At 39.0% G+C, this 60,948-nt stretch overlaps 3 protein-coding genes across 6 annotated transcripts; all 3 read right to left on the bottom strand.

Annotated features, from left to right (window-relative positions):
- Positions 1-26,552: 26,552 nt before the first annotated feature.
- LOC104114782 (ribonuclease 3-like protein 3) lies at positions 26,553-31,831 on the bottom strand. 4 transcript variants are annotated; one of them, XM_009625305.4, is made up of 6 exons: positions 31,589-31,828; positions 31,239-31,339; positions 30,518-30,647; positions 29,354-29,726; positions 27,969-28,115; positions 26,553-26,966 (listed from the first exon to the last, which is right to left on the bottom strand). In XM_009625305.4, the coding sequence occupies exons 3-6, from the start codon at positions 30,538-30,540 to the stop codon at positions 26,685-26,687; spliced, it is 825 nt and encodes a 274-aa protein (XP_009623600.1). In that variant the 5' UTR covers positions 30,541-30,647; positions 31,239-31,339; positions 31,589-31,828; the 3' UTR covers positions 26,553-26,684. The 4 variants fall into 4 exon arrangements, with proteins under 4 accessions (XP_009623600.1, XP_009623599.1, XP_009623598.1 ...); XM_009625304.4 differs by lacking the exon at positions 31,239-31,339; XM_009625303.4 differs by lacking the exons at positions 30,518-30,647; positions 31,239-31,339 and having other exon boundaries at positions 29,354-29,742; positions 31,589-31,827.
- Positions 31,832-32,533: 702 nt separating this feature from the next.
- LOC104114783 (lysM domain receptor-like kinase 3) lies at positions 32,534-54,665 on the bottom strand. Its single transcript, XM_070181323.1, has 11 exons — positions 53,833-54,665; positions 47,045-47,078; positions 46,924-46,928; positions 46,518-46,798; positions 46,028-46,117; positions 34,097-34,190; positions 33,839-33,990; positions 33,669-33,760; positions 33,301-33,439; positions 33,032-33,130; positions 32,534-32,944 (listed from the first exon to the last, which is right to left on the bottom strand). The coding sequence occupies exons 1-11, from the start codon at positions 54,434-54,436 to the stop codon at positions 32,780-32,782; spliced, it is 1,755 nt and encodes a 584-aa protein (XP_070037424.1). The 5' UTR covers positions 54,437-54,665; the 3' UTR covers positions 32,534-32,779.
- A 3,272-nt stretch (positions 54,666-57,937) lies between these two features.
- Positions 57,938-59,225, bottom strand: LOC138895253 (uncharacterized). Its single transcript, XM_070179924.1, has 3 exons — positions 59,085-59,225; positions 58,763-58,819; positions 57,938-58,201 (listed from the first exon to the last, which is right to left on the bottom strand). The coding sequence occupies exons 1-3, from the start codon at positions 59,223-59,225 to the stop codon at positions 57,938-57,940; spliced, it is 462 nt and encodes a 153-aa protein (XP_070036025.1).
- Between the last annotated feature and the right edge of the window lie 1,723 nt (positions 59,226-60,948).

Here is a 60,948-nt window from a genome sequence, read left to right on the forward strand (position 1 = left end):
ATCGGTATAGCAGTTGAATTTAGAAATCATATAGTACGTAGTATCTTTAGCTACGTGATTTGCGCGTGAACCCTAATTTAATGAATATATAACTTTTAAATTTTTTTTTTTAAAAAGGCAGTCTGATATATAAAGCATCTTGCATTCATGCAAGATCCGAGAAAGGACATAACTTTTAAAATTATTTAACTATAATATTAAATATTGTGCATGTTAGCAGAGATGAGGATGTTGAGATGGATGTGCAGGCACACCAGGTTAGATAGGATTAGAAATGAGGTTATTCGCGACAAGGTGGGTGTGGCCTCTATTGAGGACAAGATACGGGAAATGCGGCTTAGGTGGTTTGTTCATGTGAGGAGGAGGAGCACAGATACTCCGGTGAGGTGTGAGAGATTGACATTGGAGGGCCTACGAAGAGGTAGAGGTAGGCCAAAGAAGAGGTGGGGAGAGGTGATTAGGAAAGACATAGCGCAGCTTCAGCTGACCGAATACATGACCCTTGATAGGAAGGTATGGAGATCGAGGATTAGGGTAGTAGAGTAGGTAGTCTAGAGTGTTCATAACAGTAGTATTGGCACGTAGTCTCACTTTCTGTAGGTAGTAGGTTTTAATGACTAACTGTTCTTTTCTTTCATTGTTGATCACCTTACTATCTTGTTGTTTTTATTCTGCTTTTATATGGCTTTTTGGTGTTGACCCTTCTTGTCTGTATTTTCATTAATGTGATGCTTATGCTTTCCTCAACCGAGGGTCTATTGAAAACATCTCCTCTATCCTCACAAGGTAGGGGTAAGGTCTGCGTACACACTTGTGATGACTCAAAGTGTCATCTTAAGATTTAATAAGTAATTATATGTTCTAAGACCTCGAAAAAAGCTATTTATCATTCCTCAACTTGCGTGAGCAGTCCGTAAAATTTTTCGGAAAGTTTTTATGTGAAAAATTGATTAAAATGTGGAATAGAGCCTTAAAACTCAATTAAGTTGACTTTGGTCAATATTTTGAGCAAACGGACCCAGATCAGTATTTTGACAGCTCCGATAGGTCCGTATCGTGATTTGGAACTTGGGCTTATGCCCGAAATTTAATTTGGAGGTCCCTAGCTCAAGTTATGACCATTTAACGGAACTAGTAATTTAAAGGCTAAAGATTTTCAAGTTTGACCACGGGATTGACTTTTGATATCAGAGCCGGAATCTGATTCTGGAAATTGGAATAGCTCTGTTATGTCATTTAGGACTTGTGTGCCAAATTTAAAATCATTCCGGATTCATTTAATATGTTTTGGCACGAGATTTGCAAATTGAAAAGTTTAATAACTCAAAAGTTCGAATTGAGGTGTGAATTGTAATTTCGATGCTATTTGATGTGATTTGAGACCCCGAGTAAGTCTGTATTATATTTTAGAACTTGTTGGTATATTTGGTTGAGGTCCCGGGGGGCCCGGGTGAGTTTCGGAGGGTTAACGGATCAAATTTAGACTTAAGAAAAAATCTAAAATTTTGGCTTTCTGGTGTAATCGCACTTGCGGTCAATTTTCCGCAGATGCGGTCAAATTTCTGCAGAAGCGGAAATGCTGGACAGAACACATAAAATCGGGTTTTAGATATTTTTACTCATTTTTGAGTTTTGAGTCTCGGATTTTGGCGACTCCAAAGAGATTTTTCACAACTTTGAATTGGGTAAGTGTTCTATAACCAAAAGTGATTATATTTCATAAATCCATGTCAATATTCATCATTTATTTCGGATTTAGATGGAAGAAATTGAAACTTTTGTAAAACTTTTCAAAAATAAAAATTTAAGATTTGAAGGTCCATTTGACATCGGAATCGGATAATTTTTATATGGGTGAACTCGTAGCGGAACGTGTATTCGGATTTAGCAAGTTTTTTTGGGATTTGAGATGTGGGTCCCACTGTCGAATATTTAAATGAATTTCGGATTTTTATCAGAAAAATTAGTAAATCCATATGGAATTAATTCCTATGATTCGTATTGAATATATCAAATTGTTTGTGAATAGATTTGAAACTTTTGGAGAAGAATTCAAAAGAAAAAGTTGTGGCCGGGTAATTAATTGAAATTGCAAGCGAGGTAAGTGTCGTGGTTAACCTTGACTTGAGGGAATAGAACCCTTAAATTATTTGCTATGTGAAATGCATGTGAACGACATATAGGCGAGGTGACGAGTGTCTATACGTCGTCAAATTAATTATTTGTATAATTATTTGAAAATCTTAAATTTATTTTAATACACGAATTAATTGTTATAATAATTATTTTCCTCCTATTCTTTGTCAAATATTAATTCTTGAATTCTTGCAAGAATTGCTACATGCTTATTTGATTTATGTGCATTAATTGCTATTTGACATTTAGCATATTAAATATTAAAGTACCTATTTTCTCCCTGATTTGCATAATAAATTACTATTTATTATTGTTTGTTTCATAATTAAATCATAATTATTGTATGCTTGTTGTCTTATAATTTTATATTAATTATTGTATTTATTGGATAATTTCTTCTATATTAATTGGTAAATGAATATATTGGAGGAGCGGGTTGTACGCCGCAACAGAATTGATTGAAATGAATATATTGGAGGAGCGGGTTGCACATCACAACAAAATTGATTAAAATAAATATATTAGAGGAGCGGGTTACACGCCGCAAAAGAATTGATTGAAATGAATATATTGGAGGAGCAGGTTGCGCGCCGCAACAGAATTGATTGAAATGAATATATTGGGAGATCGGGTTACACGCCGCAACAGACTTATTAAAAGTCCATATTAGGGAATCGGGTTGCACGCCGCAACAGACTTATTTAAAAGTCTATATACTTGATTACAATAAATATATGAAAGGATTGAAAATGAATATGTTGTGGGAGCGGGTTGCACGCTGCAACGGAAATTGATTGAAATAATAATAATTGGTTATGACTGCTGAGTTGGCTTCAACTATAAGAAATGAGTTACCTGATTTAATTCTATTATTGTAGTTATTACTATTATTGCGTACAGGTTGATGTAAGTGACCTGCCTTAGCCTCGTCACTACTTCGTCGAGGTTAGGCTCGGCACTTACCAGTACATGGGGTCGGTTGTACTGATACTACACTCTGCACTTCTTGTGCAGATTTTGGAGTTGGTCCCAGCGGCGTACTGTAGATTTGCCCGGATGCAGTTACCAATGGAGACTTGAGGTATAACTGCACAGCATTCGCAGTTCTGAAGTCTCTTTCTATCTTGTCTCAGTTGTGTATTATATTTCAAATAGCTTGAATTTTATTCAGACCTTTATTTGTATTATTCTAGAAGCTCGTGCACTTGTGACTCCAGTTCTGAGATGGTATTTAGATATCGCGATTATTATGGATTATTCACTTTATTTCAGACTTTATTTTCGCATCTGTTTTCTTGTTATTAATTAATTTAAAATTTTGTTAAAATGGATAATTATATTCTAACGTTAGCTTGCCTAGCAAGTGAAATGTTAGGCGCCATTACGGTCCCAAAGGTGAGAATTTCGGGTCGTGACAGTTTATATCAGAGCACTAGGTTACATAGGTCTCACGAGTCACGAGCAAGCTTAGTAGAGTTTGAAGGATCGGTACGGAGATGTCTGTACTTATCTCTCAGAGGCTATGAAGTTTAGGAACAATACTACTTCTCTCATTCCTTATCGTGCGGCATTGATTTAGCTTGAAACACATATCTCGTATTCCTTTGTATCCACTCGTGTATGACATTGTGCACTCGGTATCAGTTGTGCATCGACGGTTCGTGATGCCGCGGATGGACTATGAGGGAGCCAGAGATGCTCAAACATTGCCTCAACATATGGTTCCGACTGAAGATGCGGACGTATTCAGAGATCATCCAATGAATCATGTGGGGGTACAATGGACCTTGGCATCTAGTTGACTTATACGAGCTATGAAGGATAATATTGTGGATCATCGGACGTGGTAAATTATGACTTCGCGTCGAGTGGGGGAGTCCACTATCAACGGATGGATTGCGAGGTCATGTGTTATATCAGTTTAGGCCTGAAATGTATATATGTAGTACTGAAAGGTTCTCCAAAATTTACACATGTTTAAGGCCTGAGATTTTGTAGAGGATAAGGTTGGAACTTGCGGTACGTCTGCCTACTTAATAATACTATACTTCAATACCAAAGGAATTAGAGAAATAACTTTAAATTTACAGAAGGTCTACTCAGCGTGGACGTCATGGTTACGGATTTGGGGGTGCTTCGGAGGAAGTACAGTGGTTGACGAGATTCTGGACTATGTGGTTCGTGCCAAGATTTGTCTGTAGGGGGCTCTACTTGTGTGATTGTTGTGTATAAATAGGGGTAAGGGTTACCTCTTAGAAGAATCGAAGAGTGTGTTAAGAAATGGGTCAGCTCAATAGTGTTGGGCCAGCATAACAAAAGAAGAAATTGGCCTTGGGAGAGATAATTCTCCACAGGTGTCCGTGGCAAGCCTATGAATGCAACACCACCCACTTGGCTCAGTTCTTAGAAAAGCATTTGAAAGAGTTTGTTCTCGGACTCTCCTTAATGCGTAGCACATAGGGTTTGAACGGTTGCGTCAAGTCACCATGACGGTGTCATAATATGCCATCAGGTTCAATAAGTTAGCCTGTCATATTCCTACTTTGCTTCCTACAACCAGAGAGCGAGTCTACAAACTAATTAAAGGACTCAATTATAATCGTAAAATTTTGTACGACTCGGGAGCTAAAGGCTGATACTTCATTTCCGCTAGTGGTAGAAATTGCAAAGATATTAGAACGTGTTCAGGGTGAGGAAAAAGGAAGCTAAGGAGACCAAAACGTCTCGAGGTTATGGGGGATTAAGTGGATTCTACTCTGCAAGTATAAATCATTATGGCGGGGGCTCGGGCAGTCGGCCAGCCCAGTTCACACATCGGATTACCCGGGGTGCTCCAGTAAGTTCTTTTAATGAACCACCGACATGAGTTCCTACAAATGGTTATTCCAGTTATCTGGCACAGACTCAATATGAGCAGCCAAACCCGTAAAGGGGTTGTTATGAATACGGTGATACCAGGCACATCATGAGAAAATTGTCCCAAACTTGGGAGAGATATATTTCATCAAAGCACTCAGGCTACGTGCCCCATTGTAGTTACTACACCACCTACATGATCAGTTATTGGTGGAGGACAGGTGGGCAGAAGGCTTCTTAGAGGAGGAGACTCAGCCGTTGTTATATTTGTTTTATGGTATGGCTGAGGTTGCTACATCAGATGGTTTACAGGCACGACTTCGATTTAAAATAAAGGAATAATTTCCTTAACTTGATTCGGTTCTGAGTATCGAAACGAGTCCTCTTATTGTGCTCCACTTATGAGTGAGCTTCGTGATTATATAATCTACTTCTGTGTTTACTCATATTGGGAGATTCTATGGAGATAACTACGCCTATTATTCCATGTCGGTCACTAATAAGAGCTGTGAGGCTAAAGGTGGCTTTCTGTTACCCATTTCGGTAAGTTTTGATGTAATTTCAGGATAATTAATTACAAATTGTGAATTATATGCCTTACCAGTGTGGGGTTCATTATGTGTTGTGATTTGGTGTAATCGAAATTATTTAAAAGAAGAAAATGGAAATTTTTTATTGGCACGATGTGCATATTATTTGTGATTCGGAACTAAGGACGAGATCCTCACACTTTAATATAAATTGATATGTTTAAGCCGGGCTACGAGCTGTCGTGGAAGTTATATAAGGATGAGATCCTTGTGAGGAAAATTCTTGTGTTTAAGTCCTCCCTTGTGAAATTAAAGTTGTACTATAGTAATAATAGGGAGTCATGCCTGTTAGGTCTAATTGAAAATTCTTGTATGAAATTCTCTGTGCATACTTGCCAAATTTGTGTTTAATTATTGAGTTTTAACCTACGAGATAAGTGTCTGCCTAGGTGGCGTTAAATATGACTCGTTAATTCGGGTAAATAATTATGAGGTCCGGTTACCATCAGTTGAAGATTAGGGCATCTGATGTCCCTAAGACAGCTTTTCGAACTCGGTATGGGCATTACGAATTCCTAGTGATGTCAGTTGGGTTGACAAATGCCCCAAAAGCATTTATGGATTTGATGAATCGGGCGTTCAAGCCTTATTTGGATTCTTTTGTGGTTGTATTCATTGATGATATCTTGATTACTCCAGCAGTCGAGAGGAGCATGAGCAGTATCTTCGGAGTGTGCTTCATACTTTGAAGAATAATCAGTTATATGCCAAATTTTTAAAATGTGAGTTTTGGTTAGACTCGGTTGCCTTTTTAGGACATATTGTATCGACATAAGGCATAAAGGTGGATCCTAAGAAGATAGAGGCTGTTCAGAATTAGCCTAGACCTACTTCAGCTACAGAGATCCAGAGTTTCCTGGGTTTAGCAGGTTATTATCGGCGGTTCGTGGAAGGGTTTTCATCTATAGCTAACCCACTGACCAGACTGACCCAGAAAGGTGTCCTATTCAGATGGTCAAACGAGAGTGAGTTGAGCTTTCAGAAGCTCAAGACCGCTTTGACTACGGCGCCAGTGTTGGTATTACCCACGAGTTCAGGATCGTATACAGTATATTATGATGCATCTCACACTGAACTTGGAGCAATATTAATGCAAGATGGCAGGGTGATTACATATGCGTCGTGACAGTTGAAAGTTCACGAGAAGAATTATCCTCTTCATGACCTAGAATTGGCAGCCATTGTTCATGCTCTGAAGATTTGGAGGTATTACCTCTACGGTGTCTCGTATGAGGTATTTACTCATCATTGTAGCCTTCAGTATATGTTCAAACAAAAAGATCTTAATTTGAGTCAGAGAAGATGGTAGGAATTGTTGAAAGACTATGATATCACCATTTTGTATCACCCCGAAAAGGCCAATGTGGTGGCTGATGCTTTGAGTAGAAAGGTTGTGAGTATGGGAAGTCTTGCGTATATTCCGGTTGGTGAGAGGCCGTTAGCTGCAGATGTTCAGACTTTGGCTAATCAGTTCGTGAGATTAGATGTTTCAGAGCCCAAACGGGTTTTAGCTTGCACAGTCACTCAGTCTTTTTCATATGAGCGCATCAGAGGGCTGCATCATGATGATCCTCATTTACTTGTCCTCAAGGACACGGTGATGCCAAAAAGGTTGTTGTGGGGGAAGATGGAGTTCTGCAAATGCAGGGTCATATTTGTGTGCCTAATGTGGATGGACTTCGTGAATTAATTCTTGAAAAGGCACACAGTTCCAGGTATTCTATTCATCCAGGCGCCGCCAAAATGTATCAAGATTTACGACAACATTACTGGTGGAGGAGAATGAAGAAGGATATAGTTGCATATGTAACTCGGTGTCTAAATTGTCAACAAGTCAAGTATGAGCAACAGAGACCTGGCGGTTTGCTTCAGAAATTAGAAATTCCTGAGTGGAAGTGGGAGCGTATCACTATGGATTTTTGTTGTTAGACTCCCACGAACTCAGAGAAAATTTGACGCAGTTTGAGTCATTGTGGACAGGTTGACCAAGTCAGCATATTTCATTCCAGTGGCAGTTACCTATTCTTCAGAGAGGTTAGTTGAAATTTACATTCGTGAGATTGTCCGCTTTCACGGTGTGCCCGTGTCTATTATTTCAGATCGAGGTACGCCGTTTACCTCACACTTCTGGAGGGCTGTACAACATGAGTTAGGCACGCGGGTTGAGTTGAGTACAATATTTCATCCACAGACAGACGGACAGTCAGAACGCACTATTCAGATATTGGAAGATATGCTTCACGCTTGTGTTATAGACTTTGGAGGTTCTTGGGATCAATTCCTGTCACTTGCGGAGTTTGCTTATAATAATAGCTACCAGTCGAGTATTCAGATGGCTCCATATGAGGCATTACGCGGAAGGCGATGCCGTTTGCTAGTTGGATGGTTTGAACCGGGAGAGGCTCATTTGTTGGGTACCGATTTGGTACAGGATGCCTTGGATAAGGTTAAAATTATTCAAGATCGACTTCGCACAGCTCGGTCTAGGAAAAAGAGTCATGCCGACTATAAAGTTCGTGATATTGCATTCATGGTTGGAGAAAAAATATTGCTTCGGGTTTCATCTAGGAAAGGTGTAATGAGGTTTGGAAGAAAGGGCAAGTTGAGCCCTAGGTATATTGGGTCCTAGGAAATTCTTGAAAGGGTGGGTGAAGTAGCCTACATGCTTGCACTACCACCTAGATTATCAGCAGTTCATCCGGTGTTCCACGTGTCTATACTCCGAAAATATCATGGTGATCCGTCTCATGTGTTAGATTTCAGCTCAGTCCAGTTGGATAAGGATTTGACTTATGAGGAGGAGCCGGTAGCTATTCTAGCCCGGCAGGTCCGACAGCTGAGGTTTAAGAATTATCCTTCAGTTCGGGTATAATGGAGAGGTCAACCGGTAGAGGCATCTACCTGGGAGTCCGAGTCAAACATGCGGAGTAAATATCCACACATTTTCTCCAGCTCACGTACTTTTTCTAACTTCGTTCGAGGACGAACATTTATTTTAGAGGTGGAGAATGTGATGACCCAAAGTGTCACCTTTAGATTTAATAAGTAATTATGAGTTCTAAGACCTCAAAAAGCACTATTTATCACTCATCGACTTGCGTGCGCAGTCCGTAAAATTTTTCGAAAAGTTTTTATGTGAAAAATGGATTAAAATGTGAAATAGAGCCTTAAAACTCAATTGAGTTGACTTTGGTCAACATTTTGAGCAAACGGAACTGGATAAGTGTTTTGACAGTTTCGGTAGGTCCGTATCGTGATTTGGGACTTGGAAATATACCCGGAATTTAATTTGTAGGTCCCTAGCTCAAGTTATGACCATTTAACAGAAATTAGTAATTTAAAGGCTAAAGATTTCCAAGTTTGACCACGGGATTGACTTTTTGATATCATAGCCGGAATTCGATTCTGAAAATTGAAATAGCTTCGTTATGTCATTTAGGATTTGTCTGCCAAATTGAAAAGTTTAATAACTCAAAAGTTTGAATCGAGGTGTGAATTATAATTTCGATATTATTTGATATGATTTGAGACCCCGAGTAAGTCCATGTTATGTTTTAGGACTTGTTGGTATATTTTATTGAGGTCCCGGGGGCCTCGGGTGAGTTTCGGAGAGTTAACGGATCAAATTTGGACTTAAGAAAAAATCTAAAATTTTGGCCTTCTAGTGTAATCGCACCTACGGTCAATTTTCCGCAAAAGCGAAAACCGCACCTGTGGTCAATTTTCTGCAGATAATGTCAAATTTCCGCAGAAGCGGAAATGCTGGAAAGAACACATAAAATCGGGTTTTAGCCATTTTTACTCATTTTTGAGTTTTGAGTCTCGGATTTTGGCGATTCCAAAGCGATTTTTCACGACTTTGAATTGGGTAAGTGTTCTATAATCAAAGGTGATTATATTTCATAAATCCATGTCTATATTCATCATTTATTTCGTATTTAGATGGAAGAAATTAGAATTTTTATAAAACTTTTCAAAAATAAAAAATTAAGATTTGAAGGTCCATTTGATATCGGAATTGGATAATTTTTATATGGGTGAACTCGTAGTGGAACGGGTGTTCGGATTTCGTAAATTTTTTCGGGATTTGAGATATGGGTCCCACTGTCGAATATTTAAATAAATTTTGGATTTTTATCCGAAAAATTAGCAAATTCATATGGAATTAATTTCTATGATTCGTATTGAATATATTAAATTATTTGTGAATAGATTTGAAGTTTTTGGAGACGAATTCAAAAGGAAAATTTGTGGTCGAGTAATTAATTAAAATTGCAAGCGAGGTAAGTGTCGTGGTTAACCTTGACTTGAAGGAATAGAACCCTTAAATTATTTGTTATGTGAAATGCATGTGAACGGCGTATAGGCGGGGTGACGAGTGTCTATACGTCGTCAAATTAATTATTTGTATAATTATTTGAAAATTCTAAATTTGTTTTAATACACGAATTAATTGTTATAATAATTATTTCTCTCTTATTCTTTGTCAAATATTAATTCTTGAATTCCTGCAAGAATTGTTACATGCTTATTTGATTTATGTGCATTAATTGCTACTTGACATTTAGTATATTAAATATTAAACTACTTATTTTCTCCCTGATTTGCATAATAAATTGCTATTTATCATTGTTTGTTTCATAATTAAATCATAATTATTGTATGCTTGTTGTCTTTATAATTTTATATTAATTATTGCATTTATTGGATAATTTCTTCTATATTAATTGGTAAATGAATATATTGGAGGAGCGGATTGCACGCCGCAACAGAATTGATTAAAATAAATATATTGGAGGAGCGGGTTGCACACCGCAACAGAATTGATTAAAATGAATATATTGGAGGAGCGGGTTGCACGCCGCAACAGAATTAATTGAAATGAATATATTGGAGGAGCGGGTTGCATGCCGCAACAGAATTAATTGAAATGAATATATTGGGGGATCAGGTTGCACGCCGCAATAGACTTATTAAAAGTCCATATTGGAGGATCGGGTTGCACGCCGCAACAGACTTATTTAAAAGTCTATATATACTTGATTACAATAAATATATGAAAGGATTGAAAATGAATAAGTTGTGGGAGCGGGTTGCACGCTGCAATGGAAATTGATTGAAATAATAATTGGTTATGACTGCTGAGTTGGCTTCAACTATTAGAAATGAGTTACCTGATTCAATTCTATTATTGTAGTTATTACTATTATTGCGTACAGGTTAATGTAAGTGACCTGCCTTAGCCTCGTCACTACTTCGTCGAGGTTAGGCTCGGCACTTACCAGTACATGGGATCGGTTGTACTGATACTACACTCTGCACTTCTTGTGCAGATTTTGGAGTTGGTCCCAGCGACGTACTGTAGATTTGCCCGAATGCAGCTACCAGTAGAGACTTGAGGTATAACTGCACAGCGTTCGCAGTTCTGAAGTCTCCTTCTATCTTATCTCAGCTGTGTATTATATTTCAAACAGCTTGAATTTTATTCAGACCTTTATTTGTATTATTTTAGAAGCTCATACAGTTGTGACTCAAATTGTAGGATGGTATTATGATATCGCGATTATTATGGATTATTCACTTTATTTCAGACTTTATTTCCACATTTATTTTCTTGTTATTAATTAATTTAAAATTTTGTTAAAATGGCTAATTATATTCTAACGTTGGCTTGCATACCAAGTGAAATGTTAGGCGTCATCACGGTCTCGAAGATGGGAATTTCGGGTTGTGACAATACTACCCTTCCCATACCCCCACGTTGTGGGATAATACTGGATATGTTATTGTTGTTGTATTAAATATTGTATTTGAATTTTAAAATAAAATTAAATAAAGAAAGTAGCCTATGATTACTTTGTGTGTAAATTAAAAGTTAGTGATCTATTTTCTCACCAGTTTAACTTTGTTTATGGAATAATCAGCCACAATTTTAAAGAGATATTTGCCACCTTCATTATTCTACTAAGATTTTTTTTTTATGCTTTATTTTTTATATCATATAAAAACATATTTTATAATTATACATGTAATTAAAATTTATTATTTTTGTGAAAAAATTAAGTGATGATTCATAGACTTTCGTGCAATACAGTACCCAGAAACTACATGAAGCTAAAATTTGTGGTCGTTAAAATTATAATGTAAACTTTGAATAAATTATTATTTAAAATTTTGAAGTAAATTATGTATTTGTCGCTCCTATTCCAAATCATGCAAAAACAATACGAATCTCTAATGTCGTTGGAAAAGCACATTTATGGAAAGAAAAAATCTTTCCGCGAGTTGTCCTCATCGAAAACAAAAGCATGTTAATTATCCATACTATATCAATTTTAAATATATAAATATTAAGACTTCATATCTAGTTTAAATGGGAATGATTTAATAACCAACATTTTAATTAATTTTAAAGTTCTAAATATTAGAAAAATAATTAAATTATTATTTTAAATTGGTAGAAAATTAATTAAATGACCATTTCTAAATAGTAAAGAATTAATTAACTATTCCTAAATAGTAGAGAATTAATTAAATAACTATTTCTAAATATTAGAGAAATAATCAAATGACTATTGTCCAATGTGAACTATATTCTAAAATTCTATTTTAAAATGATAAAAACGATGAACGATATTTCACTAAGGGTTTATATATATATATATATATATATATATATATATATATATATATATATATATATCGTTTAAGGTTTGCTACGAAGAAAAATATATTCTTCGAAAAACGTTTTGAAAAATATTTTCAAGAAGAAACTTTGTCTCAAAATCCAACACTTCGAAATTTTTAAAATTATTCCAAATGAATCAACTAAGAAAACTATAAGAGAAAAAATATTGTTTCCCTTTTTACCTTTTAAAGGAAAATATATTTTGAGAAAGAATATCTTTTAGTGTTTGATTATTAAAAAAATGACTTATTTTCTGAAAGATGATTTTCTTGGTACAGTCAGACATTTCTATAACAATATTCCTATATAACAACACTTTACTATAAAAGTCAAGTTTTTTCCGGAACCAATTTTCATGTTATGTTATAATATGTGTTCTCTACAACAACACTTCACTATAATATCCAAAAATATTCGGAACAAATAAAACTATTATAGAGAGGTTTGATTGTATCAAACACATCCAAACTTTTCTTTATTAAGGAATGCTGCTTAGTTTCTTGCTTTCCAAACACAATTAGTATGCATAGATATGTTTCTTTAAATGCTTAATTTTGCTACCGACCGCAGCATGCTAATTGCCTTTCTAACTAATTGGGGTATGTGAGCCGATAATTCACTTATCATATGAAGTATTAAATTGATAAAACTAGAAAACACTAAAAGTAATTGATGTTTTGATTGTATTGTTTACCCGAAAAATGGATATGCAATTGAATTTATACGTAGTTCTAAGGATACGTGGTATAACTTGGTACAAATTGGGAAAAATAAGTAAATGAATATCGAAATTAGTTGTAAAAGAAATGAACGCAAATCAAATGAATTAGTTAGCCTAAGCCTTCAAGTTTTATCACCCTTAAATTGAATGGAGAGTGATTGAAAGAAGAATAATATGACTCAATATCAAAACCCAAAAAGGATAGTATTTGCTTGATGATCTATAAATCTTAATAAATCTTAATGAATCTGATGAATCTGATCCGCCCTTTCTACAAGTGATAACAACCCTTAATATAATGGGAAAATCTTATTTTAGATATAATTAAAAATACATAGTGGGGATCTCATGATAGATTAATTAATTAATCTCTCCTTGATTTGTGCCGTGATTTTCGCCGAGATTCTTCCCCTAATTGCGGCTATAACGGCTTTTTTGTTTCTTGGCTCGATCTTTGGGTCTTCGAGCTCGATCTTGGCCGACCTCGATCTTGATCGGTCTCGAGCTCGACAACATATACTCCGCACCATGACTCGATATTACAATGATGAACCTCAAACTATCATGTTTCAATCTCGATTAATCATACGAAGGGCAAAACTCGGCTTTGACCGTATATAGATAGTCCCCTCGTTTCTCGAAAAGAAGATAACGAGAAACGATATGAATTTCCAGACTCTGACTTGGTGGATGATGATGTCAGCGATGAACCGGATTATGACGTATGTAACAAACGTCCCGTCGGTCCAGTTACCAAGGCATTAAATGTCTGTCAGTCGTTGGTCATCCACTACTGGTTCTGAACCGTCATCCAAACTTTCATTCTTATCCAAACTTTTCACTCAAAAGCTTTTTCTATACTCTTGTATCCTTTTCAAAAAATCCCTTTGCTTCATACATTTTACATCGCATACAACCCTAATTCTCGTTCCCTTTGTTCATCAATGGCAAAAACCTCCAAAACGGTGCCGCAAAAAGAGGTCGTTTCTTCATCACGACCCGCTAGTGGCGAGGATGCGGCGGAGACTCGCCCTAAGGAATTCGTTCCGATAGGGTGCTCAACTGTCATAGATTGAGCCGATCTCGAGGTACCAGTGTTTAATCACCGAGAAAATTCTCAATAAAGTAAAATAGGAATGCAACTGGGGCGACAAGCACATGGTAGTCCCATCGCCTGAAGAATAAATTACTACCCACGTGGAAGGGTTCTTAAGTGTTTATACTTATCATTTCACGTTGGGTCTATTAGACCCTATCATCTTCGCCAATTGCAAGAGATACGATGTGACCCTTGGCCAAATCCACCTTTCTTTTTGGAGAATAGTGATTTTCTTCGATTCTTCTCAAGCAAAATCGAGGGGTGTCTTTTCACCCTCGATCACCTTATGTGACTTTATAGTCCCCGACTCTATCAAGGAGGGTTAATCAAGCTTGCTTGCCGAGTCACCAAAACGCCGTTCTCGAGTATAGACGAAACTCGTGATCGAGGTTGGATGGGCCGATTTTTTCGAGTCAAAACTTCGGACCTGATCCCTGCCTATGACATGCCCTTTCCTGATAAATGGAATATGAATCATGAGTACTTATTTCCCTTCGAGCGTTTTAATTTGTGAGTGCATTTCATTTTCTTGATCCACTTTTTCTTTCTTGTTACAGTTGTGGATCAGATGCCGGAACCGATTCTGGGTCTTAAACAATGGGTTGAAGGTTTGGTGTTGCAGAGACCGTACTCCGAGCGCGCTTGGGTGGAACTATCAAAGAGTCGATGGGAGGCCTGCAGTCATGGTAAGTCTCTTTCTTAGTTTGTCTGTTATTTGTTCCTTTTCACTTGCTTACCCCCCATTTTCCCTTTATAGGACTTGGGAAGGATGTTGCTATGAGGCCCTCATCTGGTGATGAAGAGGTTCCTGCCCCAAAGCAGGTTAAAGAGAAGAAGAGAAAAGATGCACTAAGTTCCCCGGTCTCGGAAAACAAAAAACCAGCGAAGAAATCTCGCAAGCCCAAGGGGGCTCCGGTATCATACCTCCGGACTCGATCCGCCGATTAAGGGATGTGCCCAAAGAAGGAGAAGAGGAATTAGCCTGTGTACGGGCTAATGTTGTGATACAACAATCCTACGAATCGGCGGAGGTAGATATGGGAACCCTGGCCATAATTTCTGAACAAGGAAAAGCCAAAACTATCCCGTCTCGAGATGAGATGGTTGAAGGGGAGACCGAGGGCAAGACTTCTCGGGCAGCAGAAGATATCTCGAGGGACGAGCTCGGGATAATCGACATTAGCGGATCCCCTCAGATTTCGGATGCTATGATCTGTGAGGCCAACATGTTGGAAGGTCGATCTTACGAGGGTATTCAGGAGTCGACTGATATCCACGGCTTTCTGGATGGGCTCGAGTCAGCTGCCTCGGAGGAGATTATCGGGTTCAGTGGATTGCCGGTACCGAAGAAATCATCATGGTCGGGCTCTACCGAGTCTTCATCGGTTCCAAAACTGGTGGACCGATTCCCGGCCCCGAGTGTTAATCCCGATCGTAAGCGGAAGATAGTGCTTTCCGTCCTGGAGGATGCTCGAATTTTCTCTTTCCCTGTGGGGATTGCTAGTTACCTTCGGTCCTTGGTGACCGAAGAGGATCAAACCGTGATGAATACGGTAGGACCCGCTTGCCTTTTCAACGAGGCTCAACGTGCTCTGAATCGGGTAACTTCGATGGTATCTCTCCCGTTTCTTTTACACTTAGAGTTATAGATAATTCTAACATCTTTTTTCATATTTGTAGGCTTCAGTGTTGCATCACGAGGCTTTCCTCCGACTCCGGGAGGAGCATGAGGCTGAAGTTCGGAACCTCACTCAGAAAAGTGACTCCTACAAACTTCTTAGTGAGAAGCTTCAGGCAGATTTGGCAACGGCTTGAGATGAGCACGAGGAAATAGCTGAGCAGGTATTCTGAATTCTTCACGATAGTGAAGATAAATTGGAGATAACCACTAACGATCCTATTCTGCAGGTTCGACAGAGGCTTGAACAGATTGGACGGCTCAATTCGCAGGTACATGAGCGACTGGCCGAGGCGGAAAAATTCAAAGAGAATATGGACGTCCTTGCCTCGAAAAAGTAGGCCGTCCAAGCGCAATTAGAGTTGGCTGAGACTCAGCTTCAGGTTGCAAAAGAAAATGCCTCGGTGCAGAATGAGAAGATTAAGGAGCTTCATCATCGATTGGATTTGGCCACTTATGATAAGGCAAGCTTGGCCGATGAACTCGAAGTGGCCAGATCCGAGATGGCCATAGCTAGATCTGAAGTGGCCGTAGCCAGATCTGAGGTGGTCGAGGCTAATAAAAGAGTTGATGCTAAAGTGGCCCAGTTCAGGATCGATGTTGAGGTCAACCAGGCCAAGGCCAAGAGCATGGTCGAACATGCTAAATGGCAGGTTCAGAGGGAAGCTCTCGAGGAGGTCAGTGCTCAGGGCTTCGATGTTGTGGCAGAAATTGAAAATGCCAAGGCGGAGGAAACCAGAGCCCGAAGGCTGGCCTTCCTTGAGGAAGACTCCGATAGCTCAAGCGAATCTGAAGACGGAGAACATCCCGAGGACGCAGCCTCCGATGAAGACTAAGCCACTTAGGTTATTAGGCTTCTTGTTTTTCTTTTGTAAAAACTTTGGGACCGATTCGACTTTTTGTAAAAACTTTTGAATATAAATATAAGGCTTTCCTTGACCTTTTGGTTCTTGTGTTTTTCCTTTGTTTTTTTCTGTATTTTACAAAAGGCGAAGAATGCCTTAGCATAAAATTGTGTCCAGGGTTTAGACAATTTGATTGAAACAGAACTAGTATAGCCTTTACGATCGAGTGAGTGCTTGCTCGAACTCGAAGTAAGGTAAACCTTAGGTTTTTTATTTGAGTGAGGATGGTCTCTAGAACTCAAAGAAAAAACAACCCTTAGGCTTTTGTATTAGGCCGATATAGACTTTGTAAAAAGATTGTTCATGGCTTTCTCCCCTTTTAAAAAAGTTTTCTAGCATTTGTATTTCCAAAGCTTGTAATGCTTTAGCATGAAATAAGGAATTTTTCGAGAGTTCAAATAATTTTTTACTCATTAGAGTTTTCAAGGCTTGATTTTATCAAAGTATTTTACGATTTTGTCGGGGGTAGCCTTTTTAACCGGTTTATAAAAGAATTCGAAGGCCTGTTTTGTTACGGAATTCAGACGTCTCAGAACCGTATTAATTCGGTCGTAGCTTCTTTAATTCGGGATTTTCCCCTTGGGCTTATTTTCCCGTTTTACTTCGTGCTTGCTCGAAGTGTCAGTCCCCGAGTGGAGTGGCCGTGGCCTATAAAAATCGAGGGTTTCCTAAAAGGTCTTATGATCTCGGAATTTTAATAATTTGATCTCGTTTATTTTTCGGACAGCAGCCCCCGAGCATGAGAGTAATTATCCGAACTCTGACCCTTTAAGCATGTTTACATAATAGATCGGCAAGGAAAAATACTTCTCTTTATAAATGATTATACATGTGTACATGTTCTGTGCCAGGGCTCGAGCAAACTACACAAGCATGGTTCAAAAATACTTCTCTTTGTAAATGATTATACGTGCGTACATGTTCGGTGCCAGGGCTTGAGCAAACTATACGGGCATGGTTCGTTTGACCGTTTGGCCCTTACAAATTTTTCCTATCGCGACCCTACTGCCATTAAGTAACTTCCTCGCATCAAAGTTGACATTCTAGGGGAATTCCCCCCAGTATTCGAGGTTGATTTTAAATAAGCCTTGAATACCGTTGAATTGTTCTAAGGTAGCACGATCAATGGTTGCCTCATTAAAAACCTCACCGGAAAACCCGTTTGGGACAAAACCGATCCAAGGTAAAAAGAGTGCAACGCGTGCTTTCAGACCTAAAGGTTTTGTGTCGAATAATCCATCGTTGTTTCTGATCAAACACCTACAAGGGTTTGTTTAAAATATACATGAAAGTGGAAAGGGTCGTACCTTAGCAGTAGTATCGTTTTAGGTATGATATGTTCCAATTGCTCGGCAGTTATTCGTCGTTCATCGTGCCGAGCTTATAGGATCCTTTTCCGATGATTTTGAGAACCTGGTATGGTCCTTCCCAGTTCGGACCCAGTTTCCCTTCATTTGTATTTCGGGTGTTGAGGGTGACTTTTCTTAGCACCAAGTCCCTAATGTTAAAATGTCGAAGATTGGCTCTTCGATTGTAGTACCTTTCAATCCGCTGCTTTTGGGCGGCCAATCGGACGAGAGTGCCTTCGCGCCTTTTGTCCAACAATTCTAGGCTCGTATTGATGGTCTCGTTATTTGACTCCTCTATTGCATATCGAAACCTGATGCTAAGTTCTCCGACCTCGACTGGGATCAGAGCTTCGGCGCCGTAAACTAACGAGAACGGTGTTGCTCCGGTACTAGATTTTGATGTTGTACGGTATGCCCATAGAACCTCGGGTAGTATTTCTCTTCATTTTCCTTTGGCGTCGGTCAATCTCTTTTTAAGATTTTGGATGATGGTTTTGTTGGTCGATTCGGCTTGTCCATTCCTGCTAGGATGATAAGGTGTTGATAGGATCCTTTTGATCTTGTGTTCCTCGAGAAATTTAGTTACTTTGCTGCCGACGAATTATTTTCCATTATCACATACAATCTCGGAGGGTATCCCGAATCGACATATGATGTGGTCCCAAATGAAGTCTATAACTTCCTTTTCTCTGACTTTCTCGAAAGCCTGTGCTTTAACCTATTTAGAGAAATAATCATTCATAAACAAAATAAACTGAACCTTACCTGGGGCCGACGGAAGAGGGCCAACAATGTCGATTCCCCATTTCATGAAGGGCCATGGGGACAGGACCGAGTGGAGTAGTTCTCCCGGTTGATGAATCATGGGTGCATGCCTTTGGCATTTGTCGCATTTTCGAACAAACTCCATTGCATCCTTCCCCATATCGGTCTAATAGTACCCTGATCTGATGACTTTGTGGACCAGCGATTCGGCACCAGAATGATTTCCACAAGTGCCCTCGTGAACTTCCGGTAGGATGTAGTCGGTGTCTCCCGGTCCCAAATATATTGCTAACGGTCCATCGAACTTCCTTCTAAACAACATTCCGTCTTCGAACAAAGTGAATCGTGTTGCCTTTGTGCACAGAGCTTTCGACTCCTTTGGATCTGATGGAAGCTTCCCTTTCTTTAAGTACTCTATGTACTTGTTTCTCCAATCCCAGGTTAAACTTGTGGAGTTTATCTCCGCGTGACCTTCTTCGATTACAGATCTCATGAGTTGTACGATAGTCCCCGAGTTGAGTTCGTTGTCTTCGACCGATGAACCTAAGTCTGTAAGAGCGTCGGCCTCGTTATTCTATTCTTAAGGTACATGTTGCAAGGTCCATTCCTTAAATCGATGTAGAGTCACCTGTAGTTTATCCAAATACATCTGTATTCGGTCTTCTCAGACTTCAAAAGTCCCATTAACTTGGTTTAACATGAGGAGGGAATCATACTTAGCTTCTATGACCTCCTCTCCCAAGCTTTTAGCTAGTTCGAGACCTACAATCATGGCCTCATACTCGACCTCATTGCTAGTCAATTTCGTAGTTCTGATAAACTGTCTAACTACATTACCTGTGGGTGATTTTAGTACGATGCCTAGTCCGGACCCCTTCGCGTTTGAAGCACCATCTGTACAGAGGGTCCATACTCCCGAATATGTACCCGATTTTATCAGTAGTTCTTTTTCAATCTCGGGTACGAAGGTCGGCGTAAAGTCAGCCACGAAGTCTGCCAAGATTTGAGACTTGATGGCGGTTCGGGGTCGATACTCAATATCGTACCCACTGATTTCTACGGCCCATTTGGCCAATCGACTTGAAAGCTCGGGTTTATGCAAAATATTTCGAAGAGGATAAGTTGTTACAACACATATTGGATGACATTGGAAATACGGTTTTAGTTTCGTAGAGGCCCTTATTACAGCAAGCGCTAATTTTTCTAAGTGTGAATATCTAGTTTCGGCCTAACCTAAGGTCCAACTGACATAATAAACGGGGAATTGCGTACCTTGTTCTTCTCGGACCAGGACTCCACTTACCTCTATCTCTGAGACTGCCAAGTACAGGTAAAGTTGTTAGTCCACTTTCGGGTATGAAGAAGCGGAGGGCTCGATAAGTACCGCTTTAGTTCCTCCAAATCATACTGGCATTCCGGAGTCCATGCAAAATTGATCTTCTTCTTAAGCAGCGAGAAAAATCGGTGGCTCATATTTGAGGATCTCAAAATAAATCGTCCTAGGGCGGCTATCCGCCCCATCAGCCTCTGCAGGGACTTTACATTATCCACTATCGTGATATCCTTGATAGCTTTGATTTTATCGGGGTTGATCTCGATTCCCCGATTGGACACCATGAAACCAAGAAACTTGCCCGAGCCAACCTCGAATGCATACTTTTCGGGATTGAGCTTCATATTGTACTTCCTCAGTATATAGAAAGTTTCCTGCAAATGCTTTAAATGATCCTCTGCTCGCAGGGACTTAACTAACATGTCATCAATATAAACTTCCATTGATTTTCCTATTTGTTCTTCGAACATTCGGTTTACTAAGCGTTGATAAGTTGCACCAGCATTTTTTAGACCAAATGGCATTACGTTATAATAGTAGGTATCGTACTTAGTGATAAAAGAGGTCTTTTCCTGATCCTCCGAGTTTATCTGTATCTGGTTATACCCGGAGTAGGCATCGAGAAAATTGAGAGTCTCGTGGCCGGCTGTGGCATCGATCATACGATCGATATTAGGCAAAGGAAAAGAATCCATGTGGCATGCTTTATTCAGTTCTTTATAATCTACACATATTCTAAGTTTGTTTCCCTTCTTAGGGACTACTACCATGTTTGCTAGCCATTCGGGGTATTTTACTTCTCGAATGGATCCTATTTTGAGAAGTTTGGTTACCTCGTCCTTGATGAAGGCATGTTTGACCTCGGACTGGGGCCTTCTTTTTTACTTCATCGGATGGAATTTCGGATCCAAGCTTAGTCTATGAGTGGTGATATCCAGTGGGATCCCTGTCACGTCAAGATGGGACCAAGCGAAACAGTTCATGTTAGCTATAAGAAATTGAATAAGCATTTTCCTCAGCTCGGGATTTAACCCCGAGCCCAGGTATACCTTTCGTTCGGGCAGATATTCGATTAGTATGATTTGCTCCAGTTCTTCGACCGTTGATTTGGTAGCGTCGGAATCATCGAGGACCACGAAGGATCGAGGGATTCCATAATCATCATCTTCGTCAGTCTCCTTCTTCTCTAGTTGGGTTGAGGCTGACGTTTGTAATTGCTATTTGGTATCCTATTTTTCCTTCGAATTTGATCCCTTTGTCGATGAGAGTGATGATATCGGAATCACTTCATCGACGACAAACATTTCCTTTGCGGCTGGTTGCTCCCCGTAGATTGTTTTGATTCCCTCTGGTGTTGGGAAGTTTAGAACCTGGTGAAGGGTCGAGGGCACTGCTCTCATGTTGTGGATCCATGATCTCCCGAACAGGGCGTTATACCTCATGTCACCCTCGATCACGTGGAACTTCGTTTCTTGGATGGTCCCGGCCACGTTTACGAGCAGAGTTCTCTTGCCCTTAGTAGTTACACATGCCATGTTGAATTCGTTTAGTACCAAGGCCGCGGGAATGACCTGGTCCTGTAGACCGAGTTGCTCTACGACCCTCGATCGAATAATGTTGGCCGAACTACTTGGATCAATTAACACACGCTTAACTTGAGTTTTATTCATGAGTACAGATATTACCAGTGCATCGTTATAGGGTTGCATGATTCCTTCCACGTCTTCGTCGTTGAAGGATAAGGTTCCTTTTGGTATGTAATCCTGAGCCCTAGATCACTTCTCCCTTATAATCGACATCTTAATGCATATAAAAACTGGCCCTTGGGGAGCATCGATCCCTCCGATAATCATGTAAATAATGTGTTGCAGCTCTTCTTGCTCGTTTTGTCTATTGAGCTCCCTATTTTTGAACTGATTCTTGACCCGATCACTTAAAAACTCTCGAAGGTGTCCTTCATTGAACAACCGGGATACTTTTTCTCTCAACTGCCTGCAATCTTCCTTTCTGTGGCCATGGGTGCCATGATACTTGCACATTTTGATTGGGATTTCTCTGGGCTGGGTCGGTCTATAGAGGTCGAGGCTATTTAGTATCATTGATGCGCCTGATAGCCGATACAATGGCGGATGCATCAATGTCAAAATTATACTCTAACAATCACGGTGCTTCCTTAGGCCCGGTATGCATGTCGAAACCATTCTTGCTCAACAGCCCTCGAGATCCTTGGCCTCGATCACTTCTCCTTTCACCTCGTACGGAGTTGTGCCCTGGTCTGCTGCCCCTACGATCTCTATTATACGGCTGGTATCGGTCCCTGTTCAACCTCAGTTCTCGGTCGATGTCCCTTTTGATAACGGACCCAGAAGGGACCCCTAACTGGTCGCCTTCGACTCTAATCTTCGATTGATATCGATTATGTACATCGCCCAGTAACAGTCGGGTACTCAATCAAGTTCTGCTTCAACTACTGTGAAGCCATTGAGCTTCGTTCGTTTAGTCCTTGGGTGAAAGCTTGAATTGCCCAATCATCCGTGACCGGTGGTAGATCCATTCGTTCCATTTGGAAACGAGATACAAACTCTATTAGCATCTCGTTATCTTTTTGCCTTACCTTGAAAAGGTCTGACTTCCTGGTCTCGACCTTTATGGCTCTGGCGTGTGCTTTTACAAAAGAATGTGCAAACATGGCAAAAGAATCGATAGAGTTAGGTGGTAAATTATGATACCATATCATTGCTCCCTTTGACATGGTTTCCCCAAATTTCTTTAATAATACGGATTCGATTTCATCGTCCTCTAGATCGTTCCCTTTAATGGCACACGTGTAAGAGGTGACATGTTCGTTGGGGTCGGTCGTTCCATTATATTTAGGAATCTCGGGCATGCGGAAGTTCTTGGGGATCGGTTTGGGAGCTTCGCTTGGGGGGGAAGGTTTTTGTACGAACTTTTTGGAATCCAAACCCTTCAATATTGGTGGTGCCCCCGGGATCTGATCAACCCTGGAGTTATAAGTTTCTACTTTCTTGTCGTTTGCTTCAATCCTCTTTTCTCCTGACTGTATCCGTTTTGTCAGTTCCTCGAGCATCTTTATAATTTCGAGGCTAGTCCCCGATCCTTATTCATTTGACCTTACTACAGCTGGCACCATTCTGTGGGTGACTTCTTGGGGTGGACCGGGCTCAGGTCTGCTCGCTGCCTGAGTTTGGCTCTGCAACTGAGCTATCGCTACCTGTTGAGCTTGCAACATTTTGAAAATCATACGCAGGTTGATCCCGTCTTCTCCAACATTTTGGGTATTTCGAACTGCAGATCGAGTTCCACTATGAATGTTGTTTTCGGGGCCGGAATGTTGGTTCGCTTCAATGGCCACATGTGAATTAACGTCAATTGGACCCACGACCCTAGTTCCAACGGGGTCAACGGGTGGTCTTTCATCCCCGGGCGTCACGTTGTTATTCTCATCTTGATGGACAGATTCATTGTCGATAGGTAGGGCCATTAATTGAGAGTTCGTCATTTTTAGCCTGAAATCAAAGACACTTCCAAGAGTAAGTGTAAAATAGTGTGTTTTACAGAGATTTGTATCAAATAACCACTATTATCCTTGGCCCCACGGTGGGCGCCAAACTGTTTACCCGAAAAATAGATATGCAATTGAATTTATACGTAGTTCTAAGGATACGTGGTATAACTTGGTACAAATTGGGAAAAATAAGTAAATGAATATCGAAATTAGTTGTAAAAGAAATGAACGCAAATCGAATGAATTAGTTAGCCTAAGCCTTCAAGTTTTATCACCCTTAAATTGAATGGAGAGTGATTGAAAGAAGAACAATATGACTCAATATCAAAACCCAAAAAGGATAGTATTTGCTTGATGATCTATAAATCTTAATAAATCTTAATGAATCTGATGAATCTGATCCGCCCTTTCTACAAGTGATAACAACCCTTAATATAATGGGGAAATCTTATTTTAGATATAATTAAAAATACATAGTGGGGATCTCATGATAGATTAATTAATTAATCTCTCCTTGATTTGTGCCGTGATTTTCGCCGAGATTCTTCCCCTAATTGCGGCTATAACGGCTTTTTTATTTCTTGGCTCGATCTTTGGGTCTTCGAGCTCGATCTTGGCCGACCTCGATCTTGATCGGTCTCGAGCTCGACAACATATACTCCACACCATGACTCGATATTACAATGATGAACCTCAACATATACTCCGCACCTAATTGATTATATATATTTAAACATATTTTATTGAGTGAATAGCTGTATAAGTCAATTCTTCAAAAGAATTGCCTGACTAGACAAAGGACTAGAGTGCCGGTCCATTTGAGGATAAATAGCAAGACAGAGAGTCGGCACTTTTCAAGCTAATATCCAAAAATCAAATGACTTTGGGCAGAGCGTATAAAATCCAAAATTCAAAGTCAATGTCTTGCACTCGAAGCAAAAACAGTGTCTTCTGACCTCTTAATTGAGGCCTCTTCTCAAATTATTTCTCTGTCCGAACCATTTTAATTATCGTGTTTTTCTTTTACACAGCTCTTAAAAAATTATTAATAAGAGGGCTTTTTGATTACTATATATATATCCTAATTTAATACTCTTAACTTTTAGGTTTTCTATTTGCTATGTACTTAATCAATGTTTACTTTTAAGAACATTTGATACTAAGGGCTAAAAAAAAGCAATTAATTATACCTTGATTTTTCAAAACGATAACTATTTTGGATCAGATGTATTTAGTAATCACGACAATTAATATGAATAGGAGGGAGTACTTTCACCAATCACTACCATTTATATATAAGGGCATTTTAGTGCGTGACCTAGCAAAATTTGTGTGTGTTAATAGGAGCTTTCACTAGTTATTTATTTCACTAAAAACAGATAAATAAACTAACACGATAATAGATGCTCTTAAACTGAAATTTGGGTTGGAACTGGGAAGAAGTGGAATTCATAAAGTACCTAAATTACTTATGAAGCTTTATTAATCGTTTGGATGGCATACTCCAAGAAAGAAGCCAATTCTTTCATAGTCATAAAATTCGAAAATATCGACTACTATATGGCAAAGTGATCGAATATACTCTACATTATGCGATGTGACGGGAGGGATCAAAATTCATCTATCGTTAATAAAAGGGTTCGGGTTCGGGCATTGAAAATTAAAAACTTCTTGGTAAGACGTATTTTTCCTTTAAATGAGTCATACACAACACAAATATAAATTAATTAGGTAGTGGATTTCGAATAAAGCAAAAGACATAGGTTCATAGGATCTGTCTTGACTAGGTAATGATCTGACTTGGTCAGTTAAAAGAAAAAAAGAATACTGACTTCAATTCCAAAATAACTTCTCTGTCTTGGGTTACTTCTTGTTTCTTTCATTTCCAGAACTTTAGGTGACAGGTCTAATGAGTGCAACTATTGTACTATTCAAACCTTATCCACCAAGCAACACAATGTCTGTTTGGCGGCTGACTAAAATGGATATTCTTACTCCATCCGTTTCAATTTAGACGAGATAGTTTGACTCGGCACGAAGTTTAAAAAAGAGTAGAAGACTTTTAAAACTTGTGGTCTTAAAAACTTAAGGGGTAAAAGCTTTGTGGGCCATGACATTTATGTGGTTATAAAAGCTTCTCATTAAGGGTAAATGGGTAAATTGAAGAGTTTAAAGTTGAATTATTTTCAAATTTAGAAATGTGTCATTTATTTTGGAATAGACTAAAAAGGAAAGTATCTCATCTAATTTGAAACGGAAGTAGTATTTGACTTTCCTATAGGACACTAAAAACACTTTGAGCTTACAACAAAAAAGTAAAAATTACAAAGAAAATGAGCGGTATTATTGAAACAGACAAAACAACAAGCAATAAAATCAAAGCCGGATAAAGTCTCTAAACTATAAGATAAATAAGCCTTTCCAGATCATACAAGTGTGCGTCGAGCCCTTCATTTAGAGCTGGATGAGATATATGAAACCATGAATTCAAGGGTCCTTTGGTTGGAAAAGTTGCATTTGAACTAATTTGTTCAATCCAATACGCAAGTTAAAAAGATTTAGTCTATATATAGAATACTAGATGGGATAGGCTCGTGCCAACATTTTGTATTATACTGTATTTTATATATGAATGTCAAGATTCAAGCACAAGGGAAAATTATATATACTGACTGAAGTTATTAAACAGAGACTCAGGAATACATATAAATAATTTTCACAATTAGTGTATTTTAACTGGTTACAATAGGTTCTTTATATTACTTTTTAGGCCAGCTACCAAATTAGGCATAATATAGACAATTACCTTTCATAATAAGTCATTCTTACGTGATGGCGTAGAAAAACTACGTACTGTCAGTGTATATAGAAGTTAACTCACGTTAAGATGATTCACCGAAGAGACATTTCAAAAATATTGTCCTTACCAAAAACTCATTTGGTGAGTCTGTATTTCAACTTTGGAAACCCAAAGTTGTAGATGAGCAATAAGAACAAAATAGAGACAAATAGTTCTATTTCTAAGCCCAGATTATTAGCTAAGTATTAGCAATCTTCATATTGTCAACACTAAGCATTCTAATAACTTCATTATATGCCTTGTTTGCTGCTCTGTTCAATGCAATTTCTTTCTTTACATGACAAACGCCTTTTCCCCTTAGTTGATTGTCAATAAAAACTTCAAAACTCCCATCATGTGACCACATATCGACTACTCGAACTTTAAGTTTATGCTTCTGGCATGTCTCGTGGAGCTTCTTCACCGGATTTGTTTGAAGGATTTCCGGTGTAATTATGGGCTCTAATAGAGTTTTCGCTACCTACAGGTCATACAAAATCAAAAGCAGTATACATTAGAGGCGACGAAAGAGAAGATTACTGTCCAAGTGACGCATTTTGAGCCCCTAGTAAGAACAAAACACAGAACAGAACTTAAATAAGTTACCCTTCACATGCCAGTCTTCTCATTATTCAATGTGGAGATAGAATTTAAAGTAAAGAAATTGAGCGCCGAAGCTCATCAAATTCTCAAATGGTTCTCTTTTTCCCATATTTTTCTGTAGTTACTACTTCAGCATCCAATCACAGAGATTCATACAAGATTCCTCATGAATTTTCAGAGTCATAAGAAAGTATCATAATATATCGTTTATACATACTTGGTGGTATGACTAATTCATCAGATGACTGTCTTCAACGGAAGAGCCATATTTCCTCCTTTTTTCTGAAGTTACAAAATTTATATGCCATAAATTCACAAAGTGTGCCTGCCTTCTAGCCATGCTTGAGACGATAGCAGGCTAGAAATGAAAGCCAAAGCTAAACCTAGCATTTGCATTGGCTCTAAGCAGAGCGGGCCTATGTGTAATATTGAGGGGTTACGGACCCCGTAAACTTCGGCAAAAATTTTATATACGTATGTGTAAATCTTGAAATGGTTAATTTAAATCACTTTGGTACCCTGAACACTAAAAGCCTTTAGGGGCCACTAGTTGAGCAGAATAATGTGCCCCCTGTCGCATTAAATCCTGGGTTCGCCTCTGGCTCTAAGTAGACTTCCATGCAACAACATGTAAAATTTAGCTAAAGGAAAAGGTACTCCTCTTTCCTTTTCTTTTGCTGGTTCGCTTTATTTCTTTCTTGTTTTGGGGGGGGGGGGGGGTTGGAGATTCAAGATGGAACCTTAGCTCCTAGCAACCTATAAGAATTACAAGACAATTAAATGAATCGTGATCAAAACCTTCCATATAAAGAGGTACATGTACGGCTAATATTGAACTGCTCTTAAAAATAGGAATTTGAGGGGGAAAAAGAGAACACACCTCCCAGGTAATGTCAATTGAAGAATTGCTATCAATAAATACTGCTCCTAAAGTTGATTCAACAACATCAGCAAGCACCTTTGGAGCATTTATCAATCCATGGGAATGCAATGGATACTCTGGAAGAGCATTTATAAATGATTGAATCTGTGAATATAGATAACTTTTGTCAAGTGGAAGAAGATCAGGGACACATACAAAACCTGAAAATAAAACACTAAGAAAAAGGTACAGCAGTAAAGAAGTAGCAACATATCAATGAAAATATGAACATATTTCATACGAGATTGAGAAAAGACAAAGGAAGTAAAGTGAGACTTTCACAAAGGTTAACAGATATTTTCAATAAAAACAGTCAAGGTGGAAAAAAGAATTCAAGAAGTATTAAAGAATTTAAGGTCAACTATGTTAAATCTTCCTCCTTATTCCACTAACTGTTGTTTTTGCTTTCTTTTATGACTTTTCTTCCGCCCAAGGTTTTGATTGCGGAACTCGGAGGAGAGTACAAATTGGTATTGAAATTCTTTTCTCTAAGAGGAAATGAAGAGTAGAGTAGCAGTTCAAATGAAAACCATCTAATGTGTAATATAGGAGAAGTCAATCAGCAAATGAATAAGTACATTGATTTACTACATCACTCCATTCCTATAATATTCAACTAGACAAAGGAACCAGGCAAACTAGGGTATGGCGGTCATGGATACATTTTAATTTATTAAGCAGCTCTTGGCATGCATCTTTGCTTAGTCAGAAGCACAAATACAGGCACTCCGCTGATCGTGCAGTGAATTATTGTGACTTGGGTGCTATAGGTATGGCTTACAGTGGCACGAGCCTTCATATTGCTCCAGATTGGGTTAGCACCAACTTGTTGGTTTCGTCAATGATAAAGATCTTGAAGTAAAAAGAAGAAGGCAAAAATCTCTTTTTTGGATATTTTAAAAGGATTAAGCAGAAAGCATAACAGCTCTATAACAAAATAGTTATGCTTCAGACATTTATTGCAAAACCTACAAAAATGATAAGCAGGATTAGATCTTGAAGGGAAAAGAAGAAGGAAACTTTTAAGATTTCTTATAAACACATGGAAAAACTGAGCTACTTTCATATGTACTCATATGTACGTAAAAATGCTTCAATTTCCACTGGCACAGAAACACGGAACAGCTAGACACCGACGTGCTATCTTAATTAGCTACCAAATGCTAAAATATAGGAACTGTGCTGGTTATTGGCCAATAAATACAACAACAACAACAACATACCCAGTATTATCCCATATTATGGGATCTGGGGAGGGTAGTGTGTATTATTTATTGGCCAATAAGTAATACAAGAAAAAAATAAAGACAAAGTGAATGCCCTTAATTAGTAAGCTCATTTACCCGTCGTGTAAGGATAGGCCTTCCATGCCGTAAATACTTGTGGAAGCTATGCTTAACAGCAACACGTGCAAGCTTCTCCGTGTCAACATTTGCTGCACGTAGAGGTGACAACAACCCAGGTGGAAGATTTGGATACTTGGAAAACTGTTGTTTTGTAATCATAAGGTTAAGAACCGAGTCACCCACATACTCGAGCCGCTCATAAGATATACAGTCCCTGTCATACGACGGATGTGTAAAAGCTTGCCACAGTAAATTCTGATCATTAAAGTGGTACCCTATGATTTTCTGTACTTCTTCAATATTTTGTAATTTGTCATCTTGCAATGACTTTTTTGTTGCCTCCTCGTTTGCCAGGATGCCTAGTAGGAAGCTATTCAAAACAGCCCCTATCAGAATAGCAGCTTGAGTCAAACAAGAGCTATGACTATAGCCAATTTTAAATGTTCTATCATGTCTATTGCATTAAGTCCAGTAGAACAATTTCACTAGCGTAAATATAAAATCAACTGGAAGAAATAAATCTTAAGCAGAATGATTGTTGCTTGGTATCTTTTTATTCCCACATTCTACTGCCAGAAAAACCGCTATCTTTTCAAGCCTATTTGCACCTGAAAAGAAACTTTCTGACGAGGTGAGACAGTGTCTCCAAGAGCTGTAGTTTGAGAGTATTCATAAGAGAGTACCACCAGAAGTTACTTGGATCTTGAATTTGGTAAACAGCAGCTTTTCTTTGTCTCATACAGATAACTATATCAGTTTTTGTCAATTTTAAATACAAGGCCACCTAACTGCAGAAATTGAGTTGATTATTAAAGTACTAATGTCAATAAGAAAATAAAAAAAGCTTAAAGTTGCTGGAACTCCTATTTTCTGCCACAAAGGTGGAAACATCTTTCATAAAGTAAACCAGCAGGATAAGATAAAGACAGTCGACAGCCACTTAAACAACAACAACTAAACTTCAATCCCAAACAAGTTGAGGTCGGCTACATGAATATTCACTTCTTTATTTAAGCTCAACTCATATAGCTCGATGTTACAAAACCACCTCAAAGTTTGCTGCAACAGCGACAGCACGTACACCTCAATTCCAACCTAGCTGATGCAATATTTGTTGCATTACAGCAAAATGAGAAATCAAATTTTAGGAGAAATTCATACCATAGTTTATTGTTTCTTCTCATGTATCTGCATTCCTACTTTTTCCACAGCAATTAACTAGTCTGTTGAAGAATGTAACAGGTTGAAGTCTTGAAGAATCATTCTGATACTACTAGTACAGCAGTTGCACCTGATTAGAATCAAAACCATATTTTAGAGTTTGGGCCTTATGAGACGGCCCAATCTACTAGTAACTACCTAAAGTTTTTCATCTTATATTAAAAAAAATTTTATTGGTAAAACTAATAGTAATAGAGCAGTAGCATAAGCTAGTAAAAGTAGAAATTTTTGAAACTTATGCTATGCTAAACAAAAGCCAATGAATGACTTAACTAACTGCTTGAAAACCTATAGTTGCAACTAGCAACTCATAGTAACATCCTTCTCTTCCTAAAGACAAAGAGAGGAGCCTACAGCATAGAGAATGATGAGATAACCCAAGTCGCGCACTGAAATCATTGCCATAATACACATATCATTTTTCTCGTTCTACTCTACTTTACTTTGAAGAAGTTGGAGCTTCAAAAACCTATCATACCACGTAATTTACAAACTGTAACGCCCAAAGCACAAATAACAGAACATCTCCATAGCTCCTTCACACTTAATCAAATATTACTTCAAATTGTCTAAGTGCTGGAAACGTTTCTAGTTCAAAAACTAAATATATGAATATAAGTCATTGTTCATGACAATTCAAAATATGGATTATAGCTACAACCGTGCTTGTGGTCAATCGAGGTGCGTGTAAGCTGGCATTAGCATCATCCAAAAAGAAATCCAGATATTGAATGGTTCAGCTTGCGAAGTTACAATTCAGCACTGGAAACAATTGCATTCAAATATTACTTTTCATCCGAAGAACTTTGAACCAAATTCTAATTTTTCAATTTACTTTACATATAACTCCCTAAATTCTTAGACACCCATCAAACAAACAAGGAACAGTAAACCTGCCTTATTATGAAAGATTCAATCTTTAAGCTCAGATATACATTTTAAAAGACAGACAAAAATCACTATGCATATTCGATTAAAAAAAAAAAGGAAACACAGATTAGACTTGCTAACCGTATTTCTGGATGTTTTGAACGAAGACCCAATTCACGGCTGGAGTGAAAAAGGAACGTAGCCAAGATCCCATTTGCAATTAGAGCATCTATTGATTTGTTCTTTTTGCCATTTCTTCTCTTCGTTTCCTTCCACTTCTACGCCGTAGACTGGAATCGTAGCAATTTAACTATCTGGTTGAAGAAGTTTAAGCTTGAGCCTTTGAGTTCTCTTTGTAAATTTTATGTGAAAAGAGAAAAACAATTTTTTTTATTTTTTTTTACAAATTCCTTTTTTTCCCCTCTTTCTTCAAGTATTATTTTAGGGTCTGTTTTGAAAATACTTTTTACGGATTTTGGAAAATACTTATTAGGAAAATAAGTGATTTTCTTAATTATTTTAGTGTTTAGTTGGTGAGTGAAAAATATTTATTTTACTAAAAGAATGTTGATATAATGATTAAAACAACATTTTAGCTCTTAAACTAGGAAAGTATAGTAAATATAACAAAAAATTAAATATACTTTTTTTAAAAATAAGGTTGTGAATAAAATATAATGTAGCCAAGAGTGTGGCCTAGTGGTCAATGAACTGAACGAGAACGATGAGGTCTCAGGTTCAAATTTTAGCAGAGTCAAAAAACACAAAGTGATAGCTGACCCAGACACCACGGTAATTATTTATCTTTAAATATTGTACAAGCAAATGAAGATTTCTAATGTTGGAAGTACTTGATTTAAATTCCAACGAAAGTGAGTGCATATCCTCAAAAATTGAGGTTTTCATCCACCTTCAAATAATGGCTAATTAGCGTTTCCTGATTCTATATGACCCCTCAATTGTTGATCTTAAGGACATTCTTTTACTCTTTAATAGATTAAAGTAGCCTTCTTGTAATTCAAAGTATCTTTTGAACGTCTCTTTTCAAATGATGAAATTGCTAAGCCATTAGCTATGAAGCAAACATGAAACAAGAACTCCTGAACAATAGACACAAGAAACGAACATGCAAAAGTTTGGTTGCTGTCTCCTTTGGACATCTGTGACTGAGTATGGGACAATAATAAACACTGCTATCAGACCAAAAAAAAACATTTATTTCCCCTTGAGGAAATGTTCCATTTCTAACTCACAATGAAGTTTATTTTGCTCCAAGTGTTACAAATCAAAGCCAGCTTTCATAATCCTGTATGGAAGCATAATCCTGTTTTACTATCTTCCGGATATAAGATTTATTAGACCTTGGTTCCCATAGAAAGATCCAACATCCCAATCTTCTGTCGATGAAGAGAGTGTCATCAGCGCGACCACTATTGATCTCATACTTGGCCTTATTAGAGGATTTTCATGGGTGCAAGCTTTGGCAAGCTGCACCATCTGTAATGGAGAAGAAATGGACTTCTTTAAGAAGCAAAAAGAAACAACTACCACAGTTATCAATGCAAGTTTCGTTTAATCTTATACCTTGCGGACTGAATCAAGGGGATAGTCATTTCCAAGTCTTGGATCAACCAGTCTGCGAAGGTCTTCGTCAGGTTCTGGCTGATTAAGTACTTCTTCAAACTATGATCATCAGAAGGAAAAATAGGTATCACTATAAGGAAAAAGCAGGAGACAAGCAAAAGGAATGAAGAGCTTAGATATGGCCCTTTAAAGAAAGGTTCAGTTCAAGCCTGTGAAAGGGTTCGTGCAATCCGTATCATTGAGAAAAGAAAAATGCAAAACGATCTTACCAAACCAACAAGACCCTTTGATTCAGTAACAGATTCATTTGGCATGACTATTGCTTCCTTGGCTGAAATAAGTTCATATAGGACAACACCAAAAGCATAGACATCAACTTTAGGAGAGACAACACCATATTGAGCATACCTGCAAAATAGCATTGCGCAAATCCATTACATAAGGCACTCAGAAAACGCATAAATTAAAAAACGCCAATTTAAGCTTTGTGCAAAACGTTCATAAAACGTGGTCTAAGTTAGAACTACGCTTTTCCCCAGTGACCAATATCTAAAAAAGATGAGGATAAAGTTACATTGTTATGGAAACAACTTCATTCCTACTTTTGAGGCTGCACTATAAAATGGAAAGCACCTACTCCGGAGGCATGTATCCAAAAGTACCAACAAGTCGTGTTTGCAAAGATGAACTTCCAACTTCAGTCAGTTTTGTTAATCCAAAATCTGCCACCTACACCAGAGATGATTCAAACAATTACAAAAGAACCTTCCTCAATGTACATACATAGAAAAAGGTGCCTTGAAAAACCTTTGCATGGAAGTTTTTGTCTATCAGAATATTTGCTGATTTAATATCACGATGGATGTAAACTGGTACGGTGTGCTCATGTATGTACTCAAGACCTCTAGCTGAATCCAGAGCAATTTGAACCCTAGTAGACCATGGCAATGGGTCCCTTCCTGGAAATAAATTGACCAGATTGATTAAAAGTTCTTTAAGGAACTATCACAAACTAACGGAAAAGTGGTTAACTATGACATGTGATTTAGTTCACATTAAAACTACCTGTACCACGCAGATGTTGGCCTATGTGGCCATTCTCAAGGTATTCATATACTAGGAAGAGGGAACCTTCAACACAGTAGCCTATCAAGCGCACCTGCACTCAATATCATTGGAAAGATAAGTCAAGCGTATATGAAAAGAAGGATTGCACCATATCATGAGTTTCAATGGACCATCAGTTTAAGACTGTTGAAGACCCTCGAACAAACTGCAAAACCCAATAACAAGTGTAACCAATCAACAGGAATGTCTGAGATGGCGCAACTTCTCTGCACTTACTTTAGGATATCAAATCAAGAAAACTGGATTTTAATCATCTCAAAGTGGTATCATATCCTTCCTGAAGTGTCATGCCCCACACCAAAACAAGATCCCACTCATCACATTATTAATTTATAATTAATCAACTTGTATTTAAGATTTAATTTCCCAAGCACCCCTAGCTTTGCTGCTGTTTGCAGCACCCCTTTCTTTTAGTCCTTGTTTCTCTTCAGAGCACTCTATGTGCACTTCAAGCAACTTATTTTGTTGTAAATGAATGACAGATGGTAATAACTAGATTACACTAAGTATAGGTTTCAAGGACCATTGCAAACATGAAGTACGTTCTGGGGCATTCACTTGACTTATGATCTATAATAGGATAGAAGTCTCAAGCAGCAAGACTGCCAAGTTAATGAAATCAATTGGCTTACATCATCTGTTTCAGTTTAGTCTATTGAATATATCGCTTTAGTATTGCACTGTAACACCCCGGAAAATTTCGAAGTTATGCGGACCGCATAGTGACCGCATGCACAGACAGTTCTTTTGGCTATTTTGTAACCAATTATGCGACCGATATGCGGTCCGCATATCGGTTATGCGACCGCATACCTTGTTCCGGAGCTCCATTTTTTGGTTTTTAAAACCCGATCCTATTTCGTTAAATACACTCTTAGGGTCATTTTTTTTGGCTTAAAAAATGACCCTAAGAGTGTATTTAACGAAATAGGGTCGGGTTTTACTGGAAAAAAAAAATGACCCTAAGAGTGTATTTAACGAAATAGGGTCGGGTTTTAAAAACCCAAAAATGGAGCTCCGGAACAAGGTATGCGATCGCATAACCGATATCGGACCGCATATCGGTCGCATAATTGGTTACAGAATAGCCAAAAGAATTGTCTGTGTATGCGGTTCGCATAACTGTTATGCGGTCGCATAATGCACCGCATAACAGTTATGCGGTCGCATAGTCGACCGCCTAGCTGCTTCCAGAATGGCCCTCACCTGCTCACTTCTGCGGCCCGCAGAGTGATTATGCAGTCGCATAATGGACCGCATAAATACACTTTTCCGGCAAAAATTTCCCTTTACTTTCCCGTGCATTGTTCAACCCAAAAGTCCGAGCCGCGGCGAGCTCCTCAAACACGTAAGCCTAGTCCGGCACCATGAAATATTATTTTCTTTGCAAACTTTACCGGGCTTTACACTTAAGTACTTCGAAATTTTCCGGGGTGTTACATTCTCCCCCACTTAGGATCATTCGCCCTCGAATGAGGAAAAAAAAATCCGTCATTAGCATCTTATGCAACTCAGTTTGTTTCATACCATATTCGAGCAGCCCCAAATTTGACTAACTCCCAAAATCTCCAAATATTTCGCCATAGTTTCCCTTGTAACTAGGCTTATCCACCTGTCAGAGAGCCCCAGAAACACATTCTAACAACATATACGTATTCCAACGACGTAACATAATACAAAACAACACCAAATGTGGTCTCATAAGCAATATATATCCAGAAAGGAACACCCTTAATGCCAATTGTTCACATGATACAAAATTCATAAAAAGTAAGTCTTATAATTTTTTTCCTAGATCACAACTTTAAATACATGGTTATTCAAACAAATAAGGATACTTTTTCTTCATTTCCTCCTCGGCCTCCCAAAGTAGCCTCTTCAACCTGTTGGTTTCGCCACAACACTTTAACGGAGACAATTTCTTTATTTCTCAATTTTCGGACTTGCCGATCAATAATAGAAACTGGAATCTCTTCGTAAGTCAATTTCTCATTTACCTCAATAGTCTCAACCGGAACAATGAGTGTCGGGTCTCCAACTACTTTCTTCAATATAGAAACATGAAACACCGGGTGTACAAATGACATCTCAGGCGGTAGCTCAAGCTTGTACGCCACCTCACCGATCCTCTGAATGATTTTGTACGGTCCGACATACCTCGGACCCAATTTCCCTTTCTTACCAAATCGCATTACACCCTTCATGGGGGAAACTTTCAAGAATACCCAATCATCTTCTTTGAACTCCAAATCCATACGACGAACATCCGAATAGGATTTCTGACGACTCTGAGCAGTTTTCATCCGCTCCTTAATGATTTTAACTTTTTCCATAGCCTGATGCACAAGGTCTGGCCCTATCAAATCTGCTTCCCCAATTTCGAACCACCCAACGGGAGATCTACATCTCTTACCATATAAAGCCTCGAACGGTGCCATTTGAATGCTAGCATGATAGCTATTGTTATATACAAATTCTATGAGTGGTAAATGATGATCTTGCCATATTTCATCATTAGGGGAACATCTATATCAGATTTCTCTTTCATATGACCTCCTAGAAATTGAGTTCTACAAAAATTTCCTTGATACGGTTACGATCTTATTAGTACTTACAACTTATTTCTTTCCAAATTTCTCAACAAAAGACATTACTAGGCCAGTTTTTCTTATGGGACTATCTGTTTCAAATGAATAATATCTACTAGCTTGCGCGCACACCCTGATAACATCAACCTGCATGGCATTGCCTCAATATGTGAAGTAACATCGTGCTCAGACCTTTCTTAGCCATCCTCTTTCCTCATTATAAGTCTTATAGGATTTTAAGAAACCACTATACTTCCCTGGTGAACATTCTCACGATTCCTCTTAACTGCTAAACACTTTCCAAAACACATATCGATACCCTTCATATATATTTAACCCGAATCGGGCCTTTTCTGAAACTTGAGATCCTCCTAAATTCTTCAACGACGACTTCTTGTTTTCCTTATAAGTGTAGGACTTAGTCCACCTGATTCTAATACGAACTATTTTGCGATAACCATGACCATCTCAATTTATAGGTTTTCTTCCAACTTTGCTCGCCTCATTCTCCCTAGTTATTGAATAGCTATGCGCCCTTCCACACGTTACGTGGTCTTTTCCCTTAGTTGGGAATTCATCCTGCTCGCCTCTCGACACTTGTTGGGATATCCGTGGGAAAGTGTGTTCATCCGTGTATCACTTAACGCTTCCTTGCTTGTAAGATTCTTAAGGGACTCTCCATCAAGTACCGATGCACTCTTGGGTTATTATAACATCACATTTATCTTTCCCACTCGTTCTATCTTTCTTAAAGCCTTAGAGGTTTAGCTAAATCACAAATCCATGATTAACTCATTCTAAAAACTCGCAACCTTTCACATTTGACCTATATAACTTCCTTGGGTTCCATTGTTCCTGACCCCCTAACAAGTATAAAATCCCTTTGTAAACATACTCTTAGTTTCTAGGATCGTTGACCCTGTCATTCACATTGCCATGTATGAAGAATTTACCTTCCTTAACCTTCCACCTTTTTGGGGTAGTAGTGGTCTATCATTAGCATATCCTTTCAGAGAATCATGCTACCCATTATCTCTTTTCTAGACTACACCTGTCTTCAACAAAATATTCAAACATCATAGCTACATTGTCATGCCCCAACCTCGGGGAGCGCGACCGGCGCTCAACCGAGTGAACCCGGTCGAGCAAGCCTAGTAAACCTTTCCTACCCGACTCATTCATAATCCAAAAAGGGAACGCATCACCATTTGTAAAACAGGGGAGAGATCAGTTATATAAATATATAAACGTTGCTAGTTCATTTTTCCTTATATAGGTACATTATGTCATAGTTGAGTTTCCAAAATACAACTCGATCCAACGACCACCCCAACACATATACATGACCCACATAAACGTCTACGTAGCCTCTAAGGGTACAACAGAGCAACATGACAATGTCGGCAACAAAGCCCCGGCTATATCTCAAAATATGAAAACATATACAAAAAAAAGGACTACATGACCCCAGGAAGAAATGGGGCTCACCAAGACTGCTGTGATGAGTGTGAGGGATAGCACCACTATCTGCGATCGGCACTATCTGCGATGGAACCACCTACATCCATTCAAAGATGTAGCGCCCCCGGCAAAAGGGACGTTAGTACTGTCGAATAGTACTAGTATGTAAGGCAAACACCAATCTTAGTAGAATGAACGGTGAAACAAAGAGAAGGCAGTCATAATAATCAATAAGTACTCCACAGAAATACAAAGAAACACCAACTAAGGATCACATAGTTTCCAATTCAATCTTCCCATCTTTTTAGGTTAATAATCTTTAGTGCCAAAGCCACAACTCACAATGCCACCGTATTTTTACACGGAGTCCGGTCTCGGCCCGACCGGCTAAGCCATCTCAAGTGACATATTCATATCTACATTGTAAATCAATGATTCCAACACAAATGCCACCATGTGTACAGCATGGCGTCCGATCTCAGCCCGATCGGCTAAGCCATCTCACTTGAGACATAACCTTTTCAATTGTTCACTCAATTCACATCTCTTTCCCATCTTTCGTTACATGGCACAAACAGCCTCATTTATTAAGTAGTTCTTGGCACTTGGGAACATTTTACAATTCAAGTCTTTCCCTTTGTATTCGTTCAAATAACATCATCACTCATGTTGATAAGTACCATCACATAAGGCATTTCACACATAAGGGAGGAGCTTGGAAAATCATGATTTCGTTCTCAAATAGCATGATGACATGGTAACCATCTAAAACAATTAGGGAACATGAATCTTTCAATCCAACACACTAAGGCAAACAATTCTAGTATGATCAAGTTGGAACTTACACCAATTATTCGGACACCAGGAGTTCGATTCTAAGAAGAAAAGAGTTAGCCATACATACCTCGACTGTGCTTCTTTAGACTCTACAATTATCCGGAACCCTTAGCAACCTCAATCTATTTTAGCAATATACAAATTGAACCCAAAATTAGGAAAACGTTCATGGTTCTAGTTCACTTTTTATTTTTCCCACACTCTTTATCACATGCATGCAAGATGAACTACCCTCATACCCATGAAGTATCACACTAATACCCTATTATAGCTATATTTGAAATTAAGAGCTGGGTGATGAAGTCTTACCTTTTTGGATGAAGAATTTGGTGCTCTACTTGAATATTTTCAAGCTTTGAGTGATGGTTGAAGATTAATTGATGGGAATTAGGCCCTCCCTCTAGAACCCTCTCTCTCACACACTAGAAATATCATAAATGAGCTTTTAAATAGACTAAATGGGTGTTTTAACGGAATGGGGGCCGGGTTTTAAATTAAGAAAATGGGTGCCCCGACACAGGTCTGCGGTCGCATATGCGACCGCATAATGGTTATGCGGCCCGCAAAGTGACCGCAGAAATGGCCCTCAGGGGCCTGAACTTTCGGCCCAGGTATGCGACCAGTATGCGGTCCGCATACTTGTTCTGCGGTCGCATAATGCACCGCAGAACTCCCTCCGCAAAAACCCAAGAGAGATTATGCGACCGATATGCGGTCCGCATAGTGGTTATGCGATCGCATAATCGACCGCAAAGCTGACCTCAAATTGGCCAACGTACTGCTTCACTCTACGGCCGTTATGCGGTCCGCAGAGTGATTATGCGGCCGCATAATGGGCCGCAGAAACGCGTTCTTCTGCGAAACATTTTCCTCTAAGTCCGTAGGGTACTGTTCAATCCAAAAAGTCCAAGTTTTTGGTTTACTATAATAACGCAGGAATCTATCTTGGCACCACGAAACCCCGAGTTTTTGGTTTAAATTTTTATGGGTCCTTACATCCTCCCCACTTAAGATCATTCGTCCTCGAATGAAGATCAAGGTTCACTTAACACAGTTTCAGTTATGCCACATACCATCAGCCCCAAATTTGCCCAACTTCCTAACTTTCTGAAAATTTCGCCAGAGTTTCCTTTGTATTTAGGCCTATCCACCTATCAGAGAGCCCCCGAAACACACCTTAGCAACATATATAGAATTAAATGACACAACAGGATACAAAATGACACCAACCGAAGCCTCAAGGGGGACATTTAACTAGAAAGTAGTATCTTTATATTAGCCGAACAAGTGATACAAAACTTAAAGGGAACAACTTTATAGAGCTATTACATGGTTATTCAAACAAATGAGGGTACTTCTTTTCCATTTCATTCGCGGCTTCCCAAGTAGCTTCTTCGACTTGCTAGTTTCGCCATAATACCTTTACGGATGCAATTTCTTTGTTTCTCAACTTTCTGACCTGTCTATCAAGGATAGCAATCGGAATCTCTTCATATGACAGTTCTTCACTAATCTCGATGGTCTCACCGGCACGATAGCGGACAAATCTCCAACTACCTTCTTCAACATGGACACATGGAATACCGGGTGCACTAGTGACATCTCAGGTGGTAGCTCAAGCTTGTACGCCACCTGACCTATCCTTTGAATGATTTTATACTGCCCGACATACCTCGAACTTAATTTCCCTTTCTTTCCAAACCGCATGATCCCCTTCATGGGAGATACCTTCAAGAACACCTAATCATCTTCCTTGAACTCTAAGTCTTTGCGACAGACATCTGAGTAGGATTTTTGACGACTTTTAGCAGTTTTCAACCACTCTTTTAAGATCTTAACTTTTTCCATAGTCTGATGCACAAGGTCTGGTCCTATTAGTTCGGCTTCTCCAACCTCGAACCACCCAATCGGCGATCTACATCTTCTACCATACAAGGCCTCAAACAGCGCCATCTGAATACTGGCATGGAAGTTGTTGTTATAAGCAAATTCTATGAGCGGCAAATGATCATCTCAGCTACCCTTCAAGTCAAGCACACAAGCAGGCAACATGTCCTCAAGCGTCTGAATAGTCCGCTCTGCTTGCCCGTCAGTTTGCGGATGGAAGGCCGTGCTAAGATTTACCTGCGTACCCAAACCTTGCTGAAATTTCTTCCAGAAATTAGCTGTGAACTGGGCCCCTCGATCGGAAATGATGGAAACTGGAGTGCCATGAAGCCTGACTATTTCCTTGATATACAATTGAGCATATTGTTCCGCAGTGTCAGTGGATCTAACTGGTAAGAAGTGTGCTGACTTCGTGAGTCGATCCACGATCACCCAAATTGAGTCAAACTTACGCGGAGTGCGTGATAACCCCACCACAAAATCCATGTTGATCACTTCCCATTTCCACGTTGGAATTTCTATACTCTGAGGTAACCCACCGGGACTTTGATGCTCGGCCTTCACTTGTTCACAGTTTGAACATTTTGCCACAAAGTCCGCCACACCCCTCTTCATGTCATTCCACCAGTAAACTTCTTTGAGGTCATGATACATTTTTGTAGAGCCTGGGTGCACGAAATATCTAGAAGTATGAGCTTCTGCCATGATTCTTTCCCGAAGACCATCTACGTTTGGAACACATAGTCGTCCTTGGTACGGTAATGTACCGTCATCCATGCCAAGAGAAAAAGCCGTAGTCCTATGTTTATGAATCCCTTCCTTCAGCTGCACCAACACTGGATCATTGTATTGCTTCTCCTTGACCTCCGTCACAAGCGATGATTCCGCCCTATTCCGCACAATCACTCCCCTTCATTAGAGTCCGCAAGACGAACTCCCAAACTGGCCAACTGGTGAACCTCCCGGGCCAAGGGCCTTTGACATGCCTCCAAGTGAGCCAAACTACCCATAGATTTCCAACTAAGAGCATGCGCCACCACATTAGCTTTTCCCGGATGATACAAAATGTCGATGTCATAATCTTTGAGCAATTCAAGCCACCTTCTCTGCCTTAAGTTCAATTCCTTCTGCTTGAAAATGTATTGAAGACTCTTGTGGTCCGTGAATACATCTACATGGACTCCATACAAATAATGACGCCAAATTTTTAATGCAAAAACCACCGCCGCAAGCTCTAAGTCATGAGTTGAATAGTTCTTTTCATGATTCTTAAGTTGCCTTGAAGCATATGCTATTACCTTACAATATGGCCTCTCATTCCGCATCCGTAACATACTGGCAGGTCCAGGTAGCAGACTCCTGAATGTATCCTCCCACACTTAGGGCATGGGACCCTCTGCTGCTGCTGGAATCTCCCTCCTGATCGACCCTGATGGTGGGACCCCCTGCTGCCCTGACCGGGCCTAAAGCGACTCCCCTGCTGCTGACCGTGCCCTGATGGCGGGGCACTAGCTGAAGACTGAGCATAAGATTGGGACGGCCCTGATGATCCTCCCCGAAAAGCTGATCTCCCACCTCCGAATGAATCCCCAAGGTTGCCCGCTAATCGGGCCCTACTACTACTTTCCCGTTCCATCCTGAGCTTTAACTTTCGAGCTTCCGTAGCTTGGGCAAATGCCACCATCTTCCTATAGTTCATGTCGGAATTTAGAGCAGCTGTGGCAGCCTCATTAATAACCAAAGGGCTAAGGCCCTGCACAAATCGACGCACCCTAGTCTCCATAGTCGGCATCATTGTATCCCTATTTCGTTAAATACACTCTTAGGGTCATTTTTTAGCAAAAAAAATCTGATGTTTTAGAGAGAAGGGAGAGTGTTTTAGAGAGAGAAAGAGGAAACCCTAGGCTAATTATTCATCAAGTCTTGCTCAAATCTTGGAAGATTAACAAGGAAAACCTACAAGTTCTTCATCTAAGAGGTAAGGTTCCATACCCTAGTTTTCAATTTCGAATTTGGGTAGAAGATGGTTGATTAGGAGTATCATTCATGGGTATGAGATTATTATTTATACATGCATGTACCAATAAGAATTGTGGGAAGATTGTTGAGCTGAAATAAGTAAGGATTGGGTTGTGGAGTGAAGGAAATCTTGTAGAAGAACCTTGTGGTTAAATTTGCACACCTAGTGTCTGATAAAATGCTCAAATGAGCTGAGACCATGAATATCTTCCTAATTATGGTTCAATTTTGATGTCTCAAAATAGATCGGGATTGCTAAGAATTCCGGATCATTCTAGAGTTAAGGAAGCTCGATTGAGGTATGTTGGTTAAACTTTCTCTCTTGGAATTGAATTCCATAATGTTTCCGTGAGTTTCAAAGTATGGGTTGCGTATTAAAATGTGGTGGCTTGAATCGTATTTCAAATGAAAGCTAGTATGCCAAATTGTGTGAGAAAATCGCAATATTCTTAAGACTCTTAATTGCTCATATGTGTACCTAAAGTCTTGATTGGGAATGTCTTATTGTTGATAACATATAAAGACGGTTGGAAGTGAAATCAATAAATTGGGAATATAAAGTGTGGCCAACGTGCCAATAGTGAAAGTTATACTTGTGACCAATGGTGTCAATGAAATGAAATAATGTGAGAAAGATTATGAAATGAACTTTGACTCAACTATTCCAAAATTGACTTCGACAATATAATCGGCTAAATGTTTATGAACTCAAGTGATGCCCATAAGTGGCTGTTTAGCTAATGCTATGCTTTGTAAGTAATTTCCAATGTGTTATGAAACCCTATGGACGGTCTATGAACCGCATAGATATATTGTGTTATGAAATCCTGTGGACGGTCTATGAATCGCATAGGTATATTGTGTTATGAAATCCTGTGGACGGTCTATGAAACGTATAGGTACATTGTGTTATGAAATCCAGTGGACAGTCTATGAACGCATAGGTACATTGTGTTATGAAATCCTGTGGACGGTCTATGAAACGCATAGGTACATTGTGTTATGAAATCCTGTGGACGGTCTATGAAACGCATAGGTACATTGTGTTATGAAATCCTGTGGACGGTCTATGAACGCATAGGTACATTGCGATATGAAATCCTGTGGACGGTCTATGAAACGCATAGGAGCATTGTGTATAAGAGGTATAGATGTACGGTATGAATAAACACTATGGACGGTCTATGAAACGCATAAGTGTATAATATGATATGTGAACATTAAGGACGGTCTAATGAAACACGTTATTAATACAGACAATAGGTGCCCCTTTTGTTGTCCTTGTTTGTACAGGTTGTTTCAATTGCATTATATTATGTGTTCCACGTATAGATCATATGGGCATTCTATTTTGAAAGAGTATTTCTAGATATACATACTAGTGCTATTCGACAGTACTAACGTCCCCTTTGCCGGGGGCGCTGCATCTTTAAATGGATGCAGGTAGTTCCACAGCAGGAGATATTGATCAGTGATAGCAGTACAGCTTCTTCCCAGCTGACTTGGTGAGCCCCACTTCATTCCGGGGTCATGTATCTTTTGTACTTTGTGTATTCGGTTTGAGGTATAGCCGGGGCCTTGTTGCCGGCGTTATCATTGTAGTCTTCTTTATCTATAGAGGCTCCGTAGACATAGTGTGGGTTGTGTATTGGTGCTGGGAAAGACAAACTATGCTATGTTGTGGTTGTATTACTTGTCCATTTGAGACTTTAAAGATGGTGAAACTTATGGTAAGAAATTGGTAATTGCAGACATGACCACTTTATTGTTTAATTAAGGAAAACATATACTCCCTCCGTTTCAATTTATGTGAACCCATTTGACTGGGCACGAAGTTTAAGAAAAGAGAGAAGACTTTTGAACTTGTGGTGTAAAATGAGGCACATATATTTTGTGTGGCTATAAATTATTGCATAAAGGTAAATTGTTTCCAAATAAGGAAAGGGGTCATTCTTTTTGGCATGGACTTAAAAGGAAATAGGTTCACATAAATTGAAACAGAGGGAGTATTCTCTTTATTCATGAATGAGTTTGGGTAGAAGGAATCTAACAGGCTTGCTCGGTCGGGTTCACTCGGTTGAGCGTCGGTCGCGCTCCTCGGTTTTGGGGCGTGACATATCCGTAGCCCCCCACCTTTGGTTGGATGCCCTTCCACCAAATTATTCACATCACAAAGTGTCAAAGCAAGTTAAAACTTCTTAAGTTGCACTCAGTTGTCCTCTTCAAATAAAGCTTAGCCAAATTTTCGTGCTGACAAAGCACAATGCCAAAGAAGATTTCTGAGAAAAGATTCTCGTTCAAGTCCTTTGATCCTTCATTCCTAGTGCATAATATTACAGCTGTAGAACACTTGAAAATAAATAGAAATTATTAAAAACCTCCTACATTAATATTCTATGCAATGGAATCTGTTCTTTGTTCAGCTTTCTTTTCTTTTAAAAATGTCTAATGGAGTGTGCTTTACAGTGGAAGTGAAGCCTGATCTACAATATATTTCTCTGAATATGTCCTATTCATATATTATTTTTATACTTCATCATTTGCCTAGAATGATGCAGTATCACCATTAACACTGATAGTCGTTATCATTCACAAGTTTCTGCAAATTTATCAAGCAGCACTCTGAAAGAGGGAAAACGGAGCTTTTTGGTTCCCTATCAACAAAACATAGCTTTTTGCTTCCCTATCAACTAAGGTTACAACTATGCTAATTGTCCATCATTAATATATACCTAGCAGTATCACCTCGTGTGTGCTCATGCTGCATGCATAATTTTCGTTATGTTCAATAATTGCTCAGGAATATCATTAAGAATTGTCATTTAAGCCGTAAGATGACTATCTAAACTGATTATGTGAGCTGTGATGGCAACATCAAATGTGAAAGATGGGTTAAGCAACTTCTCATATGCAACAAGATGTGTCCTGAATTTGACATAGTAACAGCTAATACAACTAAAATAACAAAAAATCCTGATTAGTAAGTAAAACAAAAGTTTCATGACTAATCCTCAGAAGAGAATGAGAAGAGCATCAAAAAGGACATGCCTCCAGTGGTATGGAATTCAGTTTTTACCAGATTCAGATGGTGAACATGTGTCAAGACCTTTAATTCAGCAAGAAACTCCCTTGTAGCTTCCATGTCCATTTTCTTAATAGCCGCTTTCTGAAATAGTTCACAGCAGCAAAAATATTGAGTATAAAGAGATTAAGTAGGTTTTATTTTATGGTTAAAATTTTACAAATAAGCATTACTAAAGAAAATTTCGAGACATGCACCCACTGGAGAATGAAATCATGATTCAGTGTTGGCAGGATTAATATATATGCAAAGACGTGCATCCCATGATGAATGTCAATGCATCACTAGAAAATCAAAAGATGAGTAAGCTATTCATTTATTTGTAGAATGTTCGTCTTCATTTGCCTTCCTTGCTCTTTCTTATTTCTGCTTTCTCTAGATTACTGTTTACCCACCTACTTCATTAGATCAGAACTAAACAATTTCACTTCTTTCATAACATAATAAGTTATACCAAGAAGTAAGATTTAAGAACATCTCAAACCTCGCCTCTGAGTTCAGCATAGTAAACCGCACCAAAACCACCTTGTCCGATTTTGTTAGCAATGCTGAAGTCATTAGTCGCAGTAGCAAGCTCTTCATAAGTGAACTCAATAGAAAATAGGGATTGACACCTACCATGACTAGACTGATGGAGGTGGTCTAAGGAAGAGAACACCTTTTGTGCTTTCTTCCTATAACATCCTACGTAAACCAAACCAGCCAGCAGCAAGACTACTGCTATTGCTCCTATAGATACCCCAGCTATTGCTCCACCAGAAATACCTAATTATTTAGAAGTATAAAACGATAAGAGTAGGAAGCATAAAAGATTTCCTTTATTATCATGAATGGTCTGAGAAGGGATAACAAAGAAGTCGGCATTGAAGACAAGGAAAGGTCCAAACCACCTGTGCTGCAAATAAGAGGGGAGAAACAATACAAATGACAAATGTCAGCAATGTGCTAGTGGGTGGAAGATCAATAGAGAACAAGATGATCAGATTATAACATCAAATGTTAATGAGCTACCTTGTTGGCAGTGGCGGAAAGTTCCCACTTTTATCTGCAAAATGAAAGAAATGATGGTTCAGACATTGTTTATACATTAAGAACATACGAAAAATGAAGAAATCATAGTAGTTACAAGGACTAAATCAACCAAGCCTTTGTACTTAAGGTGCTACCTCTCTCCAATTTTAGTTGGCCAACTTTTTTTTTGATAAGGTAAATTGTATTAATCAAAAGGGAGAAAAAACTCCCGTATACAAGAAGTATACCAAAAAGTAGAAAATTTACATCAAAACATGATTCTCTACAAAAGACGCCCAGTCTTCTAAACAAGTAGGGGCTATTTGAGTGCACCAATAAGCGATCAAAGATAAAAGACTATTCTTAAGATGTGAAAAAGGAGACTCAATCCCCTCAAAAGCTCTCCTATTTCTCTCCCCCAAACTATCCACATGAGAGCTAACGGGACGAACTTCCACGCCTTTTATTTTCTTCTTCTGCGGAAACCGACCCGGCTATATAACATTTCCTTTACAGTGCTTGGCATCACCCATTGAACATCAAAAAGATTCAGGATTACCCTCCACAAACCCGAGGACACAGGGCAATGCAACAAAAGATGATCAACTTCTTCCCCTGAGCTTTTACACATGTAGCACCAACTAACAAATGTAATTTCTCGCTTTCGCAGATTTTCAGCAGTCAAGATCACTCCCCTCGCCGCTAGACATGCAAAAAAGCACACCTTCGTGGGCGCCTTAGGAATCCAGATCGAGGAGTATGGAAAAGTGGCCTCCTCTCTCACCAACATACTCTGGTAAAAAGACTTTCGGTGAACAAACCATCGCCACGCAACCCCCATCTCCAAGAATCAAAAGGTGGTCGGGGCCTGTCTTGCCCATATAGCAGTGCCAGCAAATCTTGGAACTCCGCAATCTCCCAATCTTGCATGTTCCTTCTAAATGAGAGGTCTCATACTATCCCCCTTCATGCTCCTTGCGAATCTGTTGGACCATCAATTCCTTCTGATTTGAAACTCTGAAGACGTGGAGGAAAGAGACCCTCAGAGTATCCTCTCCACACCATCTGTGATTCCAAAAGCTGATTCTCCTTCCATCTCCCACCCTGTAAGTGATGTTGCCATTAAAGGCTTCCCAATTCTTCATGATGCTCCTCCACATGCCACACCCGAAAGGAGTTGTGATTGCCTTGGTCCTCCAACCCCCTCCCGTGGAATCGTGCTTTTCTACTATGACCTTCCTCCATAGAGCATGCTCTTCTACCCCTAAGCTCCACAGCCACTTCCCCAACAAAGCTCTGTTTAATACCCTAAGATCTTTTACTCCAAGTCCACCCCACTTCTTTGGGGAAGTGACTGTCTACCAATTCACTAGATGAAACTTTCTAGTTCTATCCACCGCATCCCAAAGAAAATTCCTTCGAAGCCGCTCCAGTTTTTTTGTGATGCTCATAGGAGCTTGCAACAGGGACACTAATAGGTGGGCATACTCGAGAAAGTGCTTTTAATAAGCACTTTTTTCTTGTCGCCTTTTGACAAGTACCGTTTCTGCCAGCCTACTAATCTTTTTTCAACCCTTTCGATCACTGGATTCCAAACTGTAGTATCCTTATGCGAAGTGCCCAATGGGAGACCCATGCAAGTAGTGGGAAGAGAGCCCACCTTACATCTGAGAACATAAGACAAAGCATCAATGTTAGCAACCTCGCCCACCGGGAAAATCTCACACTTGCCGAGGTTGATTTTGAGTCCTGATACTATCTGAAACCACTGCAAGACCTGCTTCAGGTAGGTCAACTGATCCATATCGGCATCACAGAAAACTAGGGTGTCATCCGCAAATAGCAAATGAGAGACTCTTCGGGCACTGAGCACCCCGATCGGAGCTGCGAATCCTCTCAAGAAGCCTCCGCCCGCCGTACGATCCATCATTTTACTCAGAGCATCCATCACTAGAATGAATAGCATGGGGGATAGGGGGTCACCTTGCCTGAGACCCCTGGAGCTGCCAAAGTAACCACACGTACTACCATTAACCAGGACAGAGAATCTGACTGAGGAAATACAAAACTTGATCCATCCCCTCCATTTTACCCCAAACCCCATCCGCATCATAATGAAATTCATGAACTCCCAAATTACATGGTCGAAAGCCTTCTGAAGGTCCACCAAATTACGGGTTCTCTATTTTTCCTTCTGGAGTCTACAAGTTCATTTGTCACCAAAGCAGCGTCCAGGATTTGCCTACCTTCCACAAACGCATTCTGGGAGGACGAAACAGACACGTCAAGAATCTTCTTGAGTCTATTGGTGAGCACTTTAGAAATGATCTTGTAAATGCTCCCCACGAGACTAATAGGCCTATAGTCTCTGATGCAAAGATGCACCTTCTTTCTTAGGCACAATAGTAATAAAAGAAGCATTGATACTTCTCTCGAAAGCACCATTCGCGTGGAAGTATCCAATGGCTTCCATCAACTCTCCCTTAATGGTGTCCCAACAGAGCTAGAAGAAGGCCAAGGAGAAACCATCAGGCCCTGGGGCCTTATCACCAGCACAACTCGTCACAGCCTCGTGCACCTCCTCCTCCACGAAAGCCCTTTTCTAGCCACTCACTGTCTCCCTCCCCTATGTGGTTGAACTCTATTCCCTCCAAAGTAGGTCTCCAACTAACTTCCTCTTTGTATAAATTCTCATAAAACCCCACTATCGCCCCTTTTACCTCCTTCTCTCCCTCAATCCTCACCCCATCCACAACTAAGGACTCTATGAAGTTTCTTCTTCGATTTGCAACCGCAACTCTGTGGAAAAACTTGGTATTCGAATCCCCCTCCTTTAACCAGAGCGCCCTCGATTTTTGCCGCCAACTAGTCTCCTGAGCTATTGCTAACTCGACTATTTCCTTCTTAACCTACCCCAATCTCGCTTTCTCAGATTCGTCTAGCTCTCTCGCCCCTTCCCCTCGCTCTAATTCCCCCAATTCATGCATGAGCTCCCTCATTTTAACCTCTACCCTCCCGAAAACCTCCTTATTCCATCTAATAATATCTCCCGTGAGCAATTTAAATTTCTTCGAAAGACGGAATGAAGGTGTCCCTGATACCCCGTAGTTTGTCCACCATTCTTTCACTTTGTCACCAAATCCTGGCACTTTCAACCACATGTTCTCGAATCGGAAAGGAGCATGCACCCCTCTCCCTCAGCATCCATCTAGCAAGATAGGCAAATGATCCGAAGTCAGCCTAGGTAAAGGAATCTGCAGCACATTCGTCACCAGCTCATCCTAGGAGGGCGATATCAGAAATCTATCAAATCTAGACCTTGAGTTAGAATCCTCCGCCCTGGCCCAAGTAAACCTTTCCCCTGAGAGAGAAAGATCAATGAGAAAGTGATCATTGATGAAGTCAGAAAACTCCTCCATGGCCCTCGAAATCAGAATACACCCTAATCTCTCCTCCGGGAATCTAATAGTGTTAAAATCTCCCGCTAGAACCCATGGAACGTCCCATTCCCCCATAACATTGGCCAGTTCCTCTCAGAAAGACACCTTGGACCCTTCTCCTACCGGTCCGTACACTCCCCCAAATCCCCACTCTGCCTCACTCACTCTATCTTTGACAAGAGTTGCTAAAGAAAAGACTCCTTCTTAATCTCATTTACCTCCAAGCTTCTATCATCCCACATAAGAAGAATGCCCCCGGCACTTCTCGCTGCTGGGACCCAGTCATATTTTACCCAACTACCTCCCCGGACACTCCTCACAATCACATCCGACAAAACTTCCATTTTGGTCTTCTGAAAATAAACTAGGTTGGCACCCCACTCTCTAACTCCCACTTTGATGATGGCCCTTTAGTTAGGGTCATTCATCCCCCTCACATTCCATGAAAGAATCTTAACTTCCATAAGTAACAATATCTCTCTTTTTCCCACCACCCCTAGCCGAGCTCCCTTCCTCCCTGTCACGCACCCGGACCCTTCTTTGGTACACTACTACATCCCCTAAATTATTTTGCTTATCACCTTGACCCAACTCCCTCCCTGCACCATCATAAAAAGACTGTTGCTCAATCTCCCTCAACAGTTCTAACACCCTATCTTCCTTCCCTTCAAAAGGAACACCTAAAAACTTCCCAAAGTTTAATAGTTTATCCTCCATCCAGAAGGACATATCCCCTCCTCCAATCCGTAGCGAAATTGGACAGGCGTCTTCTATATGTACCCTTTCCTTGCTCCTACCGGAGGAATACAAGACCATAGCATTGCTAGCAATAGGAACTTTAGGTGCCGAAAGGATTTCGCCATTTCCTTGAGAGGTACCAACCTCTGAAATTAACATCCCTGCTATCAGAGGCGGATGCAGTGTGGTGGTTATGGGTTCAATTGAACCCATAACTTACGACGCTGAGTAGAAATTTATGTGTAAAAATTCATTAAAATTGCAAAAATAATAGATTTGAACCCATAACTTTAAAAATATAATGGGTTCAATGTTAAAAATCTTAAAAGTTGAACCCATAGAGTTTAAATCCTGGATCCGCCTCTGGCTGCAATAGGAATGGCCAGAAACGCCAGCAGGGTAACAGGAAGGAAGAGAGCACGGAACCCTTGGCGGCATATTAACTGGAATTACTGTTCCGGCACTAACAACAATTGGGGCAGGCGCAACAATCTCCTCAGAAGAAGAAGGAGCTTGAAGTGTAACCTCAGCACAACTAAGCACAGGAGAAGATGAGGGAGCGATGGAGGTGGGTCCATCAAAAGCATCATTACATATTGGAAAAAGCAAACAGCTATGCAAATATTGGAAAAAGAAAACATCAAAAGCATCATTACATAGAAGTAGGTCAGCTATTTAAACAATTAATTCAATAATAAGTAAAACGTGTGAAGATGGAGTAATTTGTCAGAAGATGCCATATTGAAGTTAAAAGTAATTTGAAGTGTATCAGTTTCTTTTACTTTAAACTTCTGGTACTGAGAAATTGTAGCATCGTATGAAACAGGTCAAGGAAGTGGGACTGATTAAGGAGGGTAGATTGATCAAGTAAACTATGGTCTTTATAGAGTATCAAAGATAGAAGCAAGCTCTTTTCAGATCCAAGACACAAATTTGAGTCAGGTTAATTTAATTATCATAAACTCACACTCTTTAGAGCACAGCAATATCCTGGCATTTATTGCATTCCATTTTTTCTCTAGGAAAGACTAACAAGCAACATGCTCACGTTGTAGTCCTGCTCCCCTCAGGTACCCGAATAAGAACCAAAAAGAAATAGAGATCCTGCAAGCATTTTTTTTCTTTTTCTTTTTTCCTAGAAGAGGTTTTTTAGCATTCATTCTGAAACCGTTGTGAGACATTATCAACCATAAACATCCTCAAAAGCATGACTCTGCTCTTACAAGTGTTTCTTCTTGTTTTGCGTGTGTAATGTTTGATCTTTAGAGAACCAAAGTGGTTCTGAATAATGCTTGACAGGGCTAGTTTGCGTTTCCAAAAAGCTGTATAATTTACTATCAATTTACAGAATTAAAGAATATTCTACGTTTATTTCATCCAATTCTCTTCAAGGGTAAATGCAACTCTTAATCTTCGACATTTGCATTCCATATTGTATATATCTGCAGTCTGAAGAAATGATCCTAGGACGCAGATTGAAGAAATTCTTAGCCAGCTCAAAGAAGCCAAGCAACAGAAAACAGTTGCTCAATTGTGCTTCTGCTATTTGTGAATACTGGATTGCTCTTGCCATTACAGCTCAGTGATAAACTCAGCTGGTATATAGCTAGAATTTTGCTAATCAAAAGCATTAGCTAAATTTCATGCATAATACTATTTCGCTTGAAAACTATCACAATTTTTCTTTATTAGCAATTAGGCACTACTAGAAATGTTCATGTGCTTTGAACTTATTTTGGTTCATGGATGTGGGAACAACTTTAGAACCAAAGAAGAGGACAATGCTGAAGTTCAATATGTCCACCGTCACACAGTGCGTCATGCTAAAAAGGAAGAAAGGAAAAGCACAATCATTTACAAGTTTGTATTACTGCTTCATGCTTAGTGCTATATCCCTGCGGCCAGTTTCAGTTACTCAAACAAACCAAAACACGTTCTAAAGGGTGCAATCTTCATCGATTCTATCCATTGAAACTACAAATTCCAATATATAGTAAACAATAAGCTTAAATTAAATATCACCTTAAGCAAAACATTGTGCTTCCTAATTTAGTTCCTTTCTTAAATGCGCATTTCCCCCTTTTTGCCACAACACTGAAACGTGAACAAAAGAGTAACTCGGACTTTAACCTTAACGTTCTAAAGCACAGACATAAATCCTTTCTAGCACAAAATAAAACAAACACACAAAAACCATCAAATTACACTAACACCTCACCCAAGAAAAGATAAAAAGGTATCTTAGTCATTACTCACTGTCAAATTTTTGTGGCACACTTTCCTTTTTAATATGCGGCAAAAATAATGACGCATTTCTATATTTAGAAACAATTCAACCTTAAGCTTCTCATTTTACGCTTAATGAGATAGTCTATGGCTTGTTTTTGATCACAATGTTTATGCCCAGTCGAACACTTCACAAAATGGGACAGAGGGAGTAAAAAAAGGGATCTTTACACAAATAGCCGGCTGGACTACCGTTTAATTTTTCTACCTAGTATACATAGATTACACGCTGATCATACACGTTTATACACATATTATACCTATACTATTACACATCTGCCGGCTATTTAGGTTAATTCTTCTAAAAATAATAACAACACTTACCTCTTCCCGGTATAAACAGGATCCCTCTTCCGGTATCGAATTTGGAATCCACCCCTGGATTATACCTCCGGATTAAATCAGCACTCACATTGGTCTCTGAAGTAATGGACGTTAAGTTATCCTCTACCCGTATAGGGTACGTCACAAACAGCCCATAATCTTTGGAAACATCTCTATCCCCACAGGAACAATTCACAACCACGTTTAAGGTAACATTAGTATCCGAAGTTGTCAAATCGGAATAACTCGTCGCAACCTGACCAAAAAAATCTGCAGATTTAACCTTGTACGGAAAAACATGGCCTAAGAACCCACCATCCAAACAATCACAACTAAAGGGTATGTTAATTCTTGTCGCTGCTATGATACTGTCATGATTTGGGATATGATTGTTGTTGTAATCTACGATTTCTTGTAAACTGGAGATTGAAAACAATTCTGCTATGTAAGTGAGATTTGTTCCCCGCCAAATATAGAACGAAGCTAAAGCTAAATCACACCCTTTGTTGCATTTCGACTCAACTGGTAAAGGAATTGAGGATAAGTAAACTAGGATTAGGATAATTCCTAAGCTTAACACACTTCTTGGTTTGGATTCAAACATGTTTCATGAAAAAACCATGAAAATTTCAGAAATGGGTATGTGAGAAATGGTACAAGAAAGTATTCGGGGAAATTTTAGCTGGGTTTTGGAGTAAGCGTTGACTAGGTGTTGATAAAGTTTAGATTAAAAAAAAATTGAATGATTGAATTGGTCTGTTAAATATTCCAGACTGTATTATACTACTACAGTACATTATTTTCGGTTTGGTTTTAATATTTTGGGAATAACTATGAAACAGTATTGTCGTCAGCGCAGCTGTCAGGGAGTTAAAACGGGTTTTAGGAGACAGTCTTCTATGGCGGCGTTATGAAGCTTTTAATGTTGGGAATTCTCAACCGTTAGATTGATAGAAGTTTGAATCGAAGCCGTTGATGAAGAAGGTCATCAACTCCAATTTTAGTTTAACAAATGTCAAATTCTACTAGTATTATACTTAACCCCGTTTGGCCATACATTTTGTCAAGTTTTTTCCAAAACTTTTTTGGCAAAACCTATTTGTTTATAAATTTTATTCATATTTTAGCAGATTTTGAAAATAAATTTTTCAAATCCCAAAACTAGCTCTACACATATTTTTTGCCCAAAATATTACCTTCGAATTTTTAACAATTTTAAAAATTACCCCAAATTTTTGTATTTTATAAAAAAGCGCATCATCTATTATGACCCAACTAATCCACCGGCTAGTTACTATCATTTTTTTTGGACTGATATTATTGCAATTTAACGAATTATAGTAACTAGTGATTGTGTTATTAGTAGTTGATATTAAAATATCCGGTTATGGTTTTAGAATAGTGTATTATGTAGTTCATTATAAAAATGATAATTTTGTGCCAAACTTATCTATGTTCAGGACTATGGTGTGTGATAATGATAAATTGATAATGAATGGCATCAATGAAGGTTATGCATATACAAGCTTAGCAAGTTTGTTTGTTTGGTATTGTTGGGTATTTTTAATAGTTTTTAGAACTTATGGGTATAAGTCATGTCACGACCCCAAACTGATGGGCCGCGACAGGCATCCGGTACCTTACTCAACCGAGTACCAACGTAACATATCTTTCGTATCATACTATCATAGGTAATTGAGCCAGAGAGGCTGTCGTGGGATAAGTAGAATAATACATGAGGAAATACTCAATATAGGGTGAGCCAACTTGATATACCGACTTATACATATGACGTACTGGCCTATAAGGCCATACCAGTATCCGTATACATGGCATCTGTCTACAAGCCTCTAAGAGTACATAAATATCATAAAGGTAGGGACAGAGCCCCGCCATACCAAACAATACATATTCAAATCATACTGACCAAATAGGCAACTCCGGAGCAAGTGGAGTGCACAAACACCTTCTGTTGAGCTGATAGCCTATTAGGAGAACTCTCAACCTGTCTATCGGGACCTGCGGGCATGAAACGCAACGTCCCCAGGCAAAAGGGACGTCAGTACAAATAATGTACCAAGTATGTAAGGAATGAAAATCAGTAAATCATAGATATAAGAGAAACATGGAGTAAAAGACTCGACATGTAAGTATGAATAGATCTGTGAATCATTTAATATTATAATGTCATGCATGTGCGTATAAATGTCATACCATGCATAGGTATATGCGTACATAACATCATCAAGCCTCTGAGGGCATCCCATCATATCATCTCAGCCACTGTGGGCAAAATCATCAACGTATACCAGCCGATCAGGTGGTGGTGCGTATATAACGCCATAACCTCTTTCCATATCCCATATACATATAATATACGCGTATATAACGCCTTCTGGTCATGGGTCAATGTACATGTATAAATGCATGAAATGCATAAGAAATACGTTAATAAGATTTCTCGAATATTATATAATCAATATGCCTTACGGACAAACTTTATCAAATACGTATTTTTCTGAGACCCATGAACAGAGGACATAATAATAATTCACATGGGGAATCAAGAATATAGACATCCCTAGTATTTCTATGAATAAGTCATTTATGAAAGTTGTGTATTTGCTCGTTTTGTTTGTATCGTACGGATCATGCAAAAAGGAAATGAGGGATTGCCTTAACATACCTTAACTCCGTTGATTCCTTAATACCTTCCAAGAAATTCTTCAAACAACTCAATTCAGTCTACCACATCATAAGGAGATTCAAAATCAGTGTTGAGTAAAGGCTAAGTCCGCAACTTAAACTAGTAGCTCGTTTACGTAAATTTGGGCAGCATCTCCCCAGTAACTAGGCCCTCCTCCAATACCATATACCAACAACAACAAGAACACAACAATAACAATATGTAAGCATCATTTTCCAACCTTATTTCCATCACAATATACCACAAAACAACCCACACACCCTAATCAATTCATATATAAAACGACAACCAAAGTAGTGTCAAACAACCTAAAAAATGTAACGACGAATGGCCAGCCCACCATTTTATCATTATGTGGTGTTTCTCCACACCATTTATCCTCCAAAACTCCATTAAACAGCAGAAAAATATACATCCCAAAGGCAACACGAAACAGCCCATAAAACAGTCCATTACAAGTCAAATAACTCGAACTCACGGCTTTCAATCACCGTCTCGTGAGTTCTAACTATTAGAAAATAAATTTATCAACATTCCTTGATATTTAAACACCTAAATACAGAAAGTACACGTTTTCTTAACTATGAAGTACCTTCCAAAACTCAAACTACAAAGAAAAAGAGAGGTGATATAGCGATACTTACGTCGTGGGGATCGTTTTAATATTATCGCTTCTTGATTCCGTGCCCGGGATGATCATATTGTTTGAAGATCTTGTAGAGAGCTTAAGAGTAAAGTTAGGGGTGTTATTTGGGAGAGCTCTCTGGAAAAATAGAGAAAGAGACGAGATGGGATGTAAATATCCCATTTTTTAAAAGTAAAAAAAAATGCTACTTGGCACCCTATGATTGGCCCTTCTTCCAACGCTTATAACTTTTTATCCGGGTGTCGTATGAACGAACGGTTAAGTGAGTTGGAAACTAAATTTCAAGACCTTTAATTTTATATATAATATATCCCAAAAATACCTCATATATTACACTAAATATATTTCTCAAAAAGCTCTGTTACAGGGCAAATCCTTAGTCGATGTTTCCGCAACTTTAATCCGATTTTTTTCCAAACTTCATAATTTCTATCCAAACATCATATATAGCCATATTATGACTTTAAAATTATTTAAATCATGATTAACAAGTCTCATATTCATTATGTCACCTTGGGACGCACGGGGTGTAACAATCTTCCCCCCTTAGAAACATTCGTCCTCGAATGATACACTCTCAGAAATCTATAAAAATTTTGGCAGAGTCTCATCTGTAATGGTACTACTACCAAATTGCCACACATAAAACCCAATAATACAAAGCCACACAGGGCCACAATCATCAATAACACCAATGGCCTCACACGACCAATAACAGTAACTAACATAAGAATCAAGTACCATATACGTACCTAAAGGATTGATGTCTCAATCTGATCCTCCTCCGAAAGTGGAAACAAGTGAGGATAACTAGTCTTCATTTCTTCTTCAGCTTCCCAAGTCATCTCCTCCACATTATTTTTAATCCAAAGTACTTTAACCGAATCTACATCATTAGTTCTTAATCTCCGGACTTGTCTATCTAGTATAGCAATGGGAGCTTCATCATATGATAATTGCTCTATAAACTGAACATCGTCAACTGGAATGACTTTAGAGTGATCTCCAATATATACCTACGAAGCATAGACACATAAAATACTGGATATACATACTCCAATTTGGAAGGCAGGTCTAACTCATATGCTACTTGGCCTACTCTGCGTATAATCTTATAAGGTCCAATGTACCGAGGGCTAAGCTTTCCTTTCTTACCGAATCTCATAACTCCTTTCATCGGTGATACCTTTAGGAATACCCAGTCATCTACCTAAAACTCCAAGTCGTCGATTATCTGCATAGGACTTCTGACGACTCTGTGATGCTAATAGCCTTTCCCTTATAAGCTTAATCTTCTCAACTACCTATTGTACCAACTCTGGTCCTACTAACTTAGTTTCCCCAATCTCGAACCATCCTATAGGAGACCTACACTTTGGTCCATAAAGAGCTTCGTATGGAGCCATCTAAATGGTGGAATGATAACTATTATTATATGCAAACTCAATAGGTGGAAGATGATCATCCCAGCAACCCGTGAAGTCCATCACACAAGCCCGTAGCATATCCTCCAATGTCTGAATAGTACGTTCAACCTGACCGTCTGTATGGGGATGAAATATTGTACTAAGACTTACCTGAGTCCCCAATCCTTTTTGGAAGGACCTCCAGAAATTAGCTGTAAGCACCTCTATCTGATATAATAGATATAGGGACACCATGAAGTCATGCTATCCTCTTAATGTAAATGCTTGCATAATCCTCTGATGAATACGTAGTCCTGACATACAGAAAATGGGCTAATTTTGTAAGTCTATCAACAATAACCCATATAGAATCGAACTTACGCTGGGTACAAGGTAGGCCTACGATGAAATCCTTATTAATCACCTCTCATTTCCAAGTCGGTATCTCTATAGCCTGCAATAATCTACCGGGTTTCTGATGCTCAATCTTAACCTGCTGACAATTAGGGCACTGAGCAACAAACACTGCTATATCCTTCTTCATTACGTCCCACCAGTATATTCCCCTGATATCATGACACATCTTAGTCGCTCCTGGATGAGTAGAATAACGAGAATGGTGAGCTTCTCCCATAACCTGATGGCGCAACCCTGCCACATTAGGAACACATAATCAACCTCGATATTTGAGGACTCCATATCCTGTAATCTCAAATGGTGTATTCTCCTTTTGAGGGGATGTATCTCTGTAATGAACTAGCACAGGATCCTCATACTGGCGTTCCTTCACTTCAGTTACTAAAGAGGATGTTGTCACGTCCTGAATAGTAACTCTGGTATCACCTGAGTCCAGTAATCGATCTCCAAGACTAGCTAGCTGATAAATCTCATGGGCTATCCCACACTTCTTTGGCTGTAAATATGATAGGCTACCCATAGATCTACGGCTGAGGGCGTCGACTACTACATTCGCCTTCCCCGAATAGTATAAAATATCAACGCTATAGTCTTTTAGTAGCTCCAACCATCTCCTTTGGCGTAAATTCAATTCTTTTTTATTGAAGATATATTGAAGGATCTTATGATCCATATAGATATCAATATGAATGCCATACAAATAGTCCGTCCACATCTTTAGTGCATGAATCACTGCTAACTCTAAATCGTGGGTCGGATAATTCTTCCTGTACTTTCTTAGTTCTCTTTAAACATAAAAAAATACTTTTCATGGTCGTTCTGCCACTTGTTGCATGAATACATGGCTTATCTCATTGCCCACAAATACTGAAATTTCCTGTAACTCATATGATCTCAAATATCATCTTTTGATTTTATTTTTCCCGTTCATTAGCCACAATAGGTGCCACTTTCTTATGGAGTGCAAACAATATTGTTGTGAGGCTGTTGTTACAAGGCCAATTCTTCCTTATGTCACTATGCTTAAGTTGAAGCCTTCTTCCTTATTCCCTCAGTTAGTATTTCTTTGTAGTACTTAAGAGAGACACTTTGACTCTTGTAAAGCTGCGAGCTTATTATATCGTATACCCGAAAGAATTTTTTTTACGTTCTTAGTCGCCTATAATTATCATTAATTACTTACCTCCGCGCCCTTGTGCTCATAAGGTTGATTCTAAACTGAAATTTTTGACTGTCTTCTCAGTGGCACTATTTTTTTTTTTCCGTAACACTTATACGGTACCCTTAACAACCCCAACTCCTACCTGAATATTTCTCAAGGATTACGATATCATCATATTTGCGATACCGAATTCCCTATGTTAGGCTTCGCTATGTTTATCTTGCACAACCTACTAATTTTTCTATATCTCTTGTTTAGCCATGGCTAGGCTCTTCCTGAATCAACTACTAACTACACATTAGTCCATTCTCATATCTATATTCTGCGTAATCTCTCTTGGATTATATCCCTTGTCTTAACTTATCCCGTACACTGGCTGCTTATGTATCCAGTGTTCATTTGTACTTATTTATCAATAACATCTAGTGATGGAACTCTTACTGCCTCTCCTCGTCGTCATGCTTACATAATGTTCTGGAATAGTATCATATCCATAGGATTTGAATAAATGCAATCTCATTCCTTTCACCTTTCTACCACATTCTTCCTTTACTATTCCATAGTTGCCTTAACCACATAACTCCGACTTAATACCATATCACACCATCTCCCCCCCTTTAGGGGAGTACTAACATTTATTGCTTTGAAGATTTACCTATAATGTTTCACCTCTTCATATTTGGCGTCTTTTCACATCTTCACGGACTCTTACTTGCCTTGCGGTAACCCTTCTATACCAGGGATAATTTAATTCCTTACACACAAAGGTGACACCTAG

This window comes from Nicotiana tomentosiformis, chromosome 7, assembly GCF_000390325.3.
Source record: "Nicotiana tomentosiformis chromosome 7, ASM39032v3, whole genome shotgun sequence".
Lineage (NCBI taxonomy): Eukaryota > Viridiplantae > Streptophyta > Magnoliopsida > Solanales > Solanaceae > Nicotiana > Nicotiana tomentosiformis.

What these genes read in the sequence shown, in the direction of transcription:
- LOC104114782 (XM_009625303.4), bottom strand. Translation starts at nt 31,661, where the DNA reads ATGGGATCTTGGCTACGTTCCTTTTTCACTCCAGCCGTGAATTGGGTC. An exon ending in TCAAAACATCCAGAAATACG is followed by an intron (nt 29,743 to 31,588) that starts GTTAGCAAGTCT and finishes CTATTCTGATAG; the next exon opens with GGGCTGTTTTGAATAGCTTC. An exon ending in GGCCTATCCTTACACGACGG is followed by an intron (nt 28,116 to 29,353) that starts GTAAATGAGCTT and finishes CTATATTCACAG; the next exon opens with ATTCAATCATTTATAAATGC.
- LOC104114783 (XM_070181323.1), bottom strand. Translation starts at nt 54,436, where the DNA reads ATGTTTGAATCCAAACCAAGAAGTGTGTTAAGCTTAGGAATTATCCTA. An exon ending in ATGTTCACCATCTGAATCTG is followed by an intron (nt 34,191 to 46,027) that starts GTAAAAACTGAA and finishes TATTGAGTGCAG; the next exon opens with GTGCGCTTGATAGGCTACTG. An exon ending in CCAACATCTGCGTGGTACAG is followed by an intron (nt 33,991 to 34,096) that starts GTAGTTTTAATG and finishes ATTTATTTCCAG; the next exon opens with GAAGGGACCCATTGCCATGG.
- LOC138895253 (XM_070179924.1), bottom strand. Translation starts at nt 59,225, where the DNA reads ATGGGAGAAGCTCACCATTCTCGTTATTCTACTCATCCAGGAGCGACT. An exon ending in AGTGCCCTAATTGTCAGCAG is followed by an intron (nt 58,820 to 59,084) that starts GTTAAGATTGAG and finishes CTATTATATCAG; the next exon opens with ATAGAGGTGCTTACAGCTAA. An exon ending in AAAAAGGATTGGGGACTCAG is followed by an intron (nt 58,202 to 58,762) that starts GTAAGTCTTAGT and finishes TATGCTTCGTAG; the next exon opens with GTATATATTGGAGATCACTC.